General features: G+C 34.9%; 1 protein-coding gene and 1 pseudogene across 1 annotated transcript; one reads left to right on the top strand and one right to left on the bottom strand.

Moving 5' to 3' along the window:
• Positions 1-6,343: 6,343 nt before the first annotated feature.
• On the top strand, positions 6,344-8,741 carry LOC132698058 (uncharacterized). Its single transcript, XM_060663907.1, has 3 exons — positions 6,344-6,925; positions 7,000-7,751; positions 8,321-8,741. The coding sequence occupies exons 1-3, from the start codon at positions 6,344-6,346 to the stop codon at positions 8,739-8,741; spliced, it is 1,755 nt and encodes a 584-aa protein (XP_060519890.1).
• A 1,497-nt stretch (positions 8,742-10,238) lies between these two features.
• Positions 10,239-53,233, bottom strand: LOC132698060 (heat shock protein 83-like; annotated as a pseudogene).
• Positions 53,234-72,089: the final 18,856 nt, after the last annotated feature.

The raw sequence follows: 72,089 nt of genomic DNA on the forward strand, positions 1-72,089 counted from the left end.
CACCTTTTGCGATTTTAAAATCTTTATTAGGAATTATCTACCACCAAGTATGACATCTTTAATCAATATAATTAAAAGATAAATAGAAAATTAAGATTTCAGATTAGGCTTTTTTAATATTTCCATTCAATTTCCCCAAAATTTGCAGTGCAACTCGAGTCCAAGCCGAGAGCTGTGAGAATGTGAGAATTTTCTAAGCAAGATGTTTTTTTATGCGATTATAACAATTACGCTCCCAAGTGATAGAGATAGAAACTTAAAAGTTATATTCTCTTGGTATTTAATATGATTGTTTCTCAAACTCCTACTACAATTTATTAGACAGGTATAGCATGAAAACATAGAGTAACTGTGCTGGTGCCTCGCCATATTATTGTGATCTAAAGCATGTAGGGCTTATATGAGCTCAACTATTTGTAGCAAGACACAACATTCAAAATAAAACACCTTAAGGTATTATTTGATCAAGCCAGTGAGAACAGGAGAAAACAGTCCAGCATGTTATTGCAGATGAGAAGAAAATGTGGGATATTGACTATTTCATCGGGCGGACAGTCAAGAGAAAATGGCAGTTTCTCAGATGATTTCTCCACAATGAATTTCTTGTATAATGCTTAATAAACATAAGGATACCTAATAGGTCGGTATATGCAGCTCATTGTTCATAAAAACCCGCACATGGGTATCTAGGACCGTTTCAAAGTTACAAGGTGTTTTTTTAGGATATGCAATTTTGTTGAAAAAGTTTTCAAAGCAACTAATAGTTTTTTTTAATGAAAATTACTACTGTTTACTGGTGGTTGTGGTTAGTTGTCAAATAAATGGGATACGCCGAGATGCAGAAATAGCAACCAAGATCCTGAAAGAAAACAACCTTTTAAATACATTTTCAACGCCAACATTAAAGTTAAAGATACCAAAAAGACCCGGTCAGAACTAGCCTTGAATGAACAAAAGTCGATTTTTCGGTTTATAGCTGATAAAATACTAGTGTTAAAAACAATATATCTACATCTGCGTCTAAAGTTGGCCTTAAAATAACTTATAACTCCGAAACGGTGCTAAATATCCGCGTGCGGTTTTTACCATTATTATTTGTTTGTGAAAATTGAGCTTCCGATGCGAATATCAGCTTTAAATAGGGATGGAGATGTGTCCAATTTGGCTCACCTTGTGCTTAATTTTTATTCTGTGAGAATAAAATTCTTTCATTTTTGCGAGTCCCCTATCCAGACGCATTTGACACTCAATAAAAACGAACTATATTGCAATGAAATTAATGCGAAACAATGAAAGTGACTCAAGTATTGGATGTAATACTTAACAGCGCAAGTGACATTTTCATGATTTTCGACTACGTTTTTATCCTTCTCGACGTTTTGGGGTTTCTTTATGTCAGTTAAGTGTAAACGTTACATTGATGAAACCCAAAATGATAGAAGTGCTTTACGACGATGTTAGACGGACGCCACAGACCAAGCAATTTTTGATTTCTAAAGTTGTGATCGCTTAGATGTTCGGTCGGTCAGGATGAGTTATTTTACTCTCTAGTTTTGGTAAAAACATTTGTCCCTTTTGTCTCCGTCGGCCATGGCATAATTTTCAGTTTGTACTTGTGCCTGGTATCTTCCTTCCTTCCTTTCCTGTATGCGTTGCATGGTTTATTGAGATATTTTACCGATATTGCATAAAAAATAGTTGGTTTCGTTCACAATTCGATTAGCTAATGAATTCATCCAAATTGTGAACATTAAAAGAAATACAAATATGTATGACATGATTGCTGTTTGTTTCTTGCATTTACAAGTAAAGTCCAGTCGAGCTTTGGGACTAGAGAAAAAAAAGTCAAAAGAAAAGTATGCAAGGAAGTTTTAATTTGGATTGTTTTAATAATAGTAATAATAATAGTATTTTATTTAAAATTTGTCACATACTATAATAAAGTGAAACGACGTAAAAAATATGTCATACGAACAAAGGGAAAAAAAACTTAACAAGCCTGTAACCTATTGAATATAATTTAACCCACATACAGGGTGTCAAACAGTGTGTCACAGTAATATATCTCGTTTATTATTTGTTTTAGAGCAAATTGTTAAATATAAAATAATGTGTTGTTATGGTTTATACTTAGTGTTTTCGGATTTATGGTCATTTTTCAAAAATGTGTTGTAATTTAATTATTATTATTATTATCTTTTGGCAAAATATTATAAATTATGAAATTATGCCATAAATCCGAAAACACTCCATAACCGTAACCATAAAGTATCTATTAATACACAGGTTGGTTTGGTTTTTCACATATGTATCACCCTGTATATATAAAAATAATTTGAAATAGTTTCTTTTAGTCATATCTATAATTTTTGCATTTAACATTTTTTTTCTAGAACAAGTAATAAGTGACAGATGTTGAAAGAGCCCCAAATTTCTACGTAATAACATGAAAAATTATTCTACCACGACAACCACATATTTTGGAGGCACACTTTAAAATTGTAAAAATAATAGGGTTTACCCAAAAATCGTAAACTTAATAAGATTGCCCAACCCCATAAGACGTACGTTAGCCAAAATTATCGATAGCACGTGGTCGCTTGTGACGTAAGTGAAGTAATCTAACGGTTTTTGTGTATTCTGTCAATGCATTTGAAGGCGTATTAAACCGTTGTATTTTGTGTTTTTTGAATAATTAAAATAATTTAAACTAGTGAGTAGTGCGCTTATGTTTGTGTTAATTGTATTTCTGTAAAAAAAACAGTGTTTTTAAGCTTTAACAAATACTTTAAAATTGTATGTGCTTGAGTGGCCAGAACTGAGAAAAACAGTATTTTTAACCTTAAACAAAGACTTAAAAGTTTTGTGTTCGTGCTGCTTATTAACGGTGTTATTAGTTAGGACGTAAGCTCAAAATATTACACATAACAATATAGGTAAAGGTAAGAAATACATTTCTTTTACCTTTTTCAGTGGGATAAGTTACATCAAAAAATAGTTAAGTATGCCTGGAACGGGATGTGTCATGTATGGGTGCAATAACAACTATTTTGATGCAAAGGCAAGTTCTCGAAAATGTAGTTTTCATTGCTTTCCCAAAAGGAAAGGTCTAGTATCCCGAACTATTCGGAACGAGTGGATAGTTCGATGTAGAAGAGAGGACAAACTTAATCCAGAACTGCTCAGTTCATTTTACTGAAAATGATTACGAAAGAGACTTACGAAATGAGTTATTAGGTTTTTTTTTTGTCTTGAGTAACACATTAAATTCACCACAAAATTTAAATTTTAGGTTTACCTTTAAAAAAATTCTAAAAAAACTGCTGTTCCCATTATTTTACCAGAAGCCACCAACCAGGATTATCTAGATCAGCAGGTATTGTCTGAACTTTTAGCAACAATATCGAATACCACAATTAAAATTCTAGAGAAAAATCCATCTCCAGAACGCATAATATGAGCGTTGATGGAAAAAACACCCTAATGACTTTTCAAAAAGGCATATTAATGTGAATTATTTCTTTACAGAATTTGTTTGAAGACATGAAGTCCACTTTAGACATGAAATATATTTGTACTCATAAATTAAATCAGGATAGTTTGGAGAACTTTTTTTTTCAAATAAGAAGCAGAGGGGGTCCAGATGAACACCCAACACCTCTTGGGGCCGTTTACAGAATTCGTATGATTCTGTTAGGAAAAAATCCTGGTATTTTAGGTTCTAAAGTAAATACAGAAGAGCGAGTTTTAGACGATTACATTTTTTGTACCAAAGTTTTGGAAACTGCACAAGTTGACATTAAAGATACGCCTGTTTACAATTTACGTAATGAGTCCCAAAGCAGCTCGTCATTTTAATTAGTGTCCTCAAGTGGATCTAAGAATCAATTTGATTTTAATCAGGGTGCTAAGGAAACCACTGAAGATGCTTTGGAGTACATTGCGAGCTACTTAGCTGAAAAACACAAAAAAGATATCACCAATTTATGAGATTATAATTATAAAATTACCACAGATCATCATTACAGCATTCCCTTTTGGGTACAACAGTTATCATATGGGGGCCTTATAAAGCCTTCTGATCATTTTTTGAAAAAAATTAAAAAATATTATAATAATTGTTAAATTAAAATAATTATTAAATAAGTACTGTTGACATTAAATGAAAATAACGAGTGATTATTCAAACAAAATGCTATATTTGCTACTCAGAATACTCAAATACTCAGATTATTTCCATGCAGCGAGAGTTTTCGTATTGCACTTGCGGACAGATTTGGCGGATTAGGCCAACCTATTAGGTTTACGATTCTTGGGGTTTACTTTCCACAAAAAAATATTTCTACATTACAACATAAATAAAATTATGTGGATTTAAACGTCAGATATTGTTCTTGTACCTTGTGTCACAAACAAATTACTTGTGAGTCCACCCTTCAAACACGGTAGGTACATAATATCTCCGACTGTAGGTGTCTATCCGTTGTTGAAATCGAAGTAATAAGGTGCATACTATACTTTTCTCCGACCGTTTGTTTTTGGGTACATTATTGCAAAACAACACGGATACTTCCACGGGCATGACCGTCAGAACCGTCAAACGTCCCACACCTGTGCGGTAATATCCCGAAAATGTCCAAGTGGCTCGGATCAGTGGGACAAGAAACTCACGTGGTAAAGTGACGCTTTCCGCAGATAGGCCGGTGTATAATTAGGTATTTTACAGAAGGGAGTAGAAAAAATATGTTACCTAAGATTTTTGGAAAAGTATCTTTGACGTTGCATAGTTCTCTACACAATATTATTTTCACCTTTTTTAAAGCTCTCATAATATTATTTCCTGATAAAGGACTGTCGGAAATCGTAAAAACTGATGGAATCTTCATTTGCAATCAAGTCCCCTTGTTTCAGTTGAAAGTCAATGTTTACGCTTTTAATAAAAGCGTTTACTTTATGGACCACTTGACATGTGTTGTTTGTAAACAAAGTGTTACAACAATTTAGATAGGATCGAAAAATTAATTTTACATAATAGAAAATCGACATGACAGTGTGCAATTTTTCATATCCATATGATGTTTAATTCTGTATCGGTTTGTCGGAGTTATTAAGTTTTTTAACAATTGTCATTCATATTTAAACGACATTAGCCCCTACAATGCGCTACTCTAACCTTTTTGCATTTTCTTCTTATAGGAGAACAGGAGAAAATTTTTACTTCAGAAACTCCGACCTTTTAAACGAGTAGTTTTATGCGAATGAGGAACGGGTGCCCTGTATTATCAACAAAATAAAGTACTTATTGAAGTTTGAAGTGATTCCAGATGATACATTTGAATGTTTAGAACAAAAAGTAAAATTTTTCCGCTTTACTGTCAATACTAAATTTAGAAATTGTCACGTTTTTTAAAGAGTTACCTTGACCGGTTCAGTTGTGAATGTTCACTTCCTGATGAACTTGTTAATGTATCCAGAATGCACGTTGAAGATATGCCGAGACCTAATCATGGCAGGCCCCTTAAACCTGTCAATGAAGCGTCAAGTAAAACTAAACAACGATGGGTTGTAGATATATTAAATACATCTCCGGAAGAAGAAATTTTGCATCAGAAATTTTTAAGACATGCCTCAACACCATGCAACTCCAATATTGTATAACGACAGAAAATACTTTAGCATTAATTCTAGACTTAAATCTTTCAGAGCGAAACAATTGTATTTTTAGAAGTGTTATTCATTCTTTTCATAAGGATCATAAACAGTGTCTTCCAAGTAAACATATTTTAAGAAACTATAAAAATCAAATTTTACCTTCCAAATTAGAAGTAACAGAAATCTCAGCGGAATATTATTTAAATATTATATAATAGTGTACATAGAACTCCGCTATGCCAGTCCCAAGCCTGAGGTCTCATCACACAAGAGATGAGGAAGGAGGAGGGATCGAGGAGTAACACCTCGTTAAAAAACCAGGGTTCATCTGGCCCGAATGATAGCACTCTGTAAGGGCCCCTGCCAGGGTGCGGTGAAGATAGTCAACGGCAGAAGGAGCAGAAGAGATACGAATATTCCAATGGTCCGGAAGGCGGAAGAACAATCTTCAAGGGAAGGCTGATCTCGCAAGTCCAGTAAGACAGTCAGTCTAAAGAAAGACAATCTTGATTAAAAATTACCTTCAGAAGGCAACGGGAAACCACTGAAGTATTTATCCCAAGAAAATCACATGGAAGAAAACACAAAAAATCGGCCCTCAGTCTCCGGCAAAACGAGGGTGCTAAGAATCCCCGGAGTCAAAAATATTTGTAAAGATGTTTTAAACATAGGGACATGGAATGTCCAGAGTATGTACGAGGCTGGGAAACTAGCCAACACAATACATGGAATGGAAAACAAAAGATTTTACTACTCAGGTAACAATGACAGGGACCACAGAAGAGGTGTAGGGGTCATAGTCACCAAAGAAATAGCTGGAAGTGTTACTGACTTTGTTCCCTACTCAGACAGAACAATGTTATTAAAAATTCGAACAAAGCCGCTTAACATCAACATAATCCAAGTGTACGCCCCAACTCTCGATAGAGGCGATGACGAAGTGGACAAATTTTATGGCGAGATCAAGGAACTTCTAGGGTTAACCAAGCCACACGAAATCAATATAATACAAGGCGATTTCAATGCGAAGATCGGTTCTTTACAAGCAGACCAAATTGTCGGTCCATATGGATTGGGTGATAGAAACCATAGGGGAGATCGACTGGTACAATTATGCCAGGAAGAGAACTTTAAAATAACAAACACTTGGTTTTCGTTACCCCCTAGAAGACTTTATACATGGAGATCACCTCAGGATAATAAGGAGAACATCGTTAGAAATCAAATCGATTTTATACTGATAAACAGGAGACTTGGCACATCACTCAAGCGAGTCTGGGCGCCGATGTGCCATCCGATCACGTTCTTCTTTTGGCTTCCTATAAAGTCAAGCTTTCACTTGTTAAGAGACAGCAACGAAAACCTCAGTTAGCTATTGAAAAACTAAAAAACGAAGAAGTAAGGACGACTCTGCAACAAAAATTAAATGATGGACTGGCGAGACTGCAAGAGACGAGTGGAGAATATCAAGTCGACAATATATGGGATAGCTTGAAGAAAACCATGAACTCTGTTTCTCAGAACATACTAGGATACCGTCAGTCTGTTCCTAAGAACAAATGGATGACAGAGGAAATTCTACGACTGATGGACGAGAGACGTAAACATAAAAATGTAAACCCTGATCAATATAGTCTTTTAAATTCTAGAATTAGATCTGAAATCAGAAAAGCTAAAAGAAAGTGGCTAGAACAAGAATGCCAAGAAATAGAGAGACTCCAACAGATACATGATACTCATAGCGAACATAAAAAGCTAAAGGAGGTAGCTGGAATATATAAAACCAAGGCACCAGTAGTTCTAGTCAACGACAAAAACGAGATAATCCTGGAAAAGGATGAAAGAAGAAGAATGTGGGAGCAATACATAAGAAAACTATTCCAAGACAGTGAGAGAACGGACCTCAAAATTAACCCCGTGGGTGAATCGTTGAGTAGACCACCGATAACAAAAGAGGAAATTCGTAAAGCGGTACAACTTTCAAAAAATAACAAGGCAGTCGGACCAGATGAAGTGCCAGCCGAGATCATTAAGCTAATAGACGATGATAACCTGTCTTTATTGGAAGTTGTTTTCAATAAGATATACAGCACTGGCAGGTACCCCACAGACTGGTTAAGGTCTACCTTCGTTCCATTACCTAAAAAAAGAAATCCAAAAAGCTGCAAAGAACATCGATTAATAAGTCTGATGAGCCATACACTAAAAATATTTCTTAAAGTCTTACACCACAGGTTATATAGAAAATGTGAGGACAGTATTAAAGACACACAATTTGGGTTTAGGAGTGGAATGGGGACGCGGGAGGCTCTTTTCAGTATTCGCGTACTGGTTCAGAATTGTTGCGATGTAAAAAAGGACGTCTTTCTCTGTTTTGTTGATTACGAAAAGGCCTTTGATAGAGTGCAGCACACAAAACTAATCGAGATATTACAAAAAATGGATGTAGATGGTAAAGATGTTCGCTGCATTCAAAATCTATATTGGCATCACATATAACAACAAACGAACTGAAAACACAAGATATAGAAATACGTAAAGGAGTGAGACAAGGATGCATCATGTCCCCACTTTTGTTTAACGTGTACTCAGAAGCCATTTTTGGCGAAGCATTCGAAGATAAGGACATCGGAATCAAAGTAAATGGAGTATATGTGAATAACATTAGGTACGCGGATGATTCTGTCTTGATAGCGGATAATATCCAAGACTTACAACAACTAATTACTCTACTAAACGACGCCAGTAAAAACTATGGACTAAACATAAATAGTAATAAAACAAAGTTTATGATAATCAGTAGGGACAGGGTGCCTTATGTAAATGCGCAACTCGTCGTCGATGGAATGGCTTTGGAACGAGTCAAGAAATATAGATACTTGGGTAGTTGGCTGTATGACGATTGGGACAACGACAAAGAAATCAAAGCCAGAATAGAAATAGCCCGGAGCTATTTTCTCAAATTTAAACATATACTTACCAACAGAGACACAAGCCTGAACCTAAGAGGACGGATACGTCGAGTGCTATATATGGTCCGTTCTATTATATGGTATGGAAACATGGACGCTCAAAACAACATCAATTAATAGATTAGAAGCGTTTGAGATGTGGACTTACCGCCGTATGCTGAGAGTATCATGGGTCGAAAGGGTTACAAACGAGGAAATTTTGAGAAAAATGGGCAGAGACAGAGAAATTCTATTACACATAAAAAACGAAAAACGGCCTATTTCGGACACTTAATGAGGAACCCAAAATATCGGCTTCTCCAGCTAATCGTCGAGGGTAAGATAGAGGGCAAGCGTGGCGTAGGAAGGAAACAAATGTCATGGCTTAGAAACCTGAGGGAATGGACTGGCTTGAAAAATATCGGGGACCTTGTACATACAGCAATGGACAGGGTAGCATACGGAAATGTGATCGCCAGTATCCAATAGTAGTGGATAGGCAGCTGAAGAAGAAGAAGAAGAAGTGTGCATAGCTTATAAAAGCAAAACTCTCTTGTTCGATGACAGTGGAAATCATAGTCTTTACAAACAAAAATTTCTTGAAGGGATATAATGAGGACGGATGAATATTTATTTCTGGTAGTCTTTGTACCACTTAAGTTGGTGAAGTGTGACAGCGGCGAAGGTCTTCCACGAAGAAGTTTTTATATTATTTTAAAGGTGATATCGAGCGGTTTTAAAATTAATGTGGCCACATTTAAAATTTTACTTAAAGACACAATAGCTATGCTTTAATTTGTATGACTCGTATTTTATGCCAAGTGCTGATTTGCTGGTGCGAAATAATAGAACATTTTGAATTACCGATCGCGCCATTATCGGAAGACGCGCTTGATGCTCTCTATAAAGAAGTACGCAGATATCGTTTAGAAGACACTAGGAAGTCATTTCTTCCAATCCTTTTATATCTTCCAAGAGAAATATTTATTCTATTCTAGCTTACATTACAATTTCAGAATCTTCAGATTTCCAAACTGATGATCATAAAATTAACCTAAGTGAATTAAGATTCTTCGATTCCGATGATCCCAGCTAAATTAAAACTATTAAAATAGAAATATTGATAAAGCCAACATAAATTAGAGATAGGTTTTGTTATTCTAATACGTTGTTATTAATTTTTGTTTTGTTTGTTGTGTTTATATTACTTAATTTTTACTTTTTTAAATTTGAGATGTTTGTTGTATCAATTCAAAAGTAATAGAAATGACACAATTGACACCTGCATATTTTATATTTAAGTTATTTCTTATATTGATTAGCCCTGGAATTTCCTAAAGTACAACGGGAAGAGAATTAAATAATTTGGAGAAGATATATTCCCTAATCTTTTTTAAGAACCTGTAAAATTGTTCATATCTAATTTTATATTTTATGTCAGTTGAAATCTATTTTGAACCTACAAAAATGGTTCCTTCCTATATAATGTGAAACTGTGGAGAGATTTAAGAAAGTGCATAGGTCGAGTTTAAACTTAATTTACTAAGTCAGTTATGTAGTGTTGAGAGTCTTGTTAAGATTTTTCTGAAATAAACTATAAGCAGGAAAAATTCAGCGCCCACATTCAAGACTTTCTTAGGGTGGTTGGGTTCTTAAGTTTCCCCTAACTGCGATGTTTGCTGAAAAAAGACCTTTAAATTTAGTCTCATCTTCTTCTCGTTTTTTCTTTTCAGTCTCATATTCTGTCAACTCCAGTCCTTCCTTGCTGACTAAAACCAATGGTCTTCCATCATACTCTTTCATTCGCTGAACAACATATTCGTCCATAGGTTCAGACATGAAAATAAACCACTTCAAACCCACATTTCTTAACACGTTCAACAAAGGCCCTGATCCTTGTTCTCATCAGTAATAAATTATCTTCTGATTCTCCTTCGTACGGCTAACATAATCTTTCAATGAACAAGCCTAATCACGACTGGTTGAAGTATGGAAACTCATAAAATCTGCAAGTTTGGCAATATTTTGCGCAATCTTCATGAATCCTAATTTCAGATTTTTAGAATTTCTTGTATTGATCTTCAAATTCTTGCGGATATCTTATTCTGTTGGAGCATGTGCCAAGAAATGTTCAAAGGTAAACCTTCTGAATCAGCAATATCTTTGATAAAGTTCAAATACTTAGGAATTAACTCTTCACAATTGTCCATGATAAATACTATCCTAACATACAATTTAATATTATTCTTCCTTTTGTTCTTAAAGAAGTCGAAAGGAATTCGACGAGAGACAAACAAGAGAGCTCGGAATTCCAATTGACCCTCAACACTTGACACTTTGACAGCCAAAAGATCTTTCCAGTCATTTGTAAAGGATTTGTCAAATTCACCGTATTCTTTTTGACTTATGTCAATTTCTTGTCCGAACACAAAACACAAAACGATATTTTATTACTCCACACTTTTCTGAAACAGACTTGAGCGAGTGACTAGGAGGAAACGGGTGGATCGTGACCGCAAACCTTTTGCGCCCTTTCCGATTCCCGCCTTTTTGTCTTCTGCAAACGCGCACGCCTTTTCTCCGAAACCATTATATTTACGAGCCACCAAAGTGCCAAACCGCGCGCTGTACGACAACGTCGTCCACCTGAGTCATCGCTGAAATATTCCTTCTTTTCTCGCGAGCGAAAACGGGTTTATTTCTATACTCCGTAGTCGCAAATATAGCGTGCCGGACCGCAAATCTCTCGAAGAATTTTCGCGTCGCCGTCTGCGACCGAGGGGCACACGCGACGACTATTTTTAATCCTTCGGGGGCAGTGAACACCGACGTCGCTCGCCACCGTCTGAATTATAGACCCAACGTCTACGGCCTATCCGTTTCGCATACACCGACGAGCAGTTGTTTCCGCTCTATGGGTTTTTTAATAGAAAAATCTTCAGCACGCCAATGGCCGATTTCGTTCCCGTTGTCGTCGTTCCTTTGACGATCATCAACCCTTTCTCGACGAACCTCGACAAACCTCGGCCAAGTGTCTCTTTTAATAACCAACAAAGAGATAATTGGCCGCGAGCTATTCTGAGCGTTCGTGCTGCCAGTGCAGACATACCCCGGACCTGTCAAATGGGTGATTAATTGATACCAGGTTCGCTGGTAGCCCGGTTTATTTTCGAACGTTTCCGAGAGGATATTGCATTGACTGTAACTTCTCTCGCGTTAATCCGGATTAAAATGGAAAACGCTTCCAAAACCGCAATAAAAATTTCAAATTCAAGTAGTTTCCCATTGCGTGTGTTTTTATTGACCGAAGACTAAGGTTAAAATCATTTCGCGCTATAGGCTATTTCGGAAAAGCGTAGAGTAACAAAATGAGAAATTGCGTCCAGTTCCCTTCAATTTTGGCGTCTGCCATAGGCGTAGGTAAGCTTTGTGTAATCAAATTATTTTCGACCCATATATATATATATATATATATATATATATATATATATATATATATATATATATATATATATATGTATATGTATATATATATATATATATATATATATATATATATATATATATATATATATATATATATATATATATATATATATATATATATATATGTGCGTATTGAAAAAGTTATTTTATGAGAACATAACAATGTCGCGTCGAAATCATTTGTCACTCGATGCAAAACAGGTTGGAAAAATGTGTATGAAACTTTAACCAGTTAACCACTAATTCGACAAAAAGCTTTAAAAGAAACCTGTCTGCTTACAAAAATGCCAATATCGTCGATAAGGGATATTTTTAATGGTGGAGAATTTAAGATAAGGAATAATCGTTGTGATTTTCAAACTCGCCGTGATAAGGATCTAATAAGAAGGAAAATACATTATTTTTATCAAAACGAAGTTGTTGCTACCATGGATAAAAGGAAAAAGAAGCTAGAAGAAGATGGAACCCATATAAGCCGTGCCACCCTCCATAGAGTTATTTGTAAAATGGCATTTAAGTATCGCAAAATAGACAAAAGGCGAGTATTAATGGAATCACACAGATTACGCACACATCCTTAATTTACCTTGATGAATATACACGATACTGTATCCAAACGATGAGTTGTTTCCACTCAAAACTGTCAGACGGAAAGCGTCACTTTACCACGTGAGTTTCGTTTCCCACAGATCCGAGCCACTTCTGACATTTCTGGGATATTATCGCAAGGGTTTGGGAGCAATGAAGTTGTTGAAGGCCATATCAGTGAATGTATTCCTGTTGTTTTGAAAAAATGTACCCAAATACTAATGGTCGTGTAAAAAGTATAGTATACGACGCGTTTGGGAAACTATTTAAGTCACTCGTGAACTCGTGACTCAAATGCCGTTTACGTCACTCGCATAATATAGTATTAAAACACATGTTACATACTTGTCTTGCTGGACAGTGGCATGAGAATAATATGTCATCAGTTTTGCTATCAATGCGTTGTGTTTTATTCGGGGCTAGTACAGAACACCCACATTTGTGCATTTTTTATTAATCATTTTCTACTTTAATTAATTATTAAAAAACTAATACTATAAAATGAACTTTAGGGGTAAGTCGAGATATGGTAAAATATTTTAACCACAAAAATATTCATTTAAATTTTGGAGCATTAAACCATATGAACTAAAATAAAAAAAACATTAATTAACGTTGGTCGAAATAAAGAATAATTATAAAAAAATATATTTTTTAAGCTTTAAGCACTGCTGTCTCAAAAATATACTTTTCGTGATCACTCGTCTTTGACATTTTTGGGAGCGGCATTTTTTTTCTATGTTCGACAGTAGTGCGGAGGACTTTAAAATAACATGGCACTTATTTGTGGTGCTTTTTAAGCTTCACTATCATTAAACCATGTCATCCAAGTTACTTGTACACCCTAATATAATTTTTTACATCAATTTTAAAAAAAGAATATATATTAATATAAGGATGTTCTGAAAATTAAGCTCAAAATTTTTTTTTTTCATTTTTTACGTTTTTTGTAGCAGTAAGTCATAGCAAGTCAACTAAATCAACTAAAAATAAGATACATCTAAGCAGTTTTTAATATACAAGAGACTCTTTACTTAATTTCGAACAAACAGGATCAAAAAATATATTTTTAAAATAATTGTGCCTTATTAATATGATAAATATTATGTTATTATAATGTTAAATAGTTGGCTATGACTCATCTATTAAAAATAAAAAAGCATTTGCGAGACTGTCAGCTTGTAATTATATTTTTATTACCTAACCGGTTGTTCTTTCTGTGATTATTTCATTTTAAATAATTTTCTATAATAATGGCGGTGTATGAAAATTCTGAAAAATATATGTTGATATATTTTATAAAATACTATGAAAATGCCCAAGAAGCTTCGGAATTATATATATACCACAGGTAAGGTTTTTCAAGGGATATAGTCAGTATAATTTTTATATTTAAGAAATGTGTTTTGTTTATATTAGATATCCAGAGTGAAGACATATTTGCTCGTCTAAAAATAAATCTAGTTACGCACGGATCCTTTCTTCAACCATTAGGTAGCAAAGAGAAATAAATGTATTAGGTTACATAGAAGCAACGCCGTCATCATCTTGAAACCACATAGAACAAGCAAGCAGTACAGGTACCAAAATCGGCTGCCCAGAGAATTAAAAAAAAAACAACTATTTGCAACAAATATGAATCAACGATTCTGTTGGGAGACTTGTAATATGGTCCGACGAATGTTACTTTTGAAGTTTGAGAATTTTTAATTGCTACAACAAGAGGAACTGGTCAACAGAAAACCACCATTTAATAAAGAGGCCGAATAGCCTACCGAATTTATGGAGGAGGACTTACAACACGTAGGTACCTAGATATGCTTGAGGAACTCATTCCAGAATTACTCGAAGGTATTCTCTTAGTATATTATAATCATATATACCTTCAGGAAAATGGTGCCCCAACTCATAACTCTGGACTTTTAAAACTAATTTTAGATGACAACTTCCCTCAAAAATGGAGAGGTATTGGTATTGGTATTAAAGGGGGGCGCCCTCGCGGGCGTTCAAGCACTTAGGCCACCAGATGGGCCCGTTGTGCCCCCAGGCCGCTCTAGAGGGCGTCCAGAATGCCGCCGCTCCTGTAGAAGGTCAGCAACTCCTTTAGCCCAATACCGTGCACTGAGTCCGGATCGATCAGGGCCGTTCCGAAGACTCCCAATCTTGCCCATGTCAAGGCAGGGCACTCGGTGAGCAGATGATACGGGGTCTCCTCCCCTTCCATGCACCACCTACACTCTGGGTCGTCTCCAATGCCTAGCAAGCAAAGATGCCTCCTGAGCCTGCAATGTCCTGTGTAGGCGCCTGTTAGTGCTCTACACTCCCTTCTGGTCAGTCTAAGCAGCTACCTGGTCCGAGGAAGGGCGGGCCCATCCATCATAAGCCTCGCCTGCCTCATTCCCGGAGCAACTCTATAGCCCCCGCGGCCCGGAAAATGGGGAGGTACCATCGGACCTGTAAGATGGCTTCTTCGGTCTCCAGATCTCTCAGTTTTAGATTTCTCTTAGATATGCAAACTAAAGTATGTAAAACAGGATACGAGTCTGTAGCAGAAGGTCAGAAAAGTTTTTTATTGTCTGGTTTACTCTCTTTTATTGTATTCTTACTTAAAATTTTGTCGATATCGGCTCTTGTTATTACCTCTGCTTCTAAGCGCACGCGACACAGACCAGTAAAGCAAGTCTTTGATGAATGCTACAAAGGTGCAATTAGAGGATTTTTTTTAAAATTGAACTGAGGAGGCTTTTACTTGATGAAAATCCATTCATCAAAATAAATAAGAACTAAAAGTTCAGATTTTCTCGAAATTATATATTTTGACATGACAATTGTATCGACAACAAATGATTGATAAAGACACATCTCGGGTATTTTTTTTAAATCTAACTAAACCTATATAATATCCTATTCTAAGTTTTTTTTTAAAATATTAATTACGTAAATTTAATATAAAATCAACAAGTAATGATAGTAAATAGAAGTTATTACTAATTACAAAATGTTTTCTAACCGCTGGAAACATGTAGTAGAGTTTGAATTTCCGCAAAACCGTTTCTTACAGCTTTTTGCATACTCCAAGTTAAAAATAGCATTCATAATGGTGACGAATAGACCATCTTATGTCTTAAAAAATTGAATAATATTGTTACAGAAAACTATCGTTATCTATTTACAAATTTTCTGGATTCCTCCTACGTTGGTTGTTAGTGGATCGAACTTGCTGACGTTTCGCCAATCATCCTGTTGGCTTCTTCAGAGCTTGACTGAAGCTGGATCGCATTCTACTCTGTATGTTATATATTGTTTGAGGGGGCGGAGCTAAAGGAGGGGCATGAAACGTTCATGCGCTCCTATCTCCCATCTAATATTGGTGATAGACTTGAGTCGCGGTTAAGATTGTTTGATTGCTTACATATTTGTAGAAGAATTCAACAATTTTACTAATACCAGGAACAGCCATCGACACCTCATGCGCCTTATACCATATACCAAAATTATGGAAATATAACTCTCCTGGTCAAAAATACCTCCAAGATTTTCTTAGCTATTTAAACTCTATCCACCCTAATATATGTTTGACCATTGGATAAAAAGACTGACAATAATTTCCAAATCAGAGCTAACACTGCGTCATTTTGTTTACAGAAATCACAAACACAGACCGTATGTATTTTCACATCACCACCCGGCTCTAAAATCATCTGTTACCAATTCTCTTGTAAACAGAAGCGTAAAACTATCTCAACCAGAGTCAACGAACCCAGTATTAAAACACCCAACATCTGCTGCTCTCTCTAATAATTCTCACATCCCTACTAACCGCTGGAAAACTAACCAAAACACACTTCACCTTTAAAAGAAAATAAGTCGGAAAGCAACCCCACGGGTTTTAAACACAATAAGAATGAGAAAATTAATTTTCTAATTTTTAAAGAGCGCAGTTTTACTAATCCGTTTCCCCGCAACAAATTCATAAACACTAGCAACAATAATTCTAATTTTAAACACTAACTATCTGCCGGTCCACCTGCCACTCTGGGGACCCCTCGCAACCATCAGTTGGAATACTACGACTATGAAATGGGGATAAGACTATCAACAATGCATTAAGAAACAGAGCATAGGCGTCAGCAAACGTAAAGTGGCACAAAGTGGATGGTTGACAACAATCTCCGATTCTGCTTGCAGGTCTCTGGCATAGTTCAATGTTCGTGGGATAACTATACCACAGAAGCTTATTAGGTTGTTTAGGTTTAGGCGAGTCATCTAAATCGTTGGCGATAGAATTTCTAATTAAAAACGGGTGTGTATTTTTTGCAATCCGCGCGGGCGGCTTCCGCACAACTTAACTCGCGGGCGCCAGCGAGACCGTAAATACCCCAACGATAACGGTCATCGACATTGCAGAAAGTAGCCCCCGGCCTTATGGTAGTGCAAAACTACATCTCGGCAGGCGGCAGCGGGAGCAGCTGTTACGGTCCGAGACGCTTCATTTGCGATTTAGAACCATCGCCAATGAGAGTACAAACAGGAGCGAACATCGCAGATATATTCACCTACAGTGAGCCTATTGGTTTACCTAGAACATTTCTCATTTCGATTGGGCGGGCTGCGGCTCGCACCAACGGTCGCTATCCTCTGCGAATATTTATTTAAACGCGTTCGCGCGTTTAAACCCGAACGGTAAAAGTGGAAATTTTTCGGAAAAACAACCTGAAAGTGTCGGAACGGATTTCATCACTTCGGTGTTGCTAATTTTCTATAAGTATACAGGGTGTTTTATAATTGAAAAACTTCATATGAGCATATGTACTAAACTTTTGGAATACATTTTTAATGAAATTTTGCAAACAAGAGGCATTATTTAGTGTACCGCATTTTTTTTTTAAATACACAAGTGGCGGGTGTGCGGAATCTTACCTGTCTGTTTTGGCAGATATTAATGATACGCCCCTGATTTCTCTTTAAACAAAAACATTATTCTTACAATCTCCGATCATTTCTGAAGGAATTTAATTCCTTCATTTTTTCAATCCAGACGGTTTTCACTTAAAAAAAATAAAAACCTCTTCTCTCCATGGTCATAACAATTTCGTTAATGTGTTACTTAAGTAACTGTCTATATGTTTTATTAAAATACCTCAAAAAATCAAACTACGAATACGAAGTACGTAAAGTTGCATTTTTGAAACGTATATAATTATTTCTTATCATTGTAGTAGAAAACACCCTGTATAAATAAAATCCATTTACAGTTCACCAAACGATATTTTCTTTGATTAAACTGTTATATTAATTCACATTACGGTGCTTTTTATAAATCTTCCTAAAACAGTCCCTACTTGTCCCTACTACTGGCTCGATTTCAAGATGAATTTGCTGAGCAGATAGGTTGATGTCCTATATTAGAAACACATTATTACCAAGGGTTTAACATAATGACTCTAACATATTTTCCTAGGAAAGCAATGCAGAATCTTATGCAGATAATTGATTTCTAATGGATGTCCCATTTTGCTACTAGTTAATTTGTGGGGGTTGATGAAATCGTGAAAATTAACGCCCGAGATGGCTAAAACTCCATATGCCACAGTACGTGACATAGTTGTGAAAGAAAAACGCGGAAAGATCATGGAGTCTCTTGACATGCCCCGTGCCGGAATAATGGGACAGTTAATATATGATGCGTATCAGAAGAATATTGTTTTAACAATTAAAACTTTACCTGAAGAGGTGCGTAGTGTTTTGAACATTGACTGTTGCCAAGAGACTTTGCGTGTTTTTATTAGAAATCCATTAATAAGAGACAAGTTTTGATGGAATCGAGAAAAATTTCGGAGTGGAGACAAGATATTTGAGAGAAATCCAAGAAATTTGGGCTAAAAACGTCCCCATCATATATTTAGATGAGACCTGGTTTGATAGCCATGATACCGTCAAGAAAGGTAGTTCCTAAGGCGGGAACGTTTGATAAGAAGTACAATGTGGACAAGTTGGCATGGAGTAGGGTTGAAAGTTGTCCGTCTTCTACCATATCATTGCAATTTTAATCCGATAGAACTGATATGGGGATAGCTTAAATCCAGTTTAAGAAGAAGCAACACCTCGCTGATTTAGTTATGGGGCAGGTAGAAAAAATATCTGCTTCTTGTTGGAAAAAATGTGTAGAACATTTTGTCGAAGAAGAAAATGTTTATAGAAGTCGACTAGTGCCAGAATTAATTGTTAATGTGGGGGACGAGTCCAGTAACGATAGTGATTATTTTGATGTAGAATAACCTTAACAATAATCGAAGAATCTAACCGATGGAACTCTACACAAATCCGTCAGCTTTCAGCATTGCGAGGTAGGCCTGCGGTTAGACCTCCATAAAAATTTGTTAAAAGTTAAATATCGGATTAATTCTGACAAACGGTATATCGTTGGAGAACTCTACCTTTATGGTTAATTTTGAAAATTCGATGAAATCGGATTATACGCGCTCCTCACTAAACTCGAGATCTCGGTAACGGCAGGCCCTAGAGGACCGACATTGTTATTATTATTTAACCAGAAGCCACCAACAGAAGCAGAATTATATAGATCAAAAAGACTTCATTCCAAAAATGCCAAAAAAGTACATTGCGGGCTACTTAGCTAAAAAACAAAACAGATATCCCCAATTTCGGAGATTATACTAATAAAATTACCACAGATCATTATTACAGCATTCCCTTTTGGGTACAACGGTTATGGAGGCCTTATAAAGCCTTCTGATCTTTTTTTGAAAAAAATTAAAAAATAGAACTTTTTTTTGAATCCCATCATGGTGATTCGTTTCGAAAAGGGTGAGGGGTGGTAAAAAACTTAGCAAAAAAAATATTTAAAACAGAAAAAGAATTACCGTTTAGTTTAGTTAGATTTTTGTAAGCTGAGAACGATAATTCGTATGAACTTCAGAAATTTAAAAGCAAAATATAACGTCAGTCTAAAAAGAAAATCTTTGCAAGATGATACCCACAAAAAAAATTAGAAAGTATGGTAAAATTGTAAAATAAAGATTTAAGTATATGTTGTAGTATGTATTTTTTATATTATGTTCATACGAAGGTACATATAAATACATATTTTTATTTACCTACTACCTATAATATATTTCATGTTTTTTAATATGTTCTTTAATATATCCAAAAATAGGGATTTCTAGTTTCTAAGTATTTGTTGATTTTTGTATATTTAAAACGGTACAGAAATGCTCAGTGTCGAAGAAAAAAATTTTGTTTGTCTGTTCGTTCTCTATTTACTCTTCCTCCTGGACTTTTTCCAGAATAACTTCAGAACGGTTTGAGCTAGATGGTGCAAATTTTGCTCCTTTTTATTCTTTTTATTAGTCCATGGGCAGCATGTGCAAAAATGGCCGCGGTCGAACCTCGGCGGCCATTTCTTTGTTTCGAAACAGGAAATTTGGAGCCACCAACTTGAAATTTAGCATGTACATGGAGCTTAGCTGTCTGACGGAAACTATTGACATTGCCGGACTAGGGGGTGGCGAAATATTTGTTTTAAATAAAAAATTGCCTTTGGTAGTGTCCAAGAAAAAAATCAGTTCTCGAAAACCGGTGATGCAACCGAAAAAATACAAACATTAAAAACCTTCACCAGAAGAATGTATGATTACATAATATTGACAGCTTGTATTTTTTCATAATTTTATTAAAAAATAATATGCAATTGCATCTATTACAGCAAGAAAAAATTGTTTACAGATTACCTCACTTCAGAAAAGGGACGTGTACCGTGGCAAAACGAAAAGATATAGGCTATTAATGTTTGTATAAAATAAACACTTTTCTTTTTTTGTAATTTCCATGACATAATATAATTCCTAACCTAAATACTATTTTTTAAAATAAAAATTACCACCTTCAAGATTTCATTATTTTCCTAGATTACTCCAAATATTATTTCTAAAATCGGTATCAATAATACTTTTTAACTCATACATTTCTGGGTAAGTGAAATACAGAAATTATCGTTCCCTACTTTAAAAAAGCCACTGGCACTGACACTGAAGTGACACGGCACTGATATGTATAAATAGACCTAAAAGGTATATTTTTCTACCCCCTACTCTCTACTCCCTACTGTCGTTGTCGACCGATATATTATTTTGGTCGTGCGGTCAATAACGGGTCCAAGCAGATGCTTCAATATGTGTTTCAATGTGTCATTTTATTGAATAATTATTTCCGGAAGAGAGCTTGCACCCTCTCATATTTGCGGGTTATTTAATAATTGTTTATCGATATATTAGAAGGGTGATATTCTGTTAAAATATTTTTTTGCCAGGTTTGGTCGCTGATCGCAGGAAGAATTTATTTATTTAGGAGTCTCAATTGATGAAATATCCTGCAAAAAACATGAAATACAAGCTAGAATATTGAAGGATTATTATAACAGATGGAACGATAGAGACGAAAGAGCAGTGACAGTCATATTTTGTGCTGGTGCAAATGCTGGATTGGGACCAGTAGAATCTTTGGAGAAGGAAATAATACAGAAACTTGACTGGCAACAAACGAAACAGCCAGAAAATTTGGGGGAAGATAATAGAAAGAGTCTTAGGAAAAAAGGAATAGAAGCGAATAGAGAATATAATAGAGGCTTAAAACGAAGATTAACATCTAAATCTAGTCCCAAATTTGTACCAGTGTTGGAGCATTTTATGTCTTCACCTTGAATATTTGTGTGAAACGTATCTTGAATAGTGTCACATTATTAACTAAATATTCATTATTGAAGACTTAATTGCAGTAATTTTTAAATTATGATTATTTGAAAACTGTATTAGTCATTCTAAATCTTTATTTATTGTTAGTTGACAAAAAAGAATGAAAGGTGTAAGTGGTCCCCATAGATGGCAGAGTATCCTTAAACTCGACATATTGACATGACAAATAAAAAAATGTAAAATTGCGAGTAACAACTCGCGATTTAATTTATCGAAGGCTTTGCATGACTTTTAGTGTGCCAACTACCGAGGAATCTCAGTTAGGAGTACGATCAGCAGAGTGTATGGAAAGATAATCAAAACCAAAGTAGGGGGAGAATACAGAGACAGAGACAGGCTTCCGAGCAGGGAGATCTGCAACAGATCTACAATAGAAGGGATAAAATCAGAGATGACAGAAAGAGAACTTCTGGAACGGTAGGGAAAAATGGCGATTGGGTATCGGAAGACTGCGGGGAACTTTATGAAACCGAGATACAGTGTGTTCCATTTAAGAACTGTAAACCCTTGTAAAATCTTTGTTTATAGTTCGATTTTGATAAATTTTTTTGTTGGATAGGTCTCTAAAAAATGTACTAACCAAAACTTGTTTTGCTTATTGCTTCAACTTAAAGTCATGGACAAATGAGGTTATTTAACAAGAAATAGGGAATACTATTAGGGATTTTTTTAAAAATTAATTGGCAACGAATTCTAATTCAGAAATACTTAGAACCCAACTATACCAATTTTTATAATGTTTCAATACGGGGTGTTTGAAATATTTTTTGCGCCTTGCTTAAGGCTGTACATCGTTGGAAAATCTTTGATTATGGTTTGATTTTGATTTTTTTTTGGTGGATAGATCCCCCAAAAGCACACTGAAACCATATCAAAATAATCGTGGCTAACTGTTCGAATACAGGGTGCTCGAAATATCGCGGGCGTCTCGCTTAAGCATTACTCCTGTACAATGTAATTTTATGATTAAATTTTGATAATTCTTTTTTGTTGGATACAGTGAAAGACAGTAACAATTTTCTTAAAATTAAATATAAGATAGGATTAGATACGAAATAACAAGACTTCACAACACTGTATTTTTTTAATTAAAAATTAGTTTTAATTCTCATCTAATAATGAAAATAAAAGAAGTATCAAAATTGATTGACGTCGGCATAGTGTTTCCTATGTAAAACCACGTTTGCCATGGATAAGCGAATATTCAACTGTCAAATTCACTCGCAAATTTTATTATTATTTTTTATAATTTATTAATGCTGTTGTTTTAACATAATGTTAAAAAATAAATGTCGCTTGAAAAGTCTTTTTTATCATTATTTTTGAAATTTGTATAACTAAAATTTGTAATCGTTATTTAAAAGCTTTACAATTTTGTTTTAATGAAAAACTTTTGTCATTGGTCTAGTTACATTTAGGTAGCCCTGAACACGAATCTGTTGTCATTTTCAATTTGAAAAAAAGTAAAAAAAACTGTGTCAGTTAGCCGTGACTTTAGTCGATGCTATACGATGAAATCATTTCATTTCTCTTTAGTAAGATCTATCAAACAAAAAAGAATTAAAAAAATTGAGCCATAAATAAACATTCTTCAGGAGTAATGCTATGGAAATTAGTAAAGTTAGGTTTTATATAGTCCTGAATACAAATTTGTTGACACTTTATTCTTAAAGAAATCTCTAATTGCCCTTCTCGATATTTCACATCAAAAATTAGTCCCAGTCGGCCATGACTTCAGGTTCGGATTTAAAGAAGAATATTATATTTGCAGATGGTTTCCAAACTGATAATTTATTATTTTTTCAATGACTTTTGATAATACTCATAGTATACTAATCGGTCTCACGTCACTAAAATTCAAGATTTGGGACTTTTTAGAGACGTCCCCGGAAACACTTTTTCTAATAGATATGAATTGAGCAAATGAATATACATACTCTTCTTTTAGCTATCTCAGCGGGTATAGATAAAAACGGAATCGTATGCATAAATCGTAACTCAATTTCTGCAGATGTGGGACGTCTGAGCTATAGGCGCAGTATAAATGTTTAATCGGGGTTGGATCTTCACGATTTTGGAAAGAACTGTTGAGGTAAGATCCGCTGGTACTGGCTGAACAATCCTGTCATCGTAACTAATGTGCAACGCAACAATTACCCGAAGTTAATTGCGCATTTTCCTACGACGTCGTTTTTCTGGTAGCCTCACGGCAGCTACAAATGGCCGGGGCAGCGCGCAAATAATTAAACTTGATAGGAGTGCGCGGATAGTCGATTAGGAATGCCGCTCATTTAAAAGTAATAAAGCCCCGGCGTTGCTAATATTGACTCGAACGATCCACTTCCGCCTTTCCTACCGTCATTTTTACGTGTACGTTGATTTTTCGCCCATCACTGTTCTGAGAAACTACGGACGCATCAAATGGTAAAATCTGCGCTTCGGCGATGTTATAGCGTGGATTTTTCGTTCTTTTATCCGCTTCGTAACATAGCCATACTTACTCGTATTAGTTCTATTTCAAAATCAACCCTTGCCGCACTCAGCATGATGTCGCCGCGTTGTGATTAGCCAATTTATTCTCCGATGGTGGCGCTGCTGACAGTAAACAAACATGTGAACCTTTCCAGGAGTTACCAGAAAGTAAAAATGCCACACCCAAGACGAAAAACTGTGCGAATTGATGAATTGCCATATTAATTGTTGAACGGTGCCAGGTTAAAAAAGGGATTTGAAATGACCGCCCCTACGCAAAATTATTACTAGACACTTCTTTTCATCATAAAGTAGCCATACTTACTTTACTTTACTTACTTAGTTTTATTTCAAAATCAACCCTTGCCGAACTCAGCATGACATCGCCGCGTTTTGATTAGTTCGCCAATTTATTCTCCGATGGTGGCGCTGCTGACAGTAAACAAATATTTGAACCTTTCCAGTGGTTACTAGAAAGTAAAAATGTCACATCCAAAACGAAAAACGCGAATTGATGAATAGCCATATTTATTGTTGAATGTTGCCAGGGCTTATTGGTTCTTGGTTAAAAATGGGACTTGAAATGACCGCTCCTACGCAAATTTATTACTAGAGACTTATTTTCATCGTAGATTCAAAATCATCAGCACAGGCGTCTAGTCTAGTTTCATATATAAACATATGTCAAAAAACACACCCTTACGTACCCACATGCCCTAAAGGCAATGGAGCTGAAAATGTTTTTTGGCTAATACTATTTACAAATCTTCTGAATTCCTTCTACGTCGGTTGTTGATCAACCAAACTTGCTGACATATCGCCCTGTTGGCTTCCTCAGAGCTCATCAATTCGTCCACAACCGACGCAGGAAGAATCCAGAATGTTTGTAAACAATATTACAGTAGACTGTTTGGTGTTTGGAAACAGTTTGAGAGAAAGTTTTGAAATTTTAGTGTTTTAGTAATTTTGGCATGCTGCATCTAATTCCAAAATTATAAATGACAAATTTTGATCAGGGGCGTAGTTTTTGAGGGATTAAGGCTACAAAAATTTGAAAAATAGGTCTTAGAACAAGTTTCATATATTTGTTATTTGTTAATTTTCATTTGATAGCTGACTCGCAGGCCTATTCTATGAAAAATACCACAAAAAAAATGTTTATCTAATTTCCTAAAACTTAACATTTGACGATCACAAGTGGTGACATATTCTTTTTTTGCATGAACGAATGGACTCTTTTAAGGTATTAGCTAGCATTTAATATAGCAGCTCAACAATAATAATTATTTCTTCAGATACCTCAATAACTGTTACGATTCTCTCTTGTTTCGTATACTGGTCAGACCTCTATTTGTTCAGTCTCATAAGGAACACTTCCAACACTTGGTGTTGGACTTCTGGATCGACACTCTTCGTCTAATTTGTTATTTTTCCTTGCTTGCTTTTACTTAAATAAAGAAACGTAATTTTACTCTTCCTTTGCCCTTTCTAGCTTTAGACTCATTTGGGCGGTGGTTTTGAGGATCATATGTTTAAGGCGCTTTTGAATTTTAAACGTAGATACTTACATCCGTTCGAAGGTGGGTGCCGGGAGTGACGTCATGAAATGGTATGCCATTCAGCGTCCATTAAAACCCATGACGTTGCCAATTCATTTTTGGATTGTAAAATCTGTCGGAGATGTGAAAAAAGAAACGATATAATAGCGACGACGCTTTCCGCTGCCGACATTTTATAAAATTCTTCTGTCCACAAAACCGATTCAGATTTGTATTATGGGCCTGACTTGTTGGCAGGAATATTCGTTGGTCTATTTCTCAATTTATGATCCCATTTGAGTTCAACAGAGAGTAACCTAATGGAATAACACCGAGTGCGGGAACGAATGCACGGACTATCGTGTTCAGGTGGACTATATCTACATCGATCTCAGTAGAGATTTTCATGGATCGTTCTTTTGAAATGGATTCAGTCGTATGGCACGGGCAGGAAATTTAATTGGGGAAGTTGTTTTTTTTTTTATTATTTACATCATTCACATAATTAAATGTTTCCAGCATAGCGAATTTGGTTTGGACTCTAATGACCTAAAAATTTACAAATTACTTCTTGTAGTAGTAAAATGGAAGGAGGATATTCAGCGCTTTGAATCGTACTGTATGAAGTCTGTATGAAGCGTATGTACAGAACAGAGTAGGTAAATTTAGCTTTTTTTGTCATTTCGAACGTTTGATATGAAGTATATAAAAATATAAGTGGTAGTTTATAGAGGAATGTTTTCAAATGCCTGTCTGATTTGAATGACTTAAGAACACATTTTAAGGTCCCAACATTGGAGAATCGAAGATTGGGTCTTCTATTCTTTCCTTGCATAACATTTTGCATGGATGTGTGAACTCTTCCGAGCTATTAGCTAGAATACCATTTATTACAATTATTTATTGTTCCCGTCAGATAAGTCAATAAGATTCTTTCCTGATTCGTATTCTGAGAGCTGCTTAAAGTGAGATGATTCAGTAAAGAATATACTTACCGTTAGGCGGTTCTACGCTCTTCATCGGATTTCTTATTTTTTATTGCATGTTTTTACTTTACTTAAAAAAAATATATTTCTTTTTCTTTGTTTTTTAATGTTTATGCGATTGACTTTAGCAGATTCTGCGTTTAAAGCGCTTTTAAATAGAATATATTATCCTTATTTTTATATATATTTTATTTTAACGCGAAAGTCAGTTCATCATAAGTTCTACACGCCTGTCTTCCTTTAAAAATCGACATTGGGCACATTACCAGAACCATTCATGCCAGTTTGAGAGACGGAGTTCACCATATTACAAGTAAGGTATCAAATAAATCGCAAAAGAGTGGAAAATTTTTTAGAATCCTTACATAGCGCAGTGGTACACATCCGTGCAAACGTGGGCGCAGAAGTGACGTCACGAAATGGTATACCATTCAGGGTCAATCGAAAGGCGGCGTTGCCAATTCATTTTCGGATCGTTAAATCTGCTAGTATTTCTGCTAGAGCTGCGGAAAAATAAACGACAGGATGGCGACGGCTTCCTGCCGCGGCGCTTTCCGCGGCCAATAATTTATAGAATTCCTCTGTCCACAGAAGCAATTTAGTGGTTTTAATAAAACCGTTTTATCCATACCATCGATTAATTATTGCTAGTCGTGATTACTTCAACGGCGGCAATTACATAGCTGCGTTTTCGCTCAAAGCTCTCGGTGTATGCCTCCTACCGGTTACAGCGTGGAATACGTCGTAAAATTGTTAGTGACGACAAAGATTTTTCTCCGATCCCTAATTAATTCATCAATTTTTATTAAAAATTCTCTGTACAAGTTGCACCATTGAAAATTATTATCAACAATCATTAGCTACATTTGCTTTGGCTCACATAATAAATAATATTAAATCTTATTTTCCAAAATCTTGGAAGCACCTAAAGTTAAGAACCCCACAGAATCTAAACAACTGAGAGCAATTGGTATCCTTCCTACTCTTTTTAAAGTTTAAACTGGAATAATTGGTAGGCAAATTAGAAAATTTTTAGTTCTTGTTGATATATTACCTACAAAACAATCTGGGTTTGCTAATTTTATTAGACATGAGCAAAGCTTTTGATATGATCGATCATAAATTGTTTATTTCAATTTTGCACTACACTGGGTTTAGTGAAGAGAGTTCAACTACTCTCCGTCGAGTTAGATGTACCACAAGGTAGAATCTTAGGACGGTTGTTGTATACAGTCGATACGTTTAGGCTGTAAAATTTTATAATTATCACCTATATGCCGAAGATACTCAAAATATTAAAAATTATACCATATATACGATACCATCTTTAGATACACCAAACAGTTTAAGATTGCTCTTAGACTCTTGGCTGCGGTTCCAGGACCACATTACAAACAAATTGAGAATAATATGCAGCCATAGATATTTTCTTCCAATTGTTATGAAGAAACTACTTTGTGAATCTATGGTTTTGTCACAGTTCAATCATAGCTGCGGTGTGTACGCAACATGCCTGGTCGCTGCTGTCCAATGTCGTATCCAGAAAATACATGTTTCTACATCCTTCAGTGTTTCAGGTTGGCTTAATTTAAATTAATTAACTATTAACTGAACATATTGCTAACAAAATCACTTTTTGTACAGATAAATAATGTAAGCCTGTAAAAGTTGCTTCCTTGTTGAAAAAAAAAAATCGACTTAGAACCAGATAAAACCTGAATGAAATCTTAGTTAGCTTCTTATACATACGAAATGAGTAATGACGACTTTTTTTAGTGGTACTGAGTTTTGTAAAATCTAAATAACTCGCAAAAATGCGGAAATTCACCCTCCAATAACTCCGAAACTATTCAACATATCCGAATAATTTTTTGTTTGAATTGAAAACCAATGTGATGATAACTGAGGCAATGTAATTTGCAGATTTTTAATTTTTCATTTATTTCAAGACCTCAAATATGAAAATTGGAATTTTTGTATCGAAATTGTTAGTAAACGAGAAACTTTTCTATTTGGATTTTTTTTTTTTTAATTATTTCTCCCAAACTTTCAACTATGTTCTGAATTGATAAGAAACGTTTTTCTTTCAAATGCCCCAATTCCATAAATAGTCTGCAACCGTGTAATTGCTAGAATGGTGTTACTATGCTTTCTCTCTCCCTACCAAGACACGGCAAGTGAACCTCTTCTCCGGGTTATGATGAAGACGTTTTCGGGAGTTTCAGATCCTCCTCTTATTATCAATCATTTGTCTTTATCTAACAATTGCCGCATTCTTCAAAACATTATCGCCCACAAAAATTAATAAGGATTTCTTATAAGCGGTTGATTTGAGAAAAATATTTAAAAACTGGAACCTGGCATTGTATTCGCGACCGCTGCTTAATATTCTTTTCAAAAGTCTTTGTCCTAAGTAGAAGTAGGTTTCAATTCCTGACTGAGTACCAAACCATCAATAATAATTGAATGTATGTTTGGGTGTGAATCCAGTTTTTCATTATTTTGTTTCAATCTATGACACAATTCAGCATTTGCAGATTTTCACATTTCTTCTTCTTCACACATCTTCATGAAACTGCTGAAGGAACCAAAATTAGCCTATACGATAATAATTTTAGAAAGACTTGTGGGCTTCTTAGTTCCGTCTTTTAAAGTCACTATTTTGCCCCTCTTTATGGGCCTAAAAAAACTTTCAACAGACCTTTCGAGATTGTTGGTTGTTTGGGGACATAATCCAAATCGAATGAATTGCACTAATTGACTTGAACTGCATTCAACATTTTAATTACATCTTAATTTTTTGAGATCTATATTCAGGATTTTTATTAAATATGGCATATGTCATTAGTTTACCCTAGAAAATACATTGAGTATTCACCTAAAGAATGACGGGTTGTCATCTATCGAAGTAACGCTCCTAGATTGTCGCAATGTTTATATTAGCCGCGCCCGTTCACTTAGACGACCTGCAATGAGCAAAATCGAGCTTGACGATTGAAAAACTCATCTTTCAAAGACTATTATAAATAAAATGCTGCTGTTTTTTTCCCAAAAAAGTTTGCTCATATATTTTACCACGCTTCTTTCACAGCATATAGTATGCAAATTTTCTAAACAAAAAGTTTCTCGCTTATTTAAAATTTCAATACAAAAAATTCAATTTTTGTATTTGAGGTCGTGAAAAAAAAGGAAAATAAAAAATCTTTCATATCGCTTATGTATGATCTTCAAGTCAAAGAAAAAATTACTTGGATATGAGGCATAGTTTCCGAGTTCTTGGAGGGTATTTTTGACAATTTTTATGATATTACAAAACTCAGTACCACTAAAAAAGTCGTAATTGCCTATTTCGTATGTACAATAAGCCAAAAAAAAATAACTGAACATTTTTACCGCTTTTTTACTCCATTAATATATTAAATTGAAGCTGGAATACCTGCATTTGCTGGATGTCTGCGTTCTATTAGGTCTTTGTTTGCCTGTGACACTGGTTTCATCTAATATTTTGTAGTGAATAATATGTATATTTGGCACAACAATAAATGTATTTATAATAATAATAATAATAATAATAATAATCATCATCATCATTATTATTATTATTATTATTATTATTATTATTATATTACGATACCCCTTGTCCTATTAGATAGCTCGTAGTCACACTAATTCTGCGAGCATGGTTTAAAGTAAATGAGTTTGTGCTCGATTTAAAATGGCGAAAAGAGAACGTTTGGTGCCCACTAGTGATAGTGAAAATTAAGATTTGGCAAGTAACAAAAGGACGCTGTAAAACTATCTGGGGCTTACCTATTTACTGGTCAATTTTTTGGTAAAAGCTTTAAACGCGTTTAAAAATTATTATAATTATAACTATAAAACTGCCGTTTAGCCGTTTTTTTTTTGCAGTACAACGTTTTCCTTCTAGATTTCGTAACTGAAGTTTTTTTTCAAAGAAACTTTCACAGGCTACTGTAGTACTATTTACAAATCTTCTCTATTCCTCCTGCGTCGGTTGTTAATGAATCGAACTTGCTGACGTTTCGCCAATCATTCTGTTGGCTTCTTCAGAGCTTCACTGAAAGCTGGCTCGCATTCTACTCTGTACCTGCTTGTATATTGTTTGAGGTGGGCAGAGCTAAAGGAGGGGCATGAATGTTGTCTCCGATGATTAATTCTAATATTGGTGATACTCCTAAGTCGCGGTTAGATAAAGATATACGCTGTGACTGGTGATGGAGAACCTATAGCTGTTTCAGACGTTCAGACGGCAAGCATTTTTGTACATGTACTAATATCTAGAATATCCTGCGAATTTAATGTAATAGTTTTTCATTGCTCAATTGAAATAAAAACAATTAAGTGCGAAACTATCAATTTAGAATCTAGATATTTTACTATAGAGTGTGTTGCACAACCAATGGTGCCGATAATAGGTCCAAAGGGTAATTCTAGTTCAAGAGGCCTTAATAACAGATCTAAGGCTGCGTTTCATAGATGACTTAATTTAAGTTTTAAGGGATCCATCCGTAAGAATATTTTGAATTTTTCCTGTTCACTTGTATAATTTTGCTACGGGTCAATAACAAAACAACCATTGCATATATTAACAAACTGGGGTGTTATGAATCGGAATTTAAACTACTTGTGTAGACAGATTTGGTATTTTTGTGAAAATCGAAATATTTTGATATGCCGTCTAGGGAAAATATTATAGCTGGCGTGCAATGTCGTATTTTAAATGTGGAATCGGAATATCCCTTGGACAGTAGCGCCTATTCAGATATTGTTTCACGCTTTGATGAACCCAGCATTGACCATTTTGCATCACGAGTAAATAAAAAATGCAGCACCTAGGATTCTTGGTTAAAGGACCCAGGAGCCTTAACTTCAGATGCTTTTCAAAAAGAGAATTGAGGATCGTTTCAGTGGTATTTGAGTTGTGCCATTATGGTTTTATTTATTTTTGCGTCTATGCAGTCACGTAAGGAATAACTTTTCGCTCTGTTCAGGAAACGTCACCCATAATAGAGGAATATCCGGCTAGTGGTGTCGAAATTATCCTGGGAGTTTTTCTGAAGGGTATCGCTCCAGAATCTATTCCAATAAGGCTGAATTCCTTTGAATCAGTATTCAACTTCATGTAAAAAATGGTAGTTATATTGTAAAAAAATCGATGCTAACATTATGATTAGATATTTCTAATAACGAGGAAATCTTGATTGAAAGGTTTTTGAAACGTGTATTTCAAGACCGGAAGAATTTGCCCAAATGTACAGAAATTTGTGTCGCACTATATAGTATGGTGCATTCGACCGATTTTCGACATTTTGAGCATTCGACACATTGTTGGGGTTCTCAGGGCTTATATATAACTTAATAATTCTCTCACAATACATGGTAAAAACGCTCCCTATTCACTTATTTCGTTTGGTTATTGGTTCTTATCTTACGATAAATTCAGGCTGCATAAGGGGGTACGAATAAACTTCGCTTTGTACAGGGTGGTCCATTTTATATGCTTCTATACCTTATTCCAATAAGTACGACACTGAGGAAAAAAATTCAAAACAAAAAATGTTTGAAAATAAGTATGAATTTTATTTATAGCATTTTTATTTATACAAGGTGTTTCGTCGTGCTAAAATAATGACCAACTTAATTTTTTTAAATAGAATGCTATAAATATTTGTAAAAATTCAAATTATTCGTTTGATTTTAAGTTCTTTTTTTGTCAATTCATAGCATACGTAATTTTGATTAGTATGTAAAAAAATGAACTTTTCCATTTTTTTGCGGACTTTGGAAAAATGTGTTCCTTTACACTCGAAAACTAAAATTGTGCATTTTTATTATCGATCGAGAAAATATATTATACAGAGTGGTCACAAATCAAAAAATATTTTTTCTAATTAAACAAACTCATTGTTTTTTAAATGGTAACACCCTGCACTTTTATTGGGTTTGGGATTTAAATCTGTCTGATTTCATATACATAGCTTTTATTACAAAAATTGCTAGCTGCTAGGTGTATTATCCTATTCTAACTAAGTTTTTCTTTAAACCTTAATTAATTAAAATCAATATAAAATCGAAAAGTAACTTATTACTAATTACAAAACATTTTCTACATAACCTTCATCTTTAGCATTGCAATTGGTATATACGGTTTCAATTTTAGCTACAGTTTCAACAGCATTTCTAACCGCGGCTTATTTTCCATCGAAAAAAATAGAACCAATTAAATTGTCGCATGAACAAAAATATACAATCTTTATTCGACATTTAGTTGTCACAAACTTTTGTTCAAAAAGAAAAAAATGCTTTTTACAGTGTTTAAGAGCGTTTAGATCTTCAGAAATGATAGTAATAAATAATAGGAGTCCAACATTAGCTCTAAGAGTATAAACGTTTTGATGAATAAAGATAATTTATTATTTTTATTAATATTATAAGTTCACAAAAGTATATGGTGCGAATCACGCAAGTGACTGCAACTGCCAATATATAATCAGGGATATTTTTCTATATGTTTTTTTTCAGTACTCTTTCGGTATATTGATTTTAGTATTAATGCATCATACATATGATAAATACAGCTACTCCAACAACAACAGAAAATTAGAAAGAAAAATACAAACTCAATCAGTCAATTTAGTGAGTTTTAATTTTCTCAGTTACGGCACAGAAATTGATTGGTCCATTCTATTTATTATTTTTTATTTGCATATTTATTAATAAAATAATACAGCTGTTTAATAAATACTAATCTAGGTATTGAATGATCCTCTTTTTCTGCTTTTTGCTACATGCAGCATTTTGCTGGAATCGTTTTATTACCTTTAATTTTTGTATTTAGTAGTTTTACATAACCAGGCAGAGAACTAAAAAGTATTTGGAAAAACTTTGGATTTTTATTTGCTATAAGTGTAGGTGATAGAGTAACGAAAAACAAACCATATGATGCAGAGGAATCATTAAAATAATCATAATAGTTTTCATCGACTATTGCTAACCGTCTTCTCGAATCGCTAAAGTGTTCTGTGTAATGTTTTTATTAAAGCTTGGTCGCAAATTCACAGGGGTATTTTTTATATAATAGATAACAAATCGCATTTGATATACGCTACGATAAGGTGTTATTAATATAATTATTGTCTCATTATGCATTTCACACAAGTGTATTAATCAGGATTATAAACTATTTGTGTCGTAAATAATGTATTAGGATTGGATAAATTAAGCTTGCAACGATTTCTATGGGATCTAAGACAACGTAGTATTGTAAAAATTGGAAACATAACGTTGTAGGGAATTTGACAGTGTGGCATTTAGTGTGAAACTTAGCGAACAAACTGGGCTTATAGTAAATTGGTTAAGGCTTTCGCGGCCCGTTGATGAGCTATTATCTTGATTCGGGTTTAAAGGCCGTCGTCGGTTGGAATTACTTCCTAACGTTTCGCTAGCACGAGTGGCGAGCTTCTTCAGAGGTCCTTCCATCTCCGATGTTGGACGTAGACTGATGATTTCTCCTGGGCAGGTTGTATTTATGCCGATTGGTGGTGGGCGGGGCTTGTTCCGCTTCGATTGGATATCGATCGGTACTGCTCGGGCGTTCCTAAGGATCGGGTTCCAGATTTGGTTGAGTCTAAGGGTCTCCTCCTTTCTGTTGAAATTGTGTGGGTGTTTTTGTATCTCAATGGCTTCCCTGACTAGTCTGTTGTGATAGCCGTTGACCGATGCTAGTAACTTACAGCTCTCAAAGTGTATCCTGTGTTCCCCGCTGCCCAGTGCGTGTTCAGCTACTGCAGACTTCTCTGTCTGTCCTAGCCTGCAGCTTGCTTTATGCTCCTTAAGCCTCGTTCCCATTGATCTCTTGGTAGTTCCGATGTAGACCTTTCCGCATGAACACGGAATGCGGTAGACTCCTGCAGGTCAGCGAAGGACACGAGGGACTCACTTTGTGAACCCCTTCACAAACATGAACATCCATTTCAGGTGTGCCGCCATCTTAAACATATTTGCTGCAAGTCCTTTCAGTGGGCTAGAATTTCTATGGAATTTCCGCAAAATCTCCCATTGAGTATTTTATAAATGTCACTAAAATAGCCTTCAATTTTCCCGCACATTACCACTGAAAAGCTAGTTTTGGTTAGTTTCTAAATTTAACGGAACGGAATTTACAATTTACTCTACCGTTTTCTGAAACAGCTCATTATAACCTATAGGCTGACTAGTGACTTATAGTTAATACATGTCGACAATAAATTATAGATCACTTTATTCGTGATTACATTAGTGCAAGTTTTGGATAGAAACATTATTTTTTTATTTGCATTATTTTTTAGTCTTTTTACATCCAGGGGCCGGTTCGTTTCCCCAGCGTAAGATTTGTCGCACTTGCAGGGTACTTCATATATACACTTTTCCTGTTTGTTATGATTTCCGATTTTGTTTTCGTTATTAAACTTCTTATAGCTTGTCCACTAAGGAAGTCGGGTTTGCTGTGGTGTGGTGTGATGATCGTCATCTATGTAATTGGATTGCTGCCTACGTAATTCGTAATTTTAATTGAAAGACCAAAAGATAATGGCTTGTCGATGGGATCCCTCTCTCTCCGGTATTTGCAAATATTTAATGTACTGGTTAGAGGAAGAAGCTATTAAATCAGATCAGATATGTTGACGACACCTTCACAATTTGGGACAAAGGCTGGGACCAGCTGGAAAATTTTCTGAATCACATTAATGACATAACTCCGCCTATTAAAGTCACAATGGAGAAAGAGAAAAACGGAGAAATACCAATCCTCGAAGTCTCGGTCACGAGGTCCGGCCGTGTACAGAACACCCACACATTCAGGCCAATACTTAAATTAATCACTACACAAAAGATCTAAGATCAGAACGGTTATTCAAAGAGACTGATTGAATGCGTCATTACTAAGTCTCAAGTAGCACATAAATCGGAGTTCAACCAAAACCAACTAATCACCATTCCCTATGTTGCAGGAGTTTCCGAAAAGATCAGAAGAATTACAACAAAATGTATCGTCAAAACTGCCTTCAGTTGTGGGCAAACTATGGGAAGTTTAATAATGAAACGTTTATTTATTATTTAGCATGTCAAATGAAGTTTAAAATCAAAATTCCGTTGGCACAAAGTTACCTAACAAAATGAATTATTTTTCTAGAAAGAGATGTCTTATTCATTTTTTAAAAAAATAATTAAACCCTAAGATATTGAGATGCTATTTTCACTTTGTTGTTGGGCTCTTACTTGACTATTTAATTTTTTTTAAATAAATATCCATTTAAGAAAATGTGTTGACCACCCGACCACTTTCCTTGCAGAGATGGAGCAATCAACATTTAAGAAAATAATTTTGATTTTGTCTCGGATTTAACTACAATAACAGAAAAAAAATTCAGCAATTTCTCTTTTCCAATTACCGTAAAAAAAAATGCAAATTTCTAAGACCGCCCGTTTCCCTAATACCATGTAGTCGGTCTCAATCTTCATCATGTTGGCTTTCGACGGTCCCTCCCCAATAAAACTTTGACCATGTTGTTACCAATTGTTAACCGGTAAAGCCATTAACAAAAAAATATTCTTACTTGAATGGCAAGGCAGGGGTGGGCCAGGTATATTTCTTTCTTTTTGATATATTTATTGAGTGTTGACCGTTTGTGGCAGTGTTGAATAACCGTTTTTACTGTGCATTTCGAGAAAGTTATTTTACGAGAATATAACAAGGCCGCGGCGAAATCATTGGCCGCTTCTTATAAAACAGGTTGTGAAAAATGTGCATAAAACTTTAATCAGTAGAGGACTTATTCAACAAGAAAACTTAAAAGAAACCTGTCTACTTAAAAAACACGCCACTATCGTCGATAAGGGATGTTATTAATAGTGTAGAATTGAAGAAAATGAATAAACATAGCGATTGTCAAACCCACCGTATAGACAATAGTGATCAGGACCTAATAAGAGAGAAAGTATAATGTCTATATCAAAGCGAAGTTGGATAAACCGTAAAAAAGAGCTAGAAGATCGAACCGATATAAATCTAAGCCGTAGATTTATTTGTAAAATGGGATTTATGTACCGCAAAATAGACAAAAGGCAAGTAGTAATGGAATGATACACTGTATCCAAAGGTTGGGATGATTCCACTCAAAACTGTCAGACGAAAGCACTTTCAAATAAAGGAAAACGCATCACTATAATAAACGTTGGGTCAGAAGACATGTTTGTCCCAAACTGCTTTTTGAAAATTGGTTTCAAAACAATCTTTTAAAAAATATTCCCAAGTGTTAATGTCATGGATAACGCAAGCTACCACAGCCGTCTGAAAATGATTTTTTTTTAATTCAGTTACAAAAAAGCGCAACTTTTGGAAGTTCTAAATTCATATGCAATTAAAAAATAGTATGTATGGGATAATTTCGCTGAATAGGCAGGGCAAACTGTTTTACGTCTCCATACTAGCGCATGTTTAAACCCCTAGAGCATTTGTGGCACCAAGTAAAAAAAGCTCAGAGCAGAAAATGTTATTCCTACTGTAAGTCCCAGTGTTATAAATTCGATAAAAAATGTATTTAATAACATATGAATTAAGAGCTGGAAAAATTCAGTACTGAACCCAACTGATGAGTTGCGTCGAAAAACCGGCGGCGAATTAAACTTCGCGGTAAATCCTAGTTTGTTACCAGCATTTTAATTTAACTTTGTTATCGCCCACCCGTTGAAAATTCCTAATTCGATTGTTTTAATTCCCTTATTTTAAGCACAATCACGCCATGGTCCGTGGACTGTTCTCACTACCGACGGCAGCGAAAGGAAAAAAAAACAGTTGTCGCATACAGAATCCGGTACCGCGCAAGGCACGTCCATTCAGTTGTTTCGGCCCAAAGGACACCGAGTACGTGGGCCCTCAACGCTCTGTCGCCTTCAATTTCACAAAAATAACCAATAAAAACTCCGAGCTACATAACCGAATACGGCTCGAGATAAAAATTTACGTTACCGCAAAAATACATTCGCTAACCGTTCGTTTTTGATTTACGTTTTTTATACTCGATTATCAGGAATACCATCAAAATAATTTTCTTCCACAATCGCAAAATTGATTAAAATTGACGCGAAACTACTATATATATAATTATACAGGGCAAGATAGACGGGAGAAAACCAGGAGGTAGAAGTTGCAGAAGTTCATTAGCACTGGTGTTACGACCCTTTAGCCATGAAGAAGAAAAAAGAGAAGAGGAATATACGCAACAGTATTGACGATTTCACAATCCAATATGACCTCCGACGAAAAAAACGGCTCGTGTGTTATCGTCCGCAATTCAGTCCTTTTATGGATTCATGCAAACTTTCAACATCAAAAAAAAGTTTGCCGGTTCCAAATCCAAATACAACACAAATTGGTTCATTGTTGGTTGTTCATGGACGTTACTCACGAAATGTTGAATAACCTTTAAAACCTATAAAAACGCTTCGGGAGGACTGGAGCAATATACTTACAAACCTGGTTTACAACTATAACCAACGGTATTTATGGATGCATGGTCTTACAATAGTTTGTTGGCCCCTAATTTCATAGGGAATGCTTTATATTGGAGTTAATGACGGTAAAATGTAAAAATGTTCTTTGAGTTATCGATCCCTGAAGCAGACCCAATTAATATTACAGGATTTGCATTTATTACTGCTATTTAGAAATCACCGGCTTTGCACATGGCAATTTAAATAAGATAAAATGGATTTTAACTAAACATATTGTTCTTGCAGAGTTTTCCATTCAACCTTTTCGTATCATATGTACAGGGTGATTTATCAGTAGAGTTCATTATCACATCATTATTATCCATAATGTATATTTTATTCGTTACGCTTTTTTCAGCCTTCCTGTATACTTTAAAGTAATTTATATTGTGAATCGTAACAATCTTTATAACTTTTGTCTTTACCATTTTCTCTAAACTTTTGAAATCAACGAGATGGACTTTACTGTATCGTTGACTTACCTTGTACTATAAAGTTCTAAACTATATCTAACTAACAACTATCTGTTCAGGAATGTAGGTGGTAACATTGTATATAGAATTGGCATTAATTTGGTGCATATGTTCTGCAGCCAGTTTTTTGAAAATTTGCCGAAGCCAGGCGAGTCTTAATCCATAAGTTGCAAAATCCTAATATAAATAAGTCCCTTTTAAGTTAACTTGGTAATTCCTGAATTTCTTGAGTTTTTTGAACAGGAAAAAACCGGTGGCTAAAGCATGATTGTGGGTTTGTTTTTGACCCACAAGTTAGATACAAGCAACGACGAGTGAGCAGGTGCATTATCGTTATGCAAAATCTATGAATTGTATTCCGGATGATTTTTTTCCTATCGCTTCTCGCAAAAGACGCATAACTTCTTTATTAACCGGATGATCTTGTGGTAAGAACTCTTGATGTAGTACGCCACGATTATCAAAGAAAGCAATAAGCAAAACCGTTTGACATTTAATCAAACTTGTGCTTTTTTCGGCCTTAGCGGTTCTGGGTTAGACATTTGGACAACTGGGCTTTGGTTTCGACGTCGTAATAATATACTCATGATTCGTCACCATTTGTGACCTTTTTGAGCATATCAGGGGCATCGTTGACGTCTGTTGAGCGATGCTTCTTCGACGGTCCTTTTGTTAAAAATTAATCAGTTTCGGAACAAATTTTGCCGCTACACGTTTTATGCCCAATTGCATGGCACGAGCCAATAGAGATGCCGACGTCTTCATTCACTTGTCTTATTGTAATTTGATGATTTTTCAACACCATTTGTTTCACTTCTTCAACACTTTCAACAGTTATTGACTTGCTGGGGAGTCCAGAGCGAGGTTGGTTCATCATCGGCGTCTTCTCGGTCACCTTGTACCACTCATACACATTTTTTAGATTCACCATATGTCGTTGTTAAAATTTCAAGTATTGCATGAATCCGCAGCCCTGTATTCAATTTTTTTCACAAAATTTTATGCAAATTCTTTGTTCAATGCTCTTTGACAGCAGAAAATCGCCGGTTACACACGTGTAACACTACTATCTCACAAAAAAAGTAAACGTGCAAACTGACTGAAACTGTGAACATATGTTAGGAATATGTGTACCAACAAAGTAATGTGATTTCTGACATTTTTATTGTTCCATTGATTTCTTTAATGCTAGGAGTTAAATTAGACGATGATTTGAAATAACGTTTATGCAAACATATGTGGATCTAACGCTGCCTCAACCAGGGTTTGGCTTCTAATTTCTAGAAAAGGAAAAAGAGGAAGAAAAGAAAAATATAAAGGTAAACTAATGCAGGATTTCCTTGTCAAACTTGCTTAGTGGCGTTATGTAATTAAATTTTCTATGAGTTCTCAGAAATGCCACTCAATATATATGCATAGTGTAGTCAAGCTTGTCAATTATGATTGTTCTCTGCAAATGCATCTGAACAAGGTCTTATCTGCTAAAGACCACCTTTTTGTGCAATAAGGCTTTCGTAGCACCTTGTTTTCGCCAAACGGTACTGCAGGGACTGCCAAGGGTTTGTATCCATTTAGTTGCTCTACAATTAATTCATTGTGTAATTCCTCATACACTGTGATCCGTCTTGAAAACTTGAGAGTAATCAGTAGCGATTTTTGTTATTTATCTAATTCATTGCTGGGCAACTTATACGTTGTACCATTAAGATTCCTTCTGAATTATAAGTATAGCGGTTTGAGCAGCTCTCCCTACCGTCTCTTTACAAACAACAATAGCTCTAGAATCCTCCTTTTCAGAACTAATTTTAGTTTCAAAGCATAATGCGTATGTTTTACTATGCGAACTTTCGGGCAGCAGATGCTTGTCTTTTTCGTTTCCTGTCCATCAATCTTTCACATTCAACTTTTTAATGCTTAGATGGCAATACTATTTTATTGTAATGTTACACTGTTGGGCGTAAATGAGCGCTGCCTTTTATTAGTATTTTTCTTCTTCAAGGGCCCTGCCCCTCTACAGCGACGGTCTTTTTGAACAGAGACGTGCTGCTCTGTCCGCACCGCTGGCGTAAGTTTTTCTATCTTTTCCTGCATAATGACGTGTAATGGAGTGTACTTGTCATTACGCATAACGCGACCGAAGTACACCAGTTTTCGGCATTTCATGATTGAAACCTCTCTTTGTTTATTCGATGAAGTGTTTCTATGTTTGTTCTATGTTCTATCTGTCTATACGCCCATATTTCGAAAGCCTCCAACTTCTTGCATATTGCATCTGTGAGTGACCAAGCCACGACACCGTAGAACAGACACTAAATACAAAACAACGTAGCAGTTTAAGGGGAATATTTAAGGGCCTACTGGTCAAGATAGTTTGCATATTTACAAAGATTTGCCTGGCTTGCTCTTTTCTATTCCTAACTTCGGAGGTTAGAGCCGATTTGTCATTCAAGTGGCAGCCAAGATACTTGCATGATGACAGACGCTTAATTTCGTTTTTTTAAGATCGAGTTTGAGATCCATGCTGTGTTCCGTAACTGCGGTGAGGAATTCTTGCAGAACTGTTATGTTGGTGATACGTAAGACCTTGTCATCTTCATGTCTAAGGTTATTTATTTCCATCCTGCCGATTTTTGTTTGATTGTTTTTCGTCCACAGCTTCAGTAAATATTCTTATCTCTAAATCATAATTTTGTCTCAAAGCTCATTATTCACTTTGACGGCTGCTGTTTGGCCCCAATATAGATGTGCTAGATGTGCTAGATAATGCGAATGCTACTCCCATTTGATCTCATTTCTTTGAGGATGTCAATTAATTTATGTGCCTTACGGTATCGAAGCATTTTTCGTAGTCCATGAAACATACAAACACATCGACACTAACATCCCTACTGCGCTGGGCAGAAACCTGCATACTAGTGCTCTCTCGTTCCGAATCCACCAGCCAGTTTTGTGGATGTTATTAAATAATTTTACTATTATGAGGTGAGGTGAGGTAACTTGTTTTAGAAATTTTAAAATGTCAGCATAAACTCTGTGTCTGGTGTGCTATGTTTAGACAGTGACAGGGCATATTCTACTTCTGGTCCAGATTGGCATCATGCAATTATTGTTTATTTATTATTATTATTATTACTGTTGTCATTTAAACGATTTTCAATATATCCACCTCATTCTTTTAACTTTTACACTGGTGTTCATAATGGCCTTTCTTTTTATAGTCTCCAGCGAGATCTTTTACTTTTTTGTGCATGTCAACTAAACTGCGTTTGTTTTCTGTTCCCATGTATTTTTTATAGTTGTGTTTAACTCGTTTTAAACTTCATCGAAGCTAATAACTCTTCTCATAACACATGTAATTTCTCGATCTACTAGTTTTCGAGCACCCAACACTTGATAGTTTTGTGGTTTTGAACACCCTTTCTTTAGTTTCAAGCACATAACCGACACCAATATTAAGTAAGTTGGGAATGTTTTGAAAAAAGCAAAAAAATGATATCCTATTAAATTTATTAACAAATAATTTGGTAGCTGTGAAATTAGTATTATATAATTTTACGAATAAACAAAAACATTATTTGTCAGTAAGTGATTAATGCGACAGTTTTTTATCACATAAAATATTGACTTCATCATCATCATGCAGTTGATGACTTCATGGAAGCTGGTTCATGATAGCGACCTTTTGCGGGTAGTGGTCTCATGCTCTATAGAAGCGGATCAGTACTTAGAAGTAGTCTGTTTAGCACGTCCAAATTACGGTATGCTCTGGAAAACTTTCTAGCAAAATTATCGCGGTATTGTTGTCATTGGTACTTCCAAATCAGGGCTTTGGTACCTCAGCTATCAAACCAAGGTTTTTCCGAAATCATCTTGAATCTGTAGTTTTCTTTCCTTGATAATTTCTTTTTCGCTTTTTCTTTGCATTCTCCATTTTAATAAGCAGTTTATAATATTAGGTGCTTAGGCTTAGGCTTTCGAATATACATGGAGCAACAAATGTAACATCTCATTGTAGAAGCTGTCAGTGTCGCATCTTTACACATCTTTCCATCGATCATAGTCAGCGTCATAGAATGCTTTATAGAAAAATGTTTATCTGATAAGATCTGCTTTGTTTTTTTTTTAATAAGTTTGTCAAATTCAGTACATATGTTATTTCTGCATTTGCAATATCAACACTTTCCTTAACTAATTGGATTCTGATAGGTCATTATTTAATTTCGGCATATATTTTTGTTTCCACATAAGGGGACTTCTCAGAATATGATTCAATTTTTTTCTCTCCGTTATACGCTGTGAAAGTACTGCTTCAACCATCATTCAGAGGGCACGGAAAGATGTTAGTTCTTTTTTCTCTTTTTGCGCAATAGTTGAATATGTTTTATATTTCGTTGTTTTTTTTTTGGGGTTGGAAGGGGGGGGAGTTGAATGGAGGTGAGTGGATTTTTGTAAGACGATACAATTAATATATTTATAAATTTTCATTTTATAATTCAATTTATCTCCAGAAAACATCTTTGGTTATGCATACAACATTACATATGACATTACGCTAGATTTGCATAGTATTTTTAATAATTAGTTATCGGCAAGCAAAGTAAAATAAAGGAATTAGGTTGGTTATTGGTATAATTGGTTAGGGATTTCAGTCGACAGAACCTCTAAAACCTCAAACGACATCGTGGATTTTTTTGTACTTTCTTCTGCCTTTCGTCGGGATCGATGCCCGGTTGTTGGCGCCTACACGTTGGAGTTGCCCCGTTGGAGTAGCCTTAACTTCCCAAGTAATTGCATATAAGAGCTAGCCAATCATCAGACGGAAAGCCTTATAACGAGGACGGGTTCAGTACCTCGGAGTTTGGAGTGAGATGGTGAAATTTTCTTTTGTGATCTCTCGATTTGACTAAATTAACAAATTACTACTATCGGTTTATGAAATCCTCTGTAAGACAACTTTCAAGATGGAGGCGAAACATGTTTTCTGTTATTTGAAAAAGGAAGTACCTTAGCTTACTTATATGTGATAATTACAATAATAAGACTGAGTGTGTTCATTGTCGACTTGGTTATAAGTTTTGGATCTCACCAATGTTCGAACTCCTGAGCTAGCACGTAGCAATTCGAAATGCCTATTTCAAATACGGAGATTCCCGTTTCCAGACTTTTAAACGTTCTAGAAGCGCATTTTGTTTTTGATTAAATGCTTTCTACAAAAGACAGTTTTAGCCAGTTAGATGAACGATTTCTGGGCAATAGCCATATTCTTTAAAAATGATTAAGTAGAGAGCAACCATATTATCTTTGTTTGCAATTATTTTAACAATGTTCTATTTCTAACAATTAATCAAAACTAAAGATGTGCAGCGTAAGTTAAATAACTTAAGATATTTCATATGGATTATACTGAGGAAGCTAATAATATATAGTGCATTCCTTAAAAGTAAAATGATGTTCAGGTCATTTTGACAGCTTGCCATCTTCGTTTGTTTTTTCTGACATTGGCATAAGATAATAGATGAAAAAATCGTATTTTCACTTTTTTTCTATCTTTCAAAATTAACCCTGTAGGTGGGTGTCAAAATATAATGAATAACCCTGTACTTGGATTACGTTGGTTAATATGGAAACAGTTTCTATTATTTTTCTAATTTTTTTCTATTTCTAATAAATATTTGAAAATCAATATTGCAACATGCGTTGATTTAATTCTCGTTTCGGCTTGTATGCTTGTAGACAATCTACATCCCACGTATTCCTGAGTAAGTCACATATCGTAGAGAGACCTGATATAGCAGCGTGACACATTTATGTCATGTCAGTAGAAAATCAATCGAGGAAACGCACTTCTTTCTTGCCGGTTATACTTAATAACCGGTACTTTCATATCGGGATTAGTAATTAATTTTTTGCTAGGAGCTTATTATTAGTAAGTGGCTTTAACATCCGTGCAGGGGATCTTGCGTCGATGTTTTTTCGCTCGCCGAAGGAAATAAGACCAATTAACAACAATCCAAGACGTGTCGTTCGAAGAAAGCGAAAGAAAATTTAGATTTCTCAAACCACTCCTACATGAAGTGGGGGTTTCCCTGGGGCGTTAGTTCTGAACAAGTAGGCATGGTCATAGTTCGGTATTTCTTTATCTTACGTCTACCAAAAAAATCAACAACAAAATTGGTCAATAGCAATTTAATTAAGAGCACTGTAAATGTTAATAATTTTATCACCAAATTGCAATTATATTTTTATCAGGCGCGCGCAGGGTGTAATTTTTAGATATCTGATTTTTCGGTTGATTTTCAATACTACCAGTTCTTATGGTCACGTCACAGGTATTTGTACTATTTTGCAAAAAAACTAAAGTCGTAAAAAAAGGTATAGCATGCAAAACATTGATCAACTTCTCCTTGTTGCATAATAAACCATTAAGGTCCGCATTTTACCGCAAAGGGCCATACTTGATGGGGAGAATCATTTGATTAACGTTTTATCTGAAAATTCGCAAGTAAGCCATAACCTTTAATAACATTAAAAGAAAATTCCATTGTTTTGCAGTTATAGAATAGAATTTTAATTTGAAAATTAAAGCTGTTTTCATAGATTCATTATTCATAGTTCTATTTCACCCCACCTCTTGTTGCTTTCGAAAAGTGTATCGAAAAAATTCTTCATTTAAAGGATGCGCGAGATCCGGACCAATGTATTAAGGGTTTTCATACATTGTACAAAAATATAGGTATCTCAAATTAGCATCTATCGACTTCAAATTTAGCAGAGAAGTAAAGGTCTATACCCTCATCTAAACTGTAAAAACTCGGAGCCAGTATTTACAAAAATATATTTTTTTTGTGTTATTTTGGCTTTCAGACAAAAATTATTTTCTTCAAAACTATTGATCCGATATGCAAAATTCTTTAACCATAATTTTTAATTTACGAATTTTTTCCGAAGTACATTATGAGCTGAAAATCAAAATTCGTAAAAAATATGGTTTATTGGTATTGTAGGCCCCATCGAGAGCTGCAATTTTTGTATTTATGGTTTTCGTCCATCATACACGCTGCTCCAAATATATATATATATGTTTGTCGCTATTTCTAGCGATCAATCTAGACCCGCTGACGTCATTTACTATTACGATCTACTACATGGTTTCAGAAAACAAGTATTTTCTCGGATATGATTTGCTCTATTGTAAAAACTCATATACCAGGAAACGTGGGAGATCCAGGGCTATAACCTCTACTTCTAACATTCTTTGAATTATATACAGGGAAAATATTAAATTAAATAAATTTAAAACACGAGAAATAATATTTTTCTCGAATTTTTGGTGCGAAAGCAAAAACTCGAAAGAAGGTAAAACTTGTTGGTATATATTGATGATACCTTGAATTTTACCTTATTGAATTTTTATGAAATAAATAATCTATCTTATAACATTCAGTGTTTTTCATATATTTAAAAGTCTCAACTTTACCTGTTTTGATAGACTGGATAAGTCTAGAAAAGTCACCTTGTAGGTAATATTCTAGAGTATCGTATTCCAGATCTTATAGAAAAAAAAACATTCTGATTAAATCATTTCTACACCATCCAGAAGTTCAACAATCGTGTTCAATAATAAACGTCTTAATGTGTCTTAGAGATGTTGTTTCTCTTTTAGTAATGACTTGCTATAATCTGCACTGAAATGTAGTCAATAATGTGTCTATCTATCCGCTTAACCTATCTTGACGAAACCAAAAAAACATGAAAGTTTTGCCACCCGTCGCAATTTCTCGGAACGCCGTGATGAAGAAAAATGTTAAGGTAGCGTTAATGTCGATAAATTCGCGCAAAAACACCGGCACTAACGAGTCATTACAAAAATAAACAAATCGTTATTATGTTCGCGCGAGTTGGGACGTCTGTTTATATACAGGACGTTCAGTGAACCGATCAGCTCATGAGGGCTTTATTGTCGGCAACGGCAAATTTTTCGAAAATAATTGATAATTTTTTACTGTACTGTACCAGAAGAGATTCCAGATTCTCCAACGCATTCAACATGTTCCGACAAGGAGGGAAAATCTACAAAATAAAAACACCTTAAGGTATTACCGACGTACATACTCATTTCACTATAGAATGGATTTTGTCTTAATGACTACAACAGAAAGAGGTGCTATCTACGCTACTGTATACTATAGCTAGGTAGAAATGCTTCCTCGTATTGTAGATTTTTAATTTTTAAAAATCTACTCTTAATTTCTCACTAGTTTCTTACATCTTTATGTTTCGTCTGCGAGAAGACATGCCTACTGCTTTATTTATTTGTTATTATTTTATTAAAAGGAAAGCATTTATCTCTTGATCTCTAGCAAATTGTAAAAACACTTTAGCATGCTTTACTTGAATGGGCACGCTAGTGCAAATGAATTGTGTGATTTGAATATGATGCTCTTGACTCAGGGGGTAAGTACATGCGGCATTGCGTTGAAATGCACTGTGCTTAATGGCGAAATGGCGAAATTAATAACTTTATTCCAGACGGATAAGTCTTTTTAAAGTCTGGCTTGAACAGGCTAGCCTGCGAAAGGTGTATGCCATCCACCGAGACTACTACCACGAATTTTACTTTAAAACAATTCATCCACAAGCTTGAAAGAATCCAGTACCTGAACAACCCGATACACGGCCTTCAGGCTACATATATATTTCCCAGGGAAACAAGGAAGCAACTACTACAAAAGAAAAACGACACTCTAAATGATTTTTATGAAATTTTTTAAACGCAAGTTGATGAAAAATACTGTTTGTACACTCGATATCAACATAGACAGAGTAGTTGATATGATAACCGCCTGGGATCTTCTGTTAGTGGAAGCTGCAGAAAAAAAAGACTTGCTCTGGAACTTTATTAATAATATTAAGGATTTAGATATATCTTATATAAAAAAATATATAACATATAAGATAATCTCTGAGCCGGTAATAAATTAATGAAATTTTTATAGAACATGTTTTTAATATTTAAAGTAGTATTTTTATTGTTTTTATTGTTAAGGTTAAATTTGGAAAATGTTTAGTTTCCTTAAATACACTAGTTCACTCACGTACAGTTTTTTTTTTGACATAACGTAAGACACGAACTTCCGGTTACGTTAAAAGAAGTTTCGCATCGTACTTTCTTTTAAAAGCGATTTAAAATGGTATTTTTAAAAGTAGTTTAAACATATTCAATCGTAGTTATGTAGAGAAACTTTCGAGACTTTTTAGTGTATCGTCTTTCGCTCCATATACTAAGAAATGCTTTTACTATCACCCCACATAATCATTTCAGAATTCTTTTCATTTAAAAAGCCGTGTTTGCATTCAACAAGGAGGTCGTGACTTGGAGTCATTCTTACTTTAAAGTTATAAATAAAGTTATTCATATAAATTAACATGTTAGATATAAAACAGTAACAAAAATTGAACGACTTATTTACCCTACTATTTGTTGTTCTATCTAGGTTTTGAAGGTAAAAGTCACTCTATAATTAAATCCTTCCACGTTTATGATATCCTGTTCTGTCAGTAATAAATTTTCCATTTTTTCAGAAACGGAATATGGAACAAATAATTAATGACAGTGAGAAATTAAAGTTTAAACTTGATTTTGTGACAACATTTTACTCCTGAATATTGAAAAACACCTCCATTGCAATGACCTAAACTAATTTCACCATTAAGAAAAAAATATCAATTTAATGTAAATCACTTTTTTAATAAAATAGACGTAAAGAAGTAAGTACAGGGTGTCTCATATTGATGCTTGAGATACGAGGGATTCCTGAAAATGCAATTTCGCGCGTTTCTTAAAAACTAAAACAACTATGAACATTTTGTTTTATTTACAAAAACCACATGTACGGTAAACCAGTGTCCTAAAGAGGTTTACATCGTCTTGAGCTAGAAACCATATAAACTCACCTGGATTAAAACCCTAAATGTTAATTTTTTTGGAGGAGATTTAATTAACTGTTCGGTGGGAGAGTTAGTGATAACGAGCATTTGCCGTGGTACCAGAACAAAGGAACAATTTAAAACAATTAGAAAAAATGAAATCACGTCGCTCCTAGAGCGACGAATCCCAATTTAACGACGACCAGTACGCATTTGCTTTCTGTATTACAACAGCGTCGTCCAAAGCAAACTTGTGTGTTAGTGGTGGTCACATTGCGTGGGATAACTAACCAACATGGACCCCAAGAAGGTAGTAGTGAATGAGAGGGGAAGGTAGAGTCAATATTTTGAATTTTATGAAAAGCTCGCGGTGGCTGTAGGCGCATGTGGACGAAATCTTACATTTCAAATCATTTTTTTCAAAAAAAAAACTTTTATTTCACTCTATAGTGCAGTCTGTAATGGAACAATCTAAATCAACCTTCTAAAAATTTTCAATTCTCATTTTTGTGGAATTTAATATTTTAGTTGAACTTTGAAACTAAGTAGATATAAATAAAAAATCTTATGACTGCCTTCTAGCACTGAAATGCCTGTACATCTTTATTTCGTGATTTCTGAGCTTCTTCACTCAACTGGTTAATTGGAATCATGACTTCAGAACTACGAAAAAGAATTTTGTGGCTTATTATTATTACATGGATATGGTTAGCAAAATTGTACTCATTGATTAACACTTCAGAAATATCCGAATTAAAAAAAAAACGCCATATTCCCGTCGATTGTACTACCAAATCAAGGACTTTGGTCTATCAACTAGCAAGCCCAAGGAAGCTTAACTATTTCCTAGATTTCTTAAATTTTGTATTTTAACCAATTTAACTAAAAGATGTTTCATAAGTACCACAAAATGAAATAATTAAAGATGAATTTTTCCTCTAAAGAAAAAGCGAAAACTATTTTTTTGAAAATTTTTTTAGATATATTTAAATAAAAGTGTCTGTTTCTACACTACTTTTTGCAGGATTATTCTGCCGAGATTATTTACTACTAGCGAGAGACCCCATTGCAGCTTTCAAGATTCTTATGAGAAAATAAGTCAGAAGAAATTATAGAGAGTGGCTAATAGTTTTCGGTGGACTAGACTATATACTAGAGTATTGAGTGTTTTAACAAAATAAAAAATGTTGTTGATATTAATCAGCTTTATTTCAAAATTGTTATACTTGTAATAAGACAAAAAATAATACGAAACCGTATCAAGTGGTTTTTGAAGACATTCATTTATACTAAATGACTCTAATTTAATTCACAGTGATTTAGTTATACGGGCTAAATTTTTATATCGACTATATAAGTCGAACAAAAAAGTCTAAAGAGATTTGGAAAGCTATTTTTCGAAAATTATATTTCCTCCGTAGTGGAAGATAGTAGACGTTATACCGTTGCCAAAAGTGAGTAAGCCTAACGCATCACTATCAGAACGCACAAATCTCGAAGCTTGGACAGACAAGTATTTTCTATATTATGAGACGCAAAATTAATTTTATTGTGTATCAAGGTTATGGACCCCATTAAAAACTTTTAATCTTTAGAATATCAGTTGTGGAAATATGGGCGGATGTTAATAATGTATGTGATAAAAATGTGAACCTTGTAGGACATTAAAAGTAGGCTTAATGGAGTCTAAAATAAAACAATGAAGTTTAGTGCAATTCCTTCAGATATTAGTTAATCCATTTGAGGAGGGAACCACCGATAGAATGAAAGCCGAGCAACCAAAATATTATTTATTTTGTCGATGGACTTGCTGGATTCTGTTGTCCAGGTGGTCATGGTGGTAAAAGTAAATAGTCTGCAGAGAACACTTAGAATAAAAGGCACGCTGCTCGAATCCAATAACATATCGAAAAATGTTGGAAAAATTCTAATTTCTCGAAAGGCTTTGCAAAAATTGATAGCTTGCTCTTAAAGGGCTTAAATATGGGCACAAGCATAGCGAATACTCCAATTTCGATGGAATGATTATAAGAAAGTGTAATTGATTCGGAAATATACATAGCTGTTTTAGCGAAAATTAGAGGGCAATTTATCAGACCCGGATAGCTATTTAATGTCAAGATTTCGCATTCCACGAGGAATTTCAGAAAGTTCATAATGATTTGTTGAGTGGCACCTTGGCTGAGAAAAAAGGTGCCTTGTTGGTTCGAAAAAGTTTGCAAAGACTAAATAAATTACTTCCATTCGTTCCGTTTTCAACGACTGTTTCATCAAGGAGCATTCGTATTGGTAATTTACAGATTGTTTTTTAACAGATGCGCAAGACCAAAATCTTTTTAAGACTAAGGGGCATGTCCATATAGCTCTTAGATATATAGTGCAGGAACTTATGAAACAACTATGAAAAAAGTTGAGATGACCTTGCGGCATTGAACAACCAACAAGATCGCTGACAGATCGTAAATAAGTTTGGAAGCGGCATTTTAACGGCAGTATTTTCTTAAAATATATCTAGATCTCTAACTAAGTTATCTGAACATTGACTGACCTACGTTTATATTATTTTATTCATAAGGTTCCAAGCAATTAATTCTATTCTCTGACTTGGAGGAGAAACTTCCATACGTCAAATTACTAACGTGTGACTGTTCCGTAACTGATATTGTCTTGAATTTATTTTTGACTGCAATAAATACGATCAAAAGAAACGTATCAATTTTGAATCAACTATTTCATGGTCCACAATTGAGTTATTTAGCCGTGATTCAGTTACACATGGGTAGAGTTCTAATAGGTTTTGTTCAACCCCACATAATTTTGATCGTAACTCTGCTATCTAAATTCAAACAAATGTGTGTATTTCTTTTCGTGATTTCTAACTGGATCGCAGATATAAGCTGGTTTCGATTAAAAATATTAGATCGGGTGCCTTAGAAATTGACAGGGCTCCCTGTTAAGACCTCTTCCCTTCATTATCTATACTGCAGATATATCGAGTTGCTTTAGTGAGTTTAACAGTTTAACAAATGAAATAAATGTCTGAAATCGGTCTTCAATTACTCATATATTTTATAATATATTTAATGATTTCATTATCACTACCTTTTCAACATTTTTTACTCAAACACCAATAAGGAGTTAAATTGTTTTTTGCTTCTCTATCCCCAACCTCCAAAATTATACCCTTAAATTATACCATTAAATTGCACAAACAAGATATGCTAATTAGGCCAGTAGTTCCAGAACCATCAGTTACGCTTTCAACAAGATTCATAAAAATTGTTTAAGCCTAGATATGTTATCAAAAATTTATTCGAACTGGGTAACAACGTTAAAGATATTAAAATTCCTCCTAAGTCAATTCTAATTCAAAATCAATTTCCTAGAATTTCACAGATTGACGTAATAACCAGAGACAAATCAACTATACCACAAAACAAAACTTGTTAGATAGTTTAATAGTTTATCTGGACCAAAAATATTTTGAACTTAATGGTCACTTAGTCCACTACTAGCAGAATTTTTCATTCACGATTTTGAGTCACAACATCCTCCAAGTAAAATGTTTCTTTGGTGGGATAGATATGTTGATGGCGTTTTGCTTGTTTCACTGGAAGGGAAAAACAACTACAATCTTTTTTGAATCATATTATCTCCATACATAACCCTATAAAATTTACCATAGAAAACTCATGAAACTTTCTGGACAGAACCTATTAGACATTTTCATTTACCATAAACCCTCACACATATACACCATAATATATAATAACTTCAATCACAGTCACATACAATATTATCTTATCCACAGACTACTTAATCTACCACTTTCCACAGAAAAAATTGAAAAGGTCTTAAATATTATAAAATAAGTAGCTCTTAACAAAGATTGCGAACCCTTTCAAGATTGCTTTTAAAACTGAAATCACCATAGGAACATTTTTAAAAAACAATAAAACTAAATTACGAAAAACTAAAAAATCAATGGCCCAAAATTTATATCGGACAAACAGGTAGAACATCTAAAAAACGCTTTAACGAAACAGTCATTCATTTAAATTCAGAAATGCACAAGTTTGACGATAATGTTGATATTTTACATAAACTCAACAAGTAAAAAACCAAATTTGTTGGAAGCCATACCAATTTAATTTAAATGGGTCTGTAAGAGGTGCACTAAGCACAAAAATAATCAACAAGAAAAAAATATACTATGGTTCTGCGAAGAAATATCAGGACTTACGGAAATAAGAACACACAGAACACAGAAATAAAAACACACAGAACAAAAGATTTAAAACAGCAGAACTAAAGATAAGAGAATTAACAACAACATAGACCAAAATAAGTGGATCGCCAAGACTGGGTGGGGAGCAGACCTCCATCGGCTCATCACAGGACTGTCCACAAAGATGGGTCTTGTCTGCCTTCCTGTGGTGCCTAGTGGTGAATGAGATATTGCATATTCTGAGGGAAGGACACGGGGTCTATACTCAGGCATATGCAGACGGCCTTGTGATAATGATACAGGGGACGGACGTGGGAAGGATGCAGGGGCTCCTGAACGGGGCGTTGGCAAGATTCTCACAATGGTGCCGGGACAGAAAGTTAATCCTGGCAAGGTGGAGATGGTCATCTCTAAACTAAACTGCAGAGATTAGCATACCTCTGCATAACGGGCGCCATGACGAAGGCACCCACAAGGACCCTAGAGGCTCTGATGGGTCTGTCTTCTCTGGCGGATCGGGTGCGGATGGAGGCGACCAGGACGGCTGTCAGGCTAGCGAGCTGCGGGCTCTGGAGAGAGGGAACCTGCAAGCGGTGCCCGTACGACATTTTAGAGGGCTGGCCCTGGGTATACCGAGTGACGTCATGATCCCTGAGATGACCTTCTTTGATAAATTGACCTTTCTCTTTCCATCAAGGGAAGAGTGGAGAGAGAACAGATCTGGCTCCTAGGAAGGACTTGTCTGGTACACGGACGGTTCCAGAATGGGAGATTTGACCGGAGCTGGAGTGTACTGCGAGACAACGGGATCGAGCTTGTCGGTCCCTGTGGAACAGTAGTGGACTGTGTTTCAGGCGGAAATTTTAGCTATATTGATGGCGGCCAGAGAGGTGCTTCGGGTCAACCCCGGAAGCAGGAGAGTATTCTTCTGCTCTGATAGTAGGGCTGCACTTATGGCGCTAAAGTCAGTGCGCAAGGGCTCCTTGTTGATAAAGAAGTGCAAAGGGGTACTGAATAAATTTGGCCGAGGCGAGGAATGTCACGAGGCAACGGATGCCTTAGCCAGGGAGGGCTCCTCGCACAGGCATATGGGACCACAGCCCCGCTTGGGGATCGCACCGTGTGTGAGGCGGGCAGCTCTAGAAGTCTGGGTGAGAGAACGGGCCGTGGTGGGCTGGAAGATTGCTCCGGGAATGAGGCAGGCGGGGCTTATGATGGATGGGACCGATTTCCCTCGGACCAGGGAGCTGATTGAACTGGCCCGAGTGGAGTGTAGAGCACTAGCAGGGGCCTACACAGGACATTGCAGGCTTAGGAGGCATCTTTGCTTGCTAGGCATTGGAGACCACCCAGTGTGCAGGTGGTGCATGGATGGGGAGGAGACCCCGTATTATCTGCTTACCAAGTGCCCTGCTTTGACATGGGCAAGATTTGGAGCCTTCGAAACTGCCCTTATCGATCCGGACTTAGTGCACGTTATTGGGCTAAAGGAGTTGCTGACCTTCTATAGGAGGGGCGGCATTCTGGACGCCCTCTAGCGCGGTCTGGGGGCATAACGGGCCCATCTGGTGGCTTGGTGCTTGGACACCCGCGAGGAGCACCCTCCTTTAATTCCAATACCAATACCAATAACCTCGTGATGAACGAAATAATAAGCCTTCAAATAACGGACAGGCACTATCGCGTGTTACGCCGACGACGCAGCTCTAGTTGTGGAAAGTGAAGACGATTACTAAAGGGTTCTACACCAGTTTGCACTGTTCTGTGAGCGAATCCATCTTAATATATCTTCGAAAAAAACGACAGTTCTCATGATAGCTAAAAAACCTTGTAAACTCTAATTTTAACAACACTATCGTTGGACAAGTGCCATTCTTCAACTATTCCGGTGTCCAAATAAGAAGCACCAAGAATATCAATGAAGTAGTCGGACTTCAAATTACACAGGCCAACAAAGATTTTGTGATTTGATATCTTTCATATTTTTCGAGGGACTAAACTAAAAGAAAAACAATGTTTTTTGTTTCTATGACGCAACATTTTTGAATTTATTGTTTTAAAAATACGAACATTTCATAACATCCTAATAATTCACTTATTTATGTCACCGACTTGTACCAGGTCAGCAGTCAGGATATAGGAAGTACCCCTGTTTTTTGTGCGAGTGATACAGAAGAAACAAGGGGCAAAATATATATTACCACTGCTGCATATTAAATTAGGACTGATGAAGCGGTACATTAAAGTTTTAAATAAAGATGGAGCATGTTTAAATACATATATTTAAAAATTCCCGCTTCTCAGGTACAAAATTGCAGGAAGGAATTTTTGTAGGTCCTCAAATAAGGCGATTAATGGAAGATCAAGACTTTGTGAATACAAGTTACAACGACATCGTAGAAAACATGTTAGAGAAATTTAGGGAAATGGGACGCAATATGATAATAAAACTACACTTTTTACACTCACATCCAGACTACTGTCCCGGAAATATTGGTGCTGTGATGGCAGATCCGGCCATAGAGTATACAAAAAAATCCACTAAACGCAGTTTTTCGGCAAAGAGGGAGAGATCTTCCAAAAATAAAAATAAATCTTCTTCTAAACTCTAATCAGATTTAAATTTAGCAGGCCTAAATTATACAGAATTGTTGGCCCATGTTATTGGAGAGCTGACACCACAAAAACATCAGACATGATTGATATCTGAATAGAAGAATCGTGGATAAGATAAGGATGGATAGAATTAAAAATCACGACACCCCGTGATAACAGCAAGATTCGATCTACAAGAGGAAGGCACACTTATTAAGAACATCCCTTCAATAAGGTCGACCAAGAAAGAAGTGGAAGAACGCTTATTTCAATTAAAATTTAAAAAAAAAAACCTCTGCTAACTAAACATATATTCTTATTTAAAACAACCGATAACGAACGCATATTGAGACAGAGGGACAACACAAAGATGCACATTTTAAATTCGCTCCGGCAATCGTATTAGAATCGGGTGTTGTTTCACTACCGGTACATCCTGTACAAACCGCGCGGATTCGTGATGAAGGCCGGGGCCGCGGCTGCCGCAGCGTTGTTACTTTTTCATCTATTTTTGTTCATTAATTTGTATGCATGCGCGAACTACTTGCGATGAGTTAACGGTATGCGGTACGCTTAACGTGTTATTACCGCCGATACCGTGTGTGATTTGGTTTGGAGGATCCTGATGCCCGACCATTAGAAAATGGAGCCGCGGGCTCTCCTGCCCGTAATTTCGCTTGTGATATCGTTAATCAAAACTGTGGCCTAACTGTTCACAACGGGCGGATTCCTTCGCCATTGTATCGACGCCATGAGCAGCCCTAATAGGATCGTATTGTTACCCGTTGACTTCCTTAACTGATGCGCGACCGCCGCCCTACCCTCTTCTACATTACCGTCCATACGCGGTGTTTGCCAAATTATAATGTGAGTATTGCTAGGCTGACATACTAGGTTCATTTTTAACATTCAATTTTCTTAATATATTTCACAGGCCAACAATTTTTAAACTTTTTAAAGTTGATTTCGATCTGACATTTAATTCTGTATAATTTAGGACACCTAAATTTAAATCTTATAAAAATTTTAATCTATCACGTCAGTTTTTTTTTATCAATATTAAAGTAGTTAATAAGTGAAAATTTCTGCTGATTTAAACATTATTTTTATTAGTACAAGAACAAAACCCAAATGAGAAAATCTAAATTAAATAATAAAGTCTCAAACAATACTTAAGTTCATTTATGTTTGGAAGATCTATCCTTTGTGACCGAAAAACTTCGTTAAGTGGATTTTCTTGTATACTCTATAACCCCATTGAGGAATGATCGTTCCCTGAACGTTCCCACACAATGCTCGTATTAGAAAATCCAAAAGAGATTGTTCAAAAAGCAATGCATCCTCAAAAAGTGACTGTTTGGTGCGCATTTTGGTGCTGAGGAATAATTGGCCCTTTTTTTTTCGAGGATAATGCGGAGAACGCTGTTACGGTTAACGGTGTTTGCTATTGAAACATGACATCTGATTTTTTCTGGGAGCATTTGGAAGATATGAACATTGAAGATTTGTGGTTCCAACAGGATGGAGCCACTTGTCACACATCCAGAGAAACGATGCAATTGCTACGGGGCAAGTTTCCTGGTCGGATTATCTCACGTAATGGCGATATCAATTGGTCGCCGCGATCATATGATCTTAATCCCCTAGATTTTTTTTGATGGGTATATAAAAAGCAGAATGTATAGAAATAAACCAAACACTATTCCAGAGCTGAAACAGGAGATTAGACGCGAAACAGCCGGAGTAGAACCTGAATTGTGTCAAAAAGTGATAGGAAATTTCAATAAACGAATTACGTCCGTCATGCCACATGAGTCGCGGGGGTCATTTGAATGACATCATCTTTCATACCTAATTGTAATTCACTAATCTAAAATGGCAAATAAAAATGTTTGTATATTTTTATATGCTTCCGAGTTTTTTTTATTATTTTAATGTGGAAACCCTTATTGAATCACCCTTTATATCTTGTAGAAAACTTTAAATGAAACCCATGCGACCTTATCAGATTCGATCACGGTATTCATAAAGTCTTGATTTTTCATTAATTATTTGAGGACTTCCAAAAATTCCTTCCTTTAATTTTGCAACTGAAAGAGCGGGCAATGTTCCACATTGGTATTTCACAAAGATCCTTAGGCAAACCTAAGTCTCTCACCAAGCCATTAAGTTCTAAATGTAAAAGTAACTGTGGTTGCTGGAAACACTGCACATATCATCAACGCCACAAAGGACATCTTCATCCCTATTTCAGATTCAGAAAAACTTCTAAATTACCCGTGGTCTAGCAATTTCAGTTTTTAGAATGTTATATAATTTTTGAAATAATAAATATCAATTCTCAAATATTAAATCAAAAATATTGCTTGAAAGAAACATAAAAATATTGTTTTTCTATTAGTTTAGTCCATGGAAAAATAAGAAAAATATCTAGTCAGCAAATCTTTGTTGGCGTGTGTTAATAAAATGTAAAATATATTCTTTATTTTCTACTACTAAAAGAAAGAAAAACAGAATGGAAAAGTGTATTCCAAACGAGACCAAGAAAGACGTACGTCCCCAAGGAATACTTGACATAAATTTAGAAGATGGTTTGGAAGAAAAGCCCTTATATAAAAGGGCAGTTTCAGATGTGCCGATAATGATGAAGACGCCTTTTGTATTTCTGTTGCGAAATATTATCTGAATCAAAAGCTAGAGAGGAATGGATTAAAAAATAAATATTTTTGATATAATGCCGTTGTCTTATATAGATTACGAGATTTACTAGATTCATTAGATTTAGTTCTGAAAATGTATTTTTAAGTCTTGTTTTTGACAAATCTTCTATTTTGTTCGTGTTAGGTATTTCAGATTTCAATGAATCATGTATAATTCAAATGAATAAATTTTAGTGTGTTTTTTTAAAGTATGGCGTTTTACTTATAGTGGTACGAGTAAATCGGTTAAACGGGGCTGTGTAAGAATCCAAAATTCTTAAAAATCTAGGAAATTATTTTTTATTTCGATAGCAGTAAGATATAAGTATAGGGAAAACTACTTTATTTCATACGTCGAATCTAAAAAGAAATGGTATACAAGCAAGATATTGCCACGTTTATATAGAAGCGACAACACTGCATACTGGAATGAAAATATTTTAGACCGCTAGAGCATATCCTCTTACATCACCCCGTATAATTTAAAGTAAATCTGTTCATCCGTTCACTGTGAATGTGAAAAATGAATTGTATTTTTATATACAATGTGTCCCAGATTCACTTCTCTTATCTTATAGTAATTGAGAAAGACAGAAAAAAAAAGTAATTATGTATAGATTTTTCATTTGTTAAAACTTTTACGGGACCTTGTTTGAGTATATTTAAGTGACATACATGTCAAGCAAACTTATTGTTAAAAATTTTTAATAAATGATCTATCTACAATTTTTTTTAATGAAACAGTTTCAGTCAAGTCAAAGGTATCTTGATGATGATAATAAAGTTAGACCCTCATAAAATTACACTTATTAATTAATTAATATTAAATATTCAACTTGTTGCTGCAGATCATCAGCGAAAAACAAAGTGGAATTCCTGGGCTTGCCTCCAAGCCATTTCGAATTTCTGAGAGACATAATTATTTGCTCCTAAAGTCTGTTTTATAGTAACGACTAAGTACAAGAAGTATTGGGAGAAGTTCGATAATAATATTGGGTGCACTTAGAATAGTCGCAACTTGTAGAACGTACAATTTTAAAGGTGTGAATTGCCGAAAATTCGTTGAGTAAAAGTTTGTCGGTAATTGAAAATTATGAAAGTAACATTTTTTTTCCAAAACGTTATTTTCTTAAATTTTCAGCTTCAATTGTTAGCGGCCAAGTTGGCTGGTGAATGCGGCAAACTCTGGTTGATTGAAAGCGAGACATCATTTGAGCCTGAGCATATTGGATGTCCCTTTTCAACATTTTAAAGCAAAAGCTGTTTTTTCGTATGGGAAAGTGATACCGACTGTTTTTTCGGTTAACCATGGAGTCATCGTAATCCATTACCTTCAAAAAGGAAAAACCATTATGGCAGCATACTACGCATCATTACTTGACAAGCTGGCGACAGAAATTGCGGAAAAACGGCCAAAAAAAATCCTGTTTCACTAAGACAATATGCCATACCTCAGCATTGCCATGGTGAAAATTTACGCATTACGGTTTGAACTTACTCCCTGATCTAGCCCCAGGCGACATCTTTTTGTTCCCTCATCTGAAAACTGCGCTCGGAGGACAAAGATGTTCATTAAATGGGAAATCAACGCAGGGTACTAGTTGAAAGGGTTAGAGAGATGGTAACATCGCTTGGAGAAAGAAGTGTCTAGAGTTACAAAGAGACTACGTAAAAAAAATTAAAAAATGAGAAAAAATCTTGTATCATTGTTAGGCCGGAAAATTTTCAAGTGACCCTCGTATATAAACGAACCCTGTTCAGGTTAAAAATTCAATATGGCGCCTATAAAAGTAGAGTTAATGAAGGTGGTAGGAAAATTAAAAGCCGCATAGTAAATTTTGAAGCATCGTCGTATAGCAAAAAACACCTGACAAAGAAAATGTGCTTTTTCTGGAGAATCTTCAATTTTCTGATTCAAATTTGATTTATCCTCTATGATGAATTAGAAAAAATGTTTTTGAAAATTATGTTTTCGAAATACCATTCGTAAAACATTCAAAAAAATATATTAAGCAACTTTCTCACGCATATTTTCAAATTGACGTACGTAAAAATTTCTCGGAATACGATTTTCGAATTCGATATGCCTTTGAAAAAATCGGGGATAAGTTTGCAAACCCAGCAATAATCCATCGCATAAAAACCGATTGAAGCAAGACCGAGGCAAGAACTTGATCGATTACTCGCGCGTAATTGATTAAAGAGAGTAATATTCCTGCGCATAGTGGGAGGTAGATCTTGAGGTCCGTTTTTTCGCGGGCTGATTAAGTTTGGATGAAAAATTACACTCGCGAGCCAGTGCCGCGGCGGCGGGGATTAATAAGCCTTTTATGCTCCATTAATTATTATCCCAGAATCAAACTGCATTCAAAAAGAGCAGACTTTCGCGTAGGGAATTACGTTTTGATTTATGGCGCAGATAGAGTTAATCGCCAACTGATGTTTAAATGTCGCGATATGAGAAACAGATTAATTAGAAAGGCGCGTGACGCGATATCGTGAAAGACATGAGAGACGTAGCAACGCGGGATATGGTTTTAAGCAACGTTATGCAAAAACCTTGGGGGAACTCTAAAATAATGTTCCAATAAGTCGCTAAAAAAAATATTTAAAAAAGAGCAAACTACCCTCAATGAGCTGTCGCGTAGTTAAGCATACTTTGAAAATTTATTTAAATTTATTAGTCCGTTAATTAAAATCTATTATATTCTCAGAAATAAATTTGAAAATTGAGAAAATAGTTGTCAGAATAAATTAATAAAAATAAATAAATAAATAAATAAAAAATCTTCCTGATAAAGAAAGTCTTGTAAGCACTGCAAAAAAAAGTCCCTTGACAGACAATGTCTATTGTTGTGGAGGTGAGGTTAACCTGGAAGTGGAAAGTTACCCATAGAAATGTAAGAAAAAAAACTGAAAACCATCATTAGAGAATCGGTATCCGTAGTGAATCACTAAATCCACTTAAGGAAGCAATATAACAGGAAATGACCACATTCGAAACATCGGTTCAGTTTTGATAACTTTCTTGTCTTTTTTAAGTCGACTATCCGAGATTTTGATGTGATTGTAATGACAGAAGCGCACACTCTCTATGACACAAGTGACTTTAGTATTCCAAGCCACTGGGGTTTCACAAGTACAGCACTCTTAACAGTTTTGATGGTTGTTTGTTATACGTTAAAGAAGAATATTAGAAGAGAACAATGTAAAATTTATAAAAATCACTCTATATAAAAATGAGGAAACGGTCGATGTCTATGAATGCAAACGTATTCATTGAGAACTTAAGCGGAATACTGGATACAATCGTGCAAGGTGAGAATCGTGTGTATATCATAATGGGAGAAATGAACATTGATCTGCTTGACTCTAACTCTCCTATTACCAATAACTACTTAACAATTATATAGTTGTAGTCTTTTCAGAATGATAAACAAGGTAAAATGAAAAACAAACGAAACTGCAAACTGTATGGATCACTATTTTTTTAAAAGAAAAAATGCACTATATAATGATATTAATCCTGTCATCCTATAGAGAGACTTTACGGGTCATTACCATATATTGCTTAACATGAAACTTGGTCCAAACATCTCAAAAGTCCATAAAAAGAACACCTATACATATCTTAATCAAAATCTGCTCTCGGAATACATTTTAGAAAAATCATGGAATGATGTTTTGCAGAATAACAATGTGAGTGTGTCTACAAGTGCCTTTATTGCAAAGATTGTATTCGTAGAGCGACGGTAACTAGAAAATTGATCAGTAAAACAACTAGATTAAAACTTTGGATAACGAGGGTTCTCCTAATTTCTATTCGAAATAGGGACAAATTAAAAAAACAATGCATTTTGGATTAAAATAATTATAATATTTTAAATCATTATAAAAACTATAGAGACGAGTTAATAAAAAAACTAAATTTTTGCACTATAAAAAATTACTAATGAATAACTCGAGAGATTCTAGGAAGATATGGAAAATATTTAAAGAAGCAACAAATGATTAAACTAATAATTCTAAAATCAAACAAATAATTGATGGTAACAATGTCACAATAGCCGACAAAAAACTACTAGCAAATGAATTTAACTTCTAATTCTGTAATGTTGGTAAAAAGTTAGCAGGAGGAATATCTAATTGTAATCGGTTCGGTCCTACCCTTAATGAGAGTAGAAAGGTAAATTTAAATTCCTTTTATTTTACACATATTAACGACAATTAATCAAATCAATTGGATCAAATAAAAAGTTTAAAAAATGGTGTGAAAGAGGGTGAGGATAACATATGCTCTTAAATAATAAAAATAAAAATTGCACATTTCTTACGCCCTTTGAAGCATATTGTAAATTTGGTGTTTAGATGTTCTCAAAAATGCAATCATTGTACCTCTATTTAAATATGGTGACAAAAAATTGACTATTAACTATAGTCCGATAAGCTGTCACTATATCTAAAAAATAATAATTTATTCGATGACAATCAGGTTGAGAGGACACAAGCACTTTGTAGAGTTACAGATTGAGTCATGAGCATTTTTCTTGACTTAACAAATGCCTTCGCTACTGTAGCATAGGGAATCCTGCTGGAAAGGCTGAATAATATTGGTGTAGGTGGGATAGCAAATAACCTATTTAGATCATACTTAAGTGAGAGAACATAGAGTGTGAAAGTACCTGATACATTGAATGATTTGGTGTGCCGCAGGGTAGTGTAGTGTAGCAATGTAGTTCACTAATAAGAGAAATGTGTTTTGTTTTACCGATGGTACAGCAATGATTGTGTCGGGTATATCTTGGGAGGATACCGTTAGAATGAAGGATTAGTCTTCAGAAGATTGAAGAAATGGTCAAACCATACTTTATTGTCCCGAAATATAAACAAAACATATTTTGGAACAATCATACTAATTATGTAACCAGCAAAATCAGAAAATTGATAAGGCATATGCTGGAGGTGCAGGTGGCTTAAAAAAGAAAAACGTATTTAAAAAAAAAAGCGATACCCGTCTAACTTACTTTTAGAGAAGAGCAAACTGCTTACTTTTAAACAACTGTATATCAATTCAGTGATAAGATTTATGTTAAAAACCAACTATTAAAAAACCAAAATAAATCATGGTATTAACGCATGGTCTGCTACCCAGCACGATTTGGCTCTATAGAACCTCAAACATGTAGCGTGTCAGAAACATTACACTGTACTGGAATAAAAGTGTTCAATGCTCTGTTTCCTGACTAAGAATTTAATCACATATTAGAATAGGTAACTTATTCTGGATTAGGCTAAGCGGTTTTGATTTAGTTTAGGTGAAATAAACTAGAAAATAACAATTAAAGCTAGAAACAACGTTTAATTGTTTAAACAACATTACTGGGCAAACACACAATATCCTAAGATACCATAGTTCGCCCAAAAAAATTATCAAATCAATCAAATCAAATTAAATGTTAGGTTAGTATATTGCGAAAACCAAACATCAATGTGTCCAACTCTTCAGTTCAATTTTATTTTACACACTAGTATTATATTCTCTCTCCTGCTGGACTAGGCCTTTGGTGAGAAACTCTTGCTATTTACAAACAGTGGTTTTTAATGAAAAAAAGTAAATATCTAATAATGCAGGTATCAAAATTACTTTGTTTCTGGGACACAGACAATAATGATAATTTACAGACTTTATTCGTCTAAATGCACTACATGCAAAATCACATCACAAACTTTAAAGTCCACGGGAGCGACAGCCTGTACGTTTCTGAAAGTTTCGTGTTTACAACAACAAGAAGAATGCTTCTCCAGGAAACGCAACATTAGAATCACCAACTCGTAGTGCATTTTTTACTTACGTCGTGAGTTGAAAATCACTGCTACCGCGTGCAGTTCGAACCGATCATTCCTTTAAGTGGAAAAGCAACAATCAGTCAAGCAAAAGCAAAAAGCAATGCGCAATCGCTCTAAATCTAAATATCGCTCGGTCGTTAGACGCAAGATGTTGATTTATCCTGCGCTGCTTTACCGCTGATTGACGTTGCGGCGTTCGATTGGGAAAAATGGCGTCGATTAATGTCCAGGGACGTACCGGGTGGCTCGTTGATTACGGTATGACATCTTAGGTTTATTTTCGCATTAATTTGAAATTCGTTTAGCAATCTTGGAGTTTGCGTTTGCGTTTCCGTTTGCGTCAGGGCAGTTTCAGGATAATCTTCCAGCAAATTGATGGCACATAATTTAATCACCAAAGGAAAAAATTAAACCACAGTTTTCAAGATTAAAAATGTATTATTGCGAATAGGAATCAGTAATCAATTTCACCGAAACTCAAAGAACCAAAGGTTTCAATGTTTAATTAAAATGAATAAATGGAAGAATCAGTAAATTCTTCTTAAAATAAACAATTAAATTTATGAAAAATGTATGTGCACAGAAAATTAAATACATACTAATACTAAAACGTGATGAGATTTCCTGACCCATTAAAAAAATAAGATTTGCAAATTCCTAACTCTTTGTTGATGAATTATGATTTCCAAATCCCCTCAAATAACAACAATAAATAGAGTGGATTAGAGTTCTTTTTCCTCTATTATTAAAGATTAAGTTACTGTAAATCAGAAATAAATATCAAAAAAGTTTGAAGTCGGAAAGGAATTGTTTGGATTCACTTGCAATGTTACAATATTACATATTAGAAATAATTGTAACAACTTTCTTATTTTAAACAGATTATTTTTATTTCATAAATAACGTTTGCAGATCTAGATATATCTTACGATTTTTTCATCTGCGAACCTTTTTCTTTCTTTCTTTCCTTATTTTAATGCTTTATGTTGATTATATATATATATATATATATATATATATATATATATATATATATATATATACATGGTTTTTCACTTAAAACTCCGCACGCCAATAAATCCAAAACGAAAAGAAATATTTAATTTATGTAAAAAGTAGTCAAAGTGTGGGGTCAAGTAGTTTCTAAGTTATACCGATTTAAAGTAAACATTTCTTGATTAATAAAAAATGTGATTAACGCTTATTTTTACAAGTATGCGATGAATGTTAGTTACCATGGCAACCATTGTTATCGCAGTTGTTTTAAGGGCAATTACAAACAATTACAAACAATTTTTTATCGATTTAGTTCTGATAACATGATAAATAAATGAAAAAACAGTAAAATACCTACAAGTTAATCAAAATTATTATTGCAATTAACTATATAATAAGACATTTCAAAAATTTTGTTCAAAATTATGTCCATCTGCTCGAACACAACTATCAAAAACTTGTAACAGATGAGCTTGGGTCACTTGTAGGAGAGTCCTTCTTGTGATAGCGGCACACGCTGCACTAATTTTGTTAATGAGATCAGCCATATCTTCGATAGGTTCTTCATAGATAACGTTTTTTAGGTAGCCCCAAAGAAAATAATCTGGTGGTGTAATGTCCGGGGACCTTGCCGGCCACCTTACCGGTCCCTTAGTACCAAACCATCTATTGGGATATTCTCGGTCCAAATACCTCGTTACTATTTGGGCATTATGTGCAGGCGCTTCATCCTGCTGTAGCCACATATTCATTCTAGTGTCAAGAGGCACTTCTTCTAATAGTTCCGGAAGTGTAGTTTCAAGAAATCTTAAATAGCGATCTGCATTTAAAGTTCCTTCGTAAAAGTAAGGTCCAATAAGGAATCCATTTAATATGCCGCACCAAACATTGATACTAAAAATTCGTTGGTTACCTCTTTCTGTAATCCAACGAGGATGGTTTTCGGACCAAAAACGACAGTTGTGTCCATTAACGATTCCATGATTTTGAAAACGACTTTCGTCGCTCCATAAAATTTTCGAGAGAAAATTTGCATCTTGGCTATACAAATCGGACAATGTCGCTAAGAAATACATTCTTCTAGCATAATCGCCTGGTTCTAGTTTATGAACTAGTTTACTTTTATACGGGTGAAAAGAGTTTCTATGTAGAATTCTCCACGAAGAACTTATGTTAACACCGGTATTTTCTTTTATCTCTGATAGGGATATCTTGGGGTTATTATCAACCTACTGAATTACAGCAGCAGTATTTTCATCATTTGTAGCCGTCCTGTTCCTATCTCTTTTAGGTTTTATGAAGCTGCCATAAGTTTTTACATAAACTTGAAAAGGTTTTTGCATCGGGGACTCTTCTATGCGGATAACGCCGTGCGTAAACTCTTTTTGCTTCTCTACAATTGCATCTGCATTCTCCAAACACCAGTAACATATCTACTTTTTCCGCATTCCTAAATTGCACCATTTTCACATAATAATTCTTAGTTTTTTTTTAACCGAACAAATTTGGATATTTCTTGTGACAAAATGTGACAATTTTTTGATACAGCAATAACAACTTACGTTTGTAATTGCACTTAAAACAACTGCGATAACAATGGTTGCCATAGTAACTAACATTCATCGCATACTTGTAAAAATAAGCGTTAATCACATTTTTTATTAATCAAGAAATGTTTACTTTAAATCGGTATAACTTAGAAACGGGTAAAGTAAATAAGTTTGAGTAAATAACAAAAAAGTTTTTAAATAATATGTACTTTTGTATGCGCGTATTTCCAAAGTCTCTGCAATCGAATAACTTTTCGACGCGTCGCGACGCCCAGCTCTTTGCAGGCGTCGAATTTTTTAAACTTTAGGAAATATCTACTTGACCCCACACTTTGACTACTTTTTACATAAATTTAATATTTTTCTTTTTTTTAGGACTTATTGGCGTGCGGAGTTTTAAGTGAAAAACCCTGTATATATATATATATATATATATATATATATATATATATATATATATATATATATATATATATATATATAAAATGATTGATGATTAGTTTTGGTCAGTGTTCGAAGTGTTTTCGGAGCGCGAGCATTGAAGATGCCAAGTGAGATTTTGGCGCTTTACCATTCGTTTTTTAATTTTAGTTAGTGACCGAAACCAAAAAAAGTTTTGTCTGTCGAATTATCAATGTTACAAAAAGTACGACAAACGGACACACTGTACATACATGGATTTCTAAAAAGAAATAGATAATGAAGTAACACTAACAAAAAAAAGATATTGATTAAAACATTCATTTCATACATTTTTTAAATATTTCTATCATTCGTTTAACGCTTATATATATATATATATATATATATATATATATATATATATATATATATATATATATATATGTTCGAAGTGTTTTCGGAGCGCGAGCATTGAAGATGCCAAGTGAGATTTTGGCGAAACGTCTGCAGGATTCCAGTCGGATGCAAGATTTGCAGGATTCCAGTCGGATGCAGGATTCCAGTCGGAGTTCAACGAGCGAACGGATGATATCCCGGAATATAGTGTCATCATATATATATATATATATATATATATATATATATATATATATATATATATATATATATATATATATATATATATATATATTCCTAAAGCCCTTGGCGCGTGCAATGATGTAAAATCATGCAGATTGTCCCTTTTAAAAATACACAACTATATGTCACAATGCAAAAAATAAATCTTCTGAAAAAAACTAGGTACTGCAATGGATTCTACGTAAAAAAATCACTACAGGTGTCGCGAAACTTTCCCTCTGAAAATTCTGTTGACGTTATCTTTCATTTCACAATAAAGTAGCATCATGACTCGCAAACCGCAGGCCTATTTACTCATAACCGAAATATGTGGTCATAATATGAGTGTTTGAACAGGAAAACCCTATTTCCGAACTAAATACAGCAAAATCGGCTTATATCCCCAGGGCTCGAACATGATTTAAATCGCATGGCCCTGTTGCAAACTGCCCATAACATTTCTATTTATGAAAAATTTGGATTCGAATGAAAACAAGGAAGGCACATGCAATGGATTAACCAGATTGTTGCTACATTTCTCATAACTGAATACAATATGACAACCATAGTTGGCTATGTTTTTAAAAAAATGATCTTGATATGTTGTCGATTTTTTAAAATTTTGATTTTAACATTTTTTTTATAATGAAAATTTTAAGCACTTTTAATTTAAAAATGGATTCAAAATGGACCGTAAGAGATAACTTTATGAAATTTTTAGCATCCATGGTCAAATTTCTATACTTTAAGAATATATCAAAGACTTAGGATTTTTGTTTATTTTCGTATTGTTAAGTAACTTTTAAGTTAACAAATGAAAATCTAACTGATTTATTAGTAAAAAAATCATGTTTTTTTTTTATCGGTCACATGCTTTACACATTTAAGTTTAAGATTTCGGAAGAAAATTTCACTGCTCGTCATTAGTTTAAACAAAATGAATTTATTTATGACAGCGCGCCGGGCGCCGAGCGTCTCGAACTGCATTGAAGGTTTTATCAGTGATAATTTAAAATAGTAATACAAAATATTATTATAAAACAAATTTTATTACTATTTATGTGATTTTAATATAATTATTATTAATAATTTTTTTTTTAACAATACTAATATTCATGACATGCTGAATAGAACAAACATGCTTAAATAATTAAATTGTAAATTTGTCGTCAGTTATTTTAATTTCTTTTTAAACTTATTTTTTTTAAATAAATACTTTTTCATCCTCTGAAACGAGCCTGCATTCTAGTGAAAAATTTTCCAATGGTTTGTAATAATGAAATTGGCGAGTATTTTTTATTGTAGTTAAGCGTTCGAATCGTGGTTGGTATTTTTTTTAAGAACTTTGGGACTACTGAAAAAAGAAAAGTGGGGTTGTTATGTTGTTCTTGTTATCACGTTGGAGATTAGCACGATAAGCTCGTCTTTTTACACTCCCTGCTAAGCCATCACACGCTAATTTGCCACGAGATGTAGCGAAAAAAGTTCAATCAGCATCAACACCAAAATCACTTTTATGATTAACTAAATTGCCAAAATTATATTTAAATAATAATGAAAACTAATTTTTTAATCACATAATTTCATAATTCACTCAGCCCACTTTAAATCACAGAAAGTATTATTATTACACTTAAAAATTATAATACTAAAATATTAACTAAAAAAACAAAACTCAACAACACTACAGCTTTTATTTTTAATAATTATTTCATGCTTTGCTTATAAACTGATGATAATAAAAATAATGCTTAAATCAACTAAGATTTTCATTTCTTAATTTTTTTAATGGTGATAAACAAAAACCTTGCACGATAGAGGAAATGCTTTTCGGATTTAAATTAGGAGGTCTAAATTATACAGAATCAAATGTCAGATCGAAATTAACTTTAAAAGTTTCAAAATTGTTGGCCTGTGTAAGTTGTGCGTGGATGAGTTTTGTTGTGTTACGTGTGTGTGTGTATACGTACCAAAATAACGTGTGTGTAAAAATCAGTCCAGTTTGAATTTTTGGTTTGGTGTTGGAGTGCTGGTTTGTGTGTGGAAGCGCAATTCAAACCTCGGCTTTAACACCAATTCACATGCGTATTGACGCTACTGGTACATTTGGTTTCTGCCTTTTATGTGATATAGTGATTAAGTTTTAATTGACTACGACATCTTAGAAATAAAGAGAGTTCGTATGTGAGTTTATCAAGCTGTACGGATCATTAAAGTGCCTGTGAAAATATTTTTATTTTTATTATTAAACTTGTAAATAAGTTTCCTCGTTCATCCGCACATAGACGCGAAAATTGTTGGCTCGTTCCTTAATTGTTGTATTAAATTAATATCGACCAATAGAAGTATTTGTTGCAACCAGGATTTCATGACTCTTCTTTTCTGGGTGTTTTTTTTTATGTATAGCACTTTAAATTCGCATTACTGTTCAAGGTGGAGACCGATTCTCAGTTTGGTTTGGCAATTCATCATGAATAGACTCACGCCTGAACAACGCTTGCAAATAGTGCAATTTTATTTCGAAAATAATGGTTCTGTGCGGAATACGTATCGTGCAACACGTCCATTTTATCGTCGACAAAATCGTGCATCAGAGCAGTTAATTCGATTAACCATGGAACGTTTTCGCACCACGTTTACTCTTATTGATAACTCGCATCCCCAGAGACGCAGTACGGTGCGTACAGAAGAAGCTATTGCTGCTGTAGAGCGTAGCATTGAGGAAGACCCGAATGAGTCCATCCGCCATCGAGCACAGGAATTGGAGCTGTGTCCATCCACTTTATGGAAGATTTTGCCGAAGGATCTTGGTTTACGTGCTTACAAAATCCAACTCGTGCAAGAATTGAAGCCAAACGATCATCAAGTAAGGCGTAGATTCGTCGAATTGGCCCAAAACGAGATTGCCGTTGTTCCCGATTTTCATAAGCGAATTTTGCTTAGCGATGAAGCGCACTTCTGATTGAATGACTATGTCAACAAACAAAACTGCCGCATTTGTAGCGAAGCTAATCCTCAAGTGTATGTCGAAACACCGTTACATCCAGAAAAACTGACTGTTTGGTGCGCTTTATCAGCTGGTGGAATCATTAGTCGGTACTTCTTCAAAAACGATGATGGTCAGTACGTTACAGTCAATGGTGATCAGTATAGAGCTATGATTACTAACTTTTTCATTCCTGAATTGAATAACCATGATGTCCAGGAGATGTGGTTTCAACAAGACGTCACAACATGTCACACAGCTCGTGCCACAATCGATTTATTGAAAGACACGTTTGGTGACCGCCTAATTTCACGTTTTGGACTGGTGAATTGGCCTCCAAGATCTTGTGATTTAACACCGCTAGACTACTTTCTGTGGGGCTATGTAAAGTCATTGGTCCATGCGGATAAACCACAAATGCTTGACCATTTGGAAGACAACATTCGCCGTGTTATTGCCGATATACGGCCACACATGTTGGAAAAAGTCATCGAAAATTGGACGTCCGGATTGGACTACATCCGCGCCAGCCGTGGCGGTCATATGTCAGAAATCATATTTCAAATGTAATGCCACAAGATTATCTTTCGGATAAATAAAATTCATGTCAATCGAATAATCCATCGTTGTTTTATTGCAACTTAAAGTTCTATACATCGAAAAAAATCACCCCTTATAAGATAAGTTTTTTCTCATCTCTTCGTCATCAGATAATAAACGGGCCACCCAGTCTTAGACGGGCGATTGGATTGATGTCGCTATGTTGGTGACGGTGAATGCAACCAGCGTCAGGACATCACAGAATACACAGAAGTCACCTCGAGTCACGTAGTAGAAGCGCGGCGAAATAAAACGCTGCGGGGAAATTTATTTGTAATCGGTTTATAAACATCCGTTCCTGAGGCTCGCCGTAGAATAAATTGATCGTTTCATTTCTCCGCTCTTCATAAAGAGAAACGGAGCCACCGATATATGTCATCGGCGCTTAAATACCTGGTAAAATGTCAACTAAGAAACTATAAAATAAGTTGCAGCGAACACGATTAACGACCTTGGTTCATCCTATATGAATTGATTGGTATAGTCTGTCTCAAACCTCATCGTGTTGCCTTTCGACGGACCCTCCCCAATAAAACTTTAACGAGGTTATTTCCTATTGTTATTGGGTATAGCCATTACCAAAAAATGTATTCTTAGTTAAGTGACAAGGCAGGGGTGAACCAGGTATATTTCTTTTTTCTGATATATATCTTTCCTGTTGCCAATTTGTAGCAGAGTTGAATAATCGTTTTAGTTCGAGTCATTTGTTGCTTGCGCAAAACACCAGCCTCATCAAGTTCAAGAATTGAAATACAACTAAAAACTTAAATTTGTTACGTTATACGTTATTCATCAGAAACTGTAAGACATCAAAATTAAATGTAACTTTGTCACATTCTCTATCTAAATCAATTAATGTCCTACATAGAAATAGGTAGATATCGCTAGCCCGACAGAAAATAGGTTGCAAGTTCGACTCTTGAACATTATACCTGGTTAACCTCTAAACTATTGTCTAACCCATAAATTTAGTTGAGCCATTAACATTTTTTGTTCTTAAAATATTCATACAGCCGTTATTTATGATGGTGATACGGCTAAATTTAATAAACTTATTTCATTCTTATTTATAATTTAGTAAATCAACATTTATAATTTTTCATATTTGTTATTACGTCAGATTTATTTTGTAATATTTGTTTTTAATATAACTCATGACAGTATTAGATCG

The sequence above is a fragment of the Cylas formicarius genome, unplaced genomic scaffold, assembly GCF_029955315.1.
Source record: "Cylas formicarius isolate icCylForm1 unplaced genomic scaffold, icCylForm1.1 PGA_scaffold_2__14_contigs__length_35257938, whole genome shotgun sequence".
Lineage (NCBI taxonomy): Eukaryota > Metazoa > Arthropoda > Insecta > Coleoptera > Brentidae > Cylas > Cylas formicarius.

Bases quoted from the DNA above. Each gene is read 5' to 3' on its own strand.
- LOC132698058 (XM_060663907.1), top strand. From the start codon at position 6,344: ATGTACGAGGCTGGGAAACTAGCCAACACAATACATGGAATGGAAAAC. The intron at 6,926-6,999 runs GTCTGGGCGCCG...TCACTTGTTAAG, and splicing joins TTGGCACATCACTCAAGCGA to AGACAGCAACGAAAACCTCA. The intron at 7,752-8,320 runs GTACCCCACAGA...GAATAACATTAG, and splicing joins AAGATATACAGCACTGGCAG to GTACGCGGATGATTCTGTCT.